This window comes from Papaver somniferum, unplaced genomic scaffold (assembly GCF_003573695.1).
Source record: "Papaver somniferum cultivar HN1 unplaced genomic scaffold, ASM357369v1 unplaced-scaffold_118, whole genome shotgun sequence".
Classification (NCBI taxonomy): domain Eukaryota; kingdom Viridiplantae; phylum Streptophyta; class Magnoliopsida; order Ranunculales; family Papaveraceae; genus Papaver; species Papaver somniferum.
Genome location: NW_020620825.1, coordinates 17,557,652 through 17,629,740, shown reverse-complemented (window position 1 = coordinate 17,629,740; position 72,089 = coordinate 17,557,652). Strand labels below are relative to the sequence as shown.

The 72,089-nt window shown below is 38.5% G+C and overlaps 1 protein-coding gene and 1 long non-coding RNA gene across 2 annotated transcripts; one reads left to right on the top strand and one right to left on the bottom strand.

Moving 5' to 3' along the window:
• The first annotated feature begins 39,856 nt into the window (after positions 1-39,856).
• Positions 39,857-54,948, top strand: LOC113330523. The gene is made up of 4 exons (XM_026577323.1): positions 39,857-39,888; positions 40,078-40,136; positions 40,263-40,745; positions 54,910-54,948. Exons 2-4 carry the CDS (start codon positions 40,086-40,088, stop codon positions 54,946-54,948), a joined length of 573 nt encoding a protein of 190 aa, XP_026433108.1. The 5' UTR covers positions 39,857-39,888; positions 40,078-40,085.
• A 13,204-nt stretch (positions 54,949-68,152) lies between these two features.
• On the bottom strand, positions 68,153-69,697 carry LOC113330690. The gene is made up of 2 exons (XR_003350440.1): positions 69,254-69,697; positions 68,153-69,163 (listed from the first exon to the last, which is right to left on the bottom strand). It is a non-coding gene; the product is annotated as an uncharacterized LOC113330690 (long non-coding RNA).
• Between the last annotated feature and the right edge of the window lie 2,392 nt (positions 69,698-72,089).

Here is a 72,089-nt window from a genome sequence, read left to right as displayed (position 1 = left end):
AAATGGATTCCATTCGAGAAAACAGTACTTTTGAACTTGTAGATTTACCTCCAGGGTCTAAGGCCATAGGTTGTAAATGGATTTTCAAGAGAAAACGTAATATAAATGGAACTATTGAAAAATACAAGGCTAGGTTGGTAGCGAAAGGCTATAAACAGATAGAAGGTATAGACTTCTTTGATACATATTCACCAGTAAGTAGAATTAGCTCCATTAGGATGTTAATTGCTATAGCTTATGTCCATAACCTACAGATACATCAAATGGATGTAAAGACGGCGTTTTTGAATGGTGAATTAGATGAAGAAATTTATATGGAACAACCCGAATACTTTGTAGTTAAAGGTTGTGAGAAGAAGGTTTGTAAACTGAAGAAATATTTGTATGGATTGAAACAAGCATCTAAACAGTGGCATGAGAAATTTGATCATGTGATGATTTCTAGTGGTTTTAGAATTAATGAATCTGATAAGTGTGTTTATACTAAACTTGTCAAGGATGCCTGTGTGATTGTATGCTTGTATGTTGATGATATGCTTATACTAGGTACAAACATGGATGTTATTAATACCACTAAGAAAATGTTGAATGAGAACTTTGACATGAAAGACTTAGGCCCCGTTGATGTCATATTAGGGATGAAGATTAGAAAAACTTCTAATGGCTATAGTCTGAGTCAGTCTCATTATGTTGAATCCATACTTAAGAAATATAATCAGTTTGACTGTAAACCTGTTTGCACTCCATATGATTCTTCTTGCAAACTCATGAAGAATAAGGGTGTAGGTGTTCACCAACTTGAATACTCAAGAGTCATAGGAAGTCTGATGTATTTGATGAATTGTACGAGACCAGACATTGCTTATGCTGTGAGTAGGTTAAGCAGGTATACTTGTAATCCAGGGCAGAAACATTGGGATGCACTTAATAGAGTGCTAAAGTACTTGAAGTACACAATGACCTTTTGTTTGAATTACGAAGGGTATCCGGCCGTCCTTGAGGGATTTTGCGATGCGAACTGGATAGCAGACTCAGAGGAGTCTAAGTCTACGAGTGGATATGTATTCACTCTAGCAGGTGCGTCTGTATCTTGGAAGAGTTCCAAACAGACATGTATAGCTCGCTCAACTATGGAGTCGGAGTTTATTGCGTTAGATAAAGCAGGAGAGGAGGCCGAATGGCTAAGAAACTTTTTAGAAGATATTCCTCTCTGGCATAGGCCTGTTCCAGCTATATCTATACATTGTGACAGCAAATCTGCAATAGGTAGAGCTAAAAATAGCTTCTACAATGGAAAGTCTATACATATGCGTAGAAGACATGATTCTTTGAAATTACTAATCTCAACAGGCGTTATTTCCATAGATTGGACAAGGTCCAAGGAGAATATCGCGGACCCTTTGACGAAAGGCTTGTCCAAGGAGATAGTTAGTAAAGCATTGAAGGGGATGGGGCTTAGGCTCAAATAATTAAACTTGCCATGAAGGATACTCAACCTTGCTGACTGGAGATTCCAAGATCAAGGTTTCGAATGAGACAACTAATTTGTGGTAGTTAAAGGTAAACACTATCAGATAATTTTATTATCTGTCCCTTCCCTATGGTGTTGATGTGATAGTGTGACTGCATGTGGAGGATGAATTTTAATTAAGTCTTAATGAGTTCTATAGTTTCAATTTAAGATTGAAGTGGGGTGTAGCAGTAAGCACTCTTGATGGAACTCACCTATCTGAATGAGGAAGTGGGTCGCTTCCTATGAGAATGGAGCCAATTCTTTAGAGCATTCTGAGAAACAGGATATGTCCAGGGCCAAAATGGACAAAACGGCACGAACTTAGCAACACTTGGAGGATATCATGCGTGGATATTATTTGAACTACACCAAACGCTAGCAGTTCAAGACATCGCGTTCACTGTTTAGCTAGTAGTTCCGGTAACTTCTCACTAAGCAAGGTTCAAGACCTCATGGACACCTTTGCCTAAATGGTATTTTCCTTACTCTGATTTTTTCGTTTTCCGATATTTCATTCATGTGGGGGATTGTTGGAGAAAATGAGTTTTAATTAAAAAGATTTTATGGTCTTGGTATGGTTTGATCTAATGACCTAAGGGTCTAAGGATACTCACTCATTTTTGGGTGAATGAAGTGGAACCTTTAGTCCCACATTGTGGAAAACTAAAGAGGAGCTCCACTATATAATCATACACTTATGTATGAATTGTAAAACGTGGGTGGAGCTGGTGGGCAAAAATACATATTTTGACCCATGCGATATACGCGTATACCATGCACCAAGTCCCTTTCCTATTCGGATTTACTTTTTGGAGAATTTTTTCTTTAGGAATTTAATTCCAAAATTATTTTTTAAGAGTTTTATTTGTGGGAAATTCCTTTTACGAGTTTTACTTGTTTTTGAAGAAAACAAAAAAAACCTAACTTGATTTGCAAGTATCTCTTCCTATAAATATGACTCGAAATTCTGTTTTTAAAAAACACACAAGCAGCGACTATCTCTAGGTCTACTTTTCTTCTTCTTCTTATATTTTGTGCGGCGTTTTGCTTCCATCCCTGTTGCTGAGTTCAAGCGTGGGTAACTTGCGTTGTGCTAACTCAAGTTATATCGGGCAGTCTTATCCTGGACACATCTTCGCACGTTGGGGTTTAGCATTACTTCAGAGTATACCCGCGAACTAATGTGTTAAGGACAGCTTGTTGAACCTGTGATTCTGCCCTCATCAATTTGTTCGTGGTAGAGTTGTACTTGTTTTGACCCATGCGATATACGCGTATACCATGCACCAAGTCCCTTTCCTATTCGGATTTACTTTTTGGAGAATTTTTTCTTTAGGAATTTAATTCCAAAATTATTTTTTAAGAGTTTTATTTGTGGGAAATTCTTTTTACGAGTTTTACTTGTTTTTGAAGAAAACAAAAAAAAACCTAACTTGATTTGCAAGTATCTCATCCTATAAATATGACTCGAAATTCTGTTTTTAAAAAACACACAAGCAGCGACTATCTCTAGGTCTACTTTTCTTCTTCTTCTTATATTTTGTGCGGCGTTTTGCTTCCATCCCTGTTGCTGAGTTCAAGAGTGGGTAACTTGCGTTGTGCTAACTCAAGTTATATCGGGCAGTCTTATCCTGGACACATCTTCGCACGTTGGGGTTTAGCATTACTTCAGAGTATACCCGCGAACTAATGTGTTAAGGACAGCTTGTTGAACCTGTGATTCTGCCCTTATCAATTTGTTCGTGGTAGAGTTGTACTTGTTTTGACCCATGCGATATACGCGTATACCATGCACCAAGTCCCTTTCCTATTCGGATTTACTTTTTGGAGAATTTTTTCTTTAGGAATTTAATTCCAAAATTATTTTTTAAGAGTTTTATTTGTGGGAAATTCCTTTTACGAGTTTTACTTGTTTTTGAAGAAAACAAAAAAAAACCTAACTTGATTTGCAAGTATCTCATCCTATAAATATGACTCGAAATTCTGTTTTTAAAAAACACACAAGCAGCGACTATCTCTAGGTCTACTTTTCTTCTTCTTCTTATATTTTGTGCGGCGTTTTGCTTCCCTCCCTGTTGCTGAGTTCAAGAGTGGGTAACTTGCGTTGTGCTAACTCAAGTTATATCGGGCAGTCTTATCCTGGACACATCTTCGCACGTTGGGGTTTAGCATTACTTCAGAGTATACCCGCGAACTAATGTGTTAAGGACAGCTTGTTGAACCTGTGATTCTGCCCTCATCAATTTGTTCGTGGTAGAGTTGTACTTGTTTTGACCCATGCGATATACGCGTATACCATGCACCAAGTCCCTTTCCTATTCGGATTTACTTTTTGGAGAATTTTTTCTTTAGGAATTTAATTCCAAAATTATTTTTTAAGAGTTTTATTTGTGGGAAATTCCTTTTACGAGTTTTACTTGTTTTTGAAGAAAACAAAAAAAAACCTAACTTGATTTGCAAGTATCTCATCCTATAAATATGACTCGAAATTCTGTTTTTAAAAAACACACAAGCCGCGACTATCTCTAGGTCTACTTTTCTTCTTCTTCTTATATTTTGTGCGGCGTTTTGCTTCCATCCCTGTTGCTGAGTTCAAGAGTGGGTGACTTACATTGTGGAAAACTAAAGAGGAGCTCCACTATATAATCATACACTTATGTATGAATTGTAAAACGTGGGTGGAGCGGGTGGGCAAAAATACATATTTTACGTGGGTGGAGCGGGTGGGCAAAAATACATATTTTGACCCATGCGATATACGCGTATACCATGCACCAAGTCCCTTTCCTATTCGGATTTACTTTTTGGAGAATTTTTTCTTTAGGAATTTAATTCCAAAATTATTTTTTAAGAGTTTTATTTGTGGGAAATTCCTTTTACGAGTTTTACTTGTTTTTGAAGAAAACAAAAAAACCTAACTTGATTTGCAAGTATCTCATCCTATAAATATGACTCGAAATTCTGTTTTTAAAAAACACACAAGCAGCGGCTATCTCTAGGTCTACTTTTCTTCTTCTTCTTATATTTTGTGCGGCGTTTTGCTTCCATCCCTGTTGCTGAGTTCAAGAGTGGGTAACTTGCGTTGTGCTAACTCAAGTTATACGCGTATACCATGCATATTTTGACCCATGCGATATACGCGTATACCATGCACCAAGTCCCTTTCCTATTCGGATTTACTTTTTGTAGAATTTTTTCTTTAGGAATTTAATTCCAAAATTATTTTTTAAGAGTTTTATTTGTGGGAAATTCCTTTTACGAGTTTTACTTGTTTTTGAAGAAAACAAAAAAAACCTAACTTGATTTGCAAGTATCTCATCCTATAAATATGACTCGAAATTCTGTTTTTAAAAAAACACACAAGCAGCGACTATCTCTAGGTCTACTTTTCTTCTTCTTCTTCTTATATTTTGTGCGGCGTTTTGCTTCCATCCCTGTTGCTGAGTTCAAGAGTGGGTAACTTGCGTTGTGCTAACTCAAGTTATATCGGGCAGTCTTATCCTGGACACATCTTCGCACGTTGGGGTTTAGCATTACTCCAGAGTATACCCGCGAACTAATGTGTTAAGGACAGCTTGTTCAACCTGTGATTCTGCCCTCATCAATTTGTTCGTGGTAGAGTTGTTTGATACTGTTCTTTATATTATTGTTTGATACATCTGACGTTTCTTCAAAAAAAACCTATTTTGACCCATGCGATATACGCGTATACCATGCACCAAGTCCCTTTCCTATTCAGATTTACTTTTTGGAGAATTTTTTCTTTAGGAATTTAATTCCAAAATTATTTTTTAAGAGTTTTATTTGTGGGAAATTCCTTTTACGAGTTTTACTTGTTTTTGAAGAAAACAAAAAAAACCTAACTTGATTTGCAAGTATCTCATCCTATAAATATGACTCGAAATTCTGTTTTTAAAAAAACACACAAGCAGCGACTATCTCTAGGTCTACTTTTCTTCTTCTTCTTATATTTTGTGCGGCGTTTTGCTTCCATCCCTGTTGCTGAGTTCAAGAGTGGGTAACTTGCGTTGTGCTAACTCAAGTTATATCGGGCAGTCTTATCCTGGACACATCTTCGCACGTTGGGGTTTAGCATTACTCCAGAGTATACCCGCGAACTAATGTGTTAAGGACAGCTTGTTGAACCTGTGATTCTGCCCTCATCAATTTGTTCGTGGTAGAGTTGTTTGATACTATTCTTTATATTATTGTTTGATACATCTGACGTTTCTTCAAAAAAAACCTATTTTGACCCATGCGATATACGCGTATACCATGCACCAAGTCCCTTTCCTATTCGGATTTACTTTTTGGAGAATTTTTTCTTTAGGAATTTAATTCCAAAATTATTTTTTAAGAGTTTTATTTGTGGGAAATTCCTTTTACGAGTTTTACTTGTTTTTGAAGAAAACAAAAAAAACCTAACTTGATTTGCAAGTATCTCATCCTATAAATATGACTCGAAATTCTGTTTTTAAAAAAACACACAAGCAACGACTATCTCTAGGTCTACTTTTCTTCTTCTTCTTATATTTTGTGCGGCGTTTTGCTTCCATCCCTGTTGCTGAGTTCAAGAGTGGGTAACTTGCGTTGTGCTAACTCAAGTTATATCGGGCAGTCTTATCCTGGACACATCTTCGCACGTTGGGGTTTAGCATTACTCCAGAGTATACCCGCGAACTAATGTGTTAAGGACAGCTTGTTGAACCTGTGATTCTGCCCTCATCAATTTGTTCGTGGTAGAGTTGTTTGATACTGTTCTTTATATTATTGTTTGATACATCTGACGTTTCTTCAAAAAAAACCTATTTTGACCCATGCGATATACGCGTATACCATGCACCAAGTCCCTTTCCTATTCGGATTTACTTTTTGGAGAATTTTTTCTTTAGGAATTTAATTCCAAAATTATTTTTTAAGAGTTTTATTTGTGGGAAATTCCTTTTACGAGTTTTACTTGTTTTTGAAGAAAAAAAAAAAAACCTAACTTGATTTGCAAGTATCTCATCCTATAAATATGACTCGAAATTCTGTTTTTAAAAAAACACACAAGCAGCGACTATCTCTAGGTCTACTTTTCTTCTTCTTCTTATATTTTGTGCGGCGTTTTGCTTCCATCCCTGTTGCTGAGTTCAAGAGTGGGTAACTTGCGTTGTGCTAACTCAAGTTATATCGGGCAGTCTTATCCTGGACACATCTTCGCACGTTGGGGTTTAGCATTACTTCATAGTATACCCGCGAACTAATGTGTTAAGGACAGCTTGTTGAACCTGTGATTCTGCCCTCATCAATTTGTTCGTGGTAGAGTTGTTTGATACTGTTCTTTATATTTATTGTTTGATACATCTGACGTTTCTTCAATTGTTGCAAGATTCCAACATATGATGGGAAAGATGTAGTCGTGCAAAATTTACAGCAGATTTGCTTGCGTAAAGTTTCTAATGAAGTTGGGAAACCATGGATTTGGTGGGAGTATGTAACTGATTTTGCAATTTGCTGTCCAATGAAAGAACAAAATACACCAAGGAATGTGCAGATCAAGTTATCCAGTCATTGGGACGAAACCGTAGGTTTTAATTATATCAATTTTCAAATTAACCCTCGGTTTTGTTTATAACATTTTTTTACGCGGAGAGCAGAACCCCATTGTGGAAAACTAAAGAGGATCTCCACTATATAATCATACACTTATGTATGAATTGTAAAACGTGGGTGGAGCGGGTGGGAAAAAATACATATTTTGACCCATGCGATATACGCCTATACCATGCACCAAGTCCCTTTCCTACACGGATTTATTTTTGGGAGAATTTTTTCTTTAGGAATTTAATTCCAAAATTATTTTTTAAGAGTTTTATTTGTGGGAATTTCCTTTTACGAGTTTTACTTGTTTTTGAAGAAAACAAAAAACCTAACTTGATTTGCAAGTATCTCATCCTATAAATATGACTCGAAATTCTGTTTTAAAAACACACAAGCAGCGACTATCTCTAGGTCTACTTTTCTTCTTCTTCTTATATTTTGTGCGGCGTTTTGCTTCCATCCCTGTTGCTGAGTTCAAGAGTGGGTAACTTGCGTTGTGCTAACTCAAGTTATATCGGGCAGTCTTATCCTGGACACATCTTCGCACGTTGGGGTTTAGCATTACTTCAGAGTATACCCGCGAACTAATGTGTTAAGGACATCTTGTTGAACCTGTGATTCTGCCCTCATCAATTTGTTCGTGGTAGAGTTGTACTTGTTTTGACCCATGCGATATACGCGTATACCATGCACCAAGTCCCTTTCCTATTCGGATTTACTTTTTGGAGAATTTTTTCTTTAGGAATTTAATTCCAAAATTATTTTTTAAGAGTTTTATTTGTGGGAAATTCCTTTTACGAGTTTTACTTGTTTTTGAAGAAAACAAAAAAAAACCTAACTTGATTAGCAAGTATCTCATCCTATAAATATGACTCGAAATTCTGTTTTTAAAAAACACACAAGCAGCGACTATCTCTAGGTCTACTTTTCTTCTTCTTCTTATATTTTGTGCGGCGTTTTGCTTCCATCCCTGTTGCTGAGTTCAAGAGTGGGTAACTTGCGTTGTGCTAACTCAAGTTATATCGGGCAGTCTTATCCTGGACACATCTTCGCACGTTGGGGTTTAGCATTACTTCAGAGTATACCCGCGAACTAATGTGTTAAGGACAGCTTGTTGAACCTGTGATTCTGCCCTCATCAATTTGTTCGTGGTAGAGTTGTACTTGTTTTGACCCATGCGATATACGCGTATACCATGCACCAAGTCCCTTTCCTATTCGGATTTACTTTTTGGAGAATTTTTTCTTTAGTAATTTAATTCCAAAATTATTTTTTAAGAGTTTTATTTGTGGGAAATTCCTTTTACGAGTTTTACTTGTTTTTGAAGAAAACAAAAAAAAACCTAACTTGATTTGCAAGTATCTCATCCTATAAATATGACTCGAAATTCTGTTTTTAAAAAACACACAAGCAGCGACTATCTCTAGGTGTACTTTTCTTCTTCTTCTTATATTTTGTGCGGCGTTTTGCTTCCATCCCTGTTGCTGAGTTCAAGAGTGGGTAACTTGCGTTGTGCTAACTCAAGTTATATCGGGCAGTCTTATCCTGGACACATCTTTGCACGTTGGGGTTTAGCATTACTTCAGAGTATACCCGCGAACTAATGTGTTAAGGACAGCTTGTTGAACCTGTGATTCTGCCCTCATCAATTTGTTCGTGGTAGAGTTGTTTGATACTGTTCTTTATATTATTGTAAAACGTGGGTGGAGCGGGTGGGCAAAAAGGAGCTCCACTATATAATCATACACTTATGTATGAATTGTAAAACGTGGGTGGAGCGGGTGGGCAAAAATACATATTTTGACCCATGCGATATACGCGTATACCATGCACCAAGTCCCTTTCCTATTCAGATTTACTTTTTGGAGAATTTTTTCTTTAGGAATTTAATTCCAAAATTATTTTTTAAGAGTTTTATTTGTGGGAAATTCCTTTTACGAGTTTTACTTGTTTTTGAAGAAAACAAAAAAAACCTAACTTGATTTGCAAGTATTTCTTCCTATAAATATGACTCGAAATTCTGTTTTTAAAAAACACACAAGCAGCGACTATCTCTAGGTCTACTTTTCTTCTTCTTCTTATATTTTGTGCGGCGTTTTGCTTCCATCCCTGTTGCTGAGTTCAAGAGTGGGTAACTTGCGTTGTGCTAACTCAAGTTATATCGGGCAGTCTTATCCTGGACACATCTTCGCACGTTGGGTTTTAGCATTACTTCAGAGTATACCCGCGAACTAATGTGTTAAGGACAGCTTGTTGAACCTGTGATTCTGCCCTCATCAATTTGTTCGTGGTAGAGTTGTTTGATACTGTTCTTTATATTATTGTTTGATACATCTGACGTTTCTTCAAAAAAAACCTATTTTGACCCATGCGATATACGCGTATACCATGCACCAAGTCCCTTTCCTATTCGGATTTACTTTTTGGAGAATTTTTTCTTTAGGAATTTAATTCCAAAATTATTTTTTAAGAGTTTTATTTGTGGGAAATTCCTTTTACGAGTTTTACTTGTTTTTGAAGAAAACAAAAAAAACCTAACTTGATTTGCAAGTATCTCATCCTATAAATATGACTCGAAATTCTGTTTTTAAAAAAACACACAAGCAGCGACTATCTCTAGGTCTACTTTTCTTCTTCTTCTTATATTTTGTGCGGCGTTTTTCTTCCATCCCTGTTGCTGAGTTCAAGAGTGGGTAACTTGCGTTGTGCTAACTCAAGTTATATCGGGCAGTCTTATCCTGGACACATCTTCGCACGTTGGGGTTTAGCATTACTTCAGAGTATACCCGCGAACTAATGTGTTAAGGACAGCTTGTTGAACCTGTGATTCTGCCCTCATCAATTTGTTCGTGGTAGAGTTGTTTGATACTGTTCTTTATATTATTGTTTGATACATCTGACGTTTCTTCAAAAAAAACCTATTTTGACCCATGCGATATACGCGTATACCATGCACCAAGTCCCTTTCCTATTCGGATTTACTTTTTGGAGAATTTTTTCTTTAGGAATTTAATTCCAAAATTATTTTTTAAGAGTTTTTTTTGTGGGAAATTCCTTTTACGAGTTTTACTTGTTTTTGAAGAAAACAAAAAAACCTAACTTGATTTGCAAGTATCTCATCCTATAAATATGACTCGAAATTCTGTTTTTAAAAAACACACAAGCAGCGACTATCTCTAGGTCTACTTTTCTTCTTCTTCTTATATTTTGTGCGGCGTTTTGCTTACATCCCTGTTGCTGAGTTCAAGAGTGGGTAACTTGCGTTGTGCTAACTCAAGTTATATCGGGCAGTCTTATCCTGGACACATCTTCGCACGTTGGGGTTTAGCATTACTTCAGAGTATACCCGCGAACTAATGTGTTAAGGACAGCTTGTTGAACCTGTGATTCTGCCCTCATCAATTTGTTCGTGGTAGAGTTGTACTTGTTTTGACCCATGCGATATACGCGTATACCATGCACCAAGTCCCTTTCCTATTCGGATTTACTTTTTGGAGAATTTTTTCTTTAGGAATTTAATTCCAAAATTATTTTTTAAGAGTTTTATTTGTGGGAAATTCCTTTTACGAGTTTTACTTGTTTTTTAAGAAAACAAAAAAAAACCTAACTTGATTTGCAAGTATCTCATCCTATAAATATGACTCGAAATTCTGTTTTTAAAAAACACACAAGCAGCGACTATCTCTAGGTCTACTTTTCTTCTTCTTCTTATATTTTGTGCGGCGTTTTGCTTCCCTCCCTGTTGCTGAGTTCAAGAGTGGGTAACTTGCGTTGTGCTAACTCAAGTTATACGCGTATACCATGCATATTTTGACCCATGCGATATACGCGTATACCATGCACCAAGTCCCTTTCCTATTCGGATTTACTTTTTGGAGAATTTTTTCTTTAGGAATTTAATTCCAAAATTATTTTTTAAGAGTTTTATTTGTGGGAAATTCCTTTTACGAGTTTTACTTGTTTTTGAAGAAAACAAAAAAACCTAACTTGATTTGCAAGTATCTCATCCTATAAATATGACTCGAAATTCTGTTTTTAAAAAACACACAAGCAGCGACTATCTCTAGGTCTACTTTTCTTCTTCTTCTTATATTTTGTGCGGCGTTTTGCTTCCATCCCTGTTGCTGAGTTCAAGAGTGGGTAACTTGCGTTGTGCTAACTCAAGTTATACGCGTATACCATGCATATTTTGACCCATGCGATATACGCGTATACCATGCACCAAGTCCCTTTCCTATTCGGATTTACTTTTTGGAGAATTTTCTCTTTAGGAATTTAATTCCAAAATTATTTTTTAAGAGTTTTATTTGTGGGAAATTCCTTTTACGAGTTTTACTTGTTTTTGAAGAAAACAAAAAAACCTAACTTGATTTGCAAGTATCTCATCCTATAAATATGACTCGAAATTCTGTTTTTAAAAAACACACAAGCAGCGACTATCTCTAGGTCTACTTTTCTTCTTCTTCTTATATTTTGTGCGGCGTTTTGCTTCCATCCCAGTTGCTGAGTTCAAGAGTGGGTAACTTGCGTTGTGCTAACTCAAGTTATATCGGGCAGTCTTATCCTGGGCAAAAATACATATTTTGACCCATGCGATCTACGCGTATACCATGCCCCAAGTCCCTTTCCTACACGGATTTATTTTTGGGAGAATTTTTTCTTTAGGAATTTAATTCCAAAATTATTTTTTAAGAGTTTTATTTGTGGGAAATTCCTTTTACGAGTTTTACTTGTTTTTGAAGAAAGCAAAAAACCTAACTTGATTTGCAAGTATCTCATCCTATAAATATGACTCGAAATTCTGTTTTAAAAACATACAAGCATCGACTATCTCTAGGTCTACTTTTCTTCTTCTTCTTATATTTTGTGCGGCGTTTTGCTTCCATCCCTGTTGCTGAGTTCAAGAGTGGGTAACTTGCGTTGTGCTAACTCAAGTTATATCGGGCAGTCTTATCCTGGGCAAAAATACATATTTTGACCCATGCGATATACGCGTATACCATGCACCAAGTCCCTTTCCTACACGGATTTATTTTTGGGAGAATTTTTTCTTTAGGAATTTAATTCCAAAATTATTTTTTAAGAGTTTTATTTGTGGGAAATTCCTTTTACCAGTTTTACTTGTTTTTGAAGAAAACAAAAAACCTAACTTGATTTGCAAGTATCTCATCGTATAAATATGACTCGACATTCTGTTTTAAAAACACACAAGCAGCGACTATCTCTAGGTCTACTTTTCTTCTTCTTATATTTTGTGCGGCGTTTTGCTTCCATCCCTGTTGCTGAGTTCAAGAGTGGGTAACTTGCGTTGTGCTAACTCAAGTTATATCGGGCAGTCTTATCCTGGGCAAAAATACATATTTTGACCCATGCGATATACGCGTATACCATGCACCAAGTCCCTTTCCTACACGGATTTATTTTTGGGAGAATTTTTTCTTTAGGAATTTAATTCCAAAATTATTTTTTAATAGTTTTTTTGTGGGAAATTCCTTTTACGAGTTTTACTTGTTTTTGAAGAAAACAAAAAACCTAACTTGATTTGCAAGTATCTCATCCTATAAATATGACTCGAAATTCTGTTTTAAAAACACACAAGCAGCGACTATCTCTAGGTCTATTTTTTTTCTTCTTCTTCTTATATTTTGTGCGGCGTTTTGCTTCCATCCCTGTGCTGAGTTCAAGAGTGGGTAACTTGCGTTGTGCTAACTCAAGTTATATCGGGCAGTCTTATCCTGGACACATCTTCGCACGTTGGGGTTTAGCATTACTTCAGAATATACATATTTTGACCCATGCGATATACGCGTATACCATGCACCAAGTCCCTTTCCTACACGAATTTATTTTTGGGAGAATTTTTTCTTTAGGAATTTAATTCCAAAATTATTTTTTAAGAGTTTTATTTGTGGGAAATTCCTTTTACGAGTTTTACTTGTTTTTGAAGAAAACAAAAAACCTAACTTGATTTGCAAGTATCTCATCCTATAAATATGACTCGAAATTCTGTTTTAAAAACACACAAGCAGCGACTATCTCTAGGTCTATTTTTCTTCTTCTTCTTATATTTTGTGCGGCGTTTTGCTTCCATCCCTGTTGCTGAGTTCAAGAGTGGGTAACTTGCGTTGTGCTAACTCAAGTTATATCGGGCAGTCTTATCCTGGACACATCTTCGCACGTTGGGGTTTAGCATTACTTCAGAGTATACCCGCGAACTAATGTGTTAAGGACAGCTTGTTGAACCTGTGATTCTGCCCTCATCAATTTGTTCGTGGTAGAGTTGTTTGATACTGTTCTTTATATTTATTGTTTGATACATCTGACGTTTCTTCAATTGTTGCAAGATTCCAACAATCTTAACACATTATTATTCCTTGTAACAATGGGAAAGAACGATGTTGAAAGACCACTGAAGTTTAACGGAAAGGATTTCAAGAGATGGCAATCCAAGATGCTATTTTATCTAAGCCATCATGAACTGGATTATGTACTTGTTCCACATGCTGAATTGATGAATGCTGAAGGTTTAACTGAGGAGGCGATCGAGTATAACAAGAGGTGTAATTTTCTGGCGAAAAATCATATCATGAATGGTTTGGAAGATGCGATGTATGATTTTTACAATGCTAAAGAAAATTTCAGTGCTTATGATTTGTGGACTGCGTTAGAAGCAAAGTATCAAGCGGAGACTGCAGGGAGCAAGAAATTTCTGGTGGCGAAGTTTATGGACTTCAAGATGACGAATGATAAACCTGTTGTTGATCAATTTCTCGAATTTCAACAGATCATTAATGAGATTCCTGCTGAAGGTATGGTCATTGATGAGACGTTTCAAGTATCTGCGGTAATTGAGAAGTTACCATCTTCTTGGTCTGAATACAAGAAAAAGCTAAGACATGAAACTGGCGAGATCAACATGGTTGAATTAGGAAAGAAAATTCAAGTGGAAGAGATGCTGTGCACCAAGGATAAGAACGTGTCTTCTGCAAGGGACATGAGTAACAAAGCTCATATGACTGAACACAGATCTTCCAAAGCTGGAAAAGGTGAGAGTAACAATCGTAACTCTAAGCGTGGTCCTCCCAAGAAAGGTATGTTTCGAAAACCAGAGTCTAGCATTACTAAAATTAAGGGTGCTTGTTATGCGTGTGGAGTTACTGGACATATGGCAGTTCACTGTAGACATCGTAAGGACAAAAAGGATAGTGCTAACTTGGTTGAAAAGAACAAGGACGAGTTTTCTGCAGTAGTGTCTGAAGTTAATTTGGTGACCAATGTGATGGACTGGTGAGTAGACTCTGGAGCTACCAAGCATGTTTGTGGGAACAGAGACCTGTTCACCTCCTACCAGAGGGTAGGGGAAGGCGAGAAACTCTATATGGGTAACTCATCTGCATCAGAGGTTGCAGGAAAAGGAAAGGTCGGTCTGAAGCTCACATCTGGAAAGACTCTAACATTGAATGAAGTTCTTCATGTTCCAGACATCTGCAAAAATCTTGTTTCTTGTTCTGTTTTAGATGATAAGGGTTTTAAAGTTTCAATTGAGTCTGGAAAACTTATAGTAACTAAGGGAAATGATTATGTGGGTAAGGGTTATAAGACTGGGGGTCTTTACAAACTTAATGTAACCTGTCCTGAAGTGAAATTGAATGATTCTTCTGCTTACATGTGTGTGTCATCGAATGTTTGGCATGGTAGACTTGGTCATGTAAATTACAAATCAATGCATAAACTGGCTAGCGTAGGCTGCATACCCAAATTCACTTTAGATAAAAGTCATAAGTGTGAGATTTGCGTAGAATCTAAGCATGCTAAGAAATCATTCAGGAAGAATGTCCATAGAAACACTAAACCCTTAGAATTGATTCATTCAGACGTAGTTGACATGAAGTCAGTTCAAACTAGAGGTGGTAAGAAATGGTTTGTCACTTTTATAGATGATTGTACGAGGTACTGTCAGGTTTATTTGCTTAGAGGGAAGGACAACGCCTTAGAAGCCTTTAAGATATATAAACGTGAAGTTGAAAACCAATTGAATGCTACCATTAAAACTTTTAGGTCTGACCGTGGTGGTGAGTATCTAATTCCTATTGGAGATTTCTGTGAAGAACATGGCATAATACATGAAACTACATCCCCTTATTCACCTCAATCCAATGGTGTAGCTGAACGAAAGAACCGTACCCTTAAGGATATGATGAATGCCATGTTGATTAGTTCAGGATTACCTTCGAATTTGTGGGGGGAGGCTATCCTCTCAGCCAATTACATCCTGAACAGAGTACCCTTTAAAGGATCAGATAAAAGTCCATATGAGTTATGGAAAAGTAAACAACCATCTTATGATTACTTCAAAGTGTGGGGGTGCTTGGCAAAGGTGGCCATCCCTCCTCCTAAGACAAATAAGATAGGACCCAAAACAGTTGATTGTGTTTTTATAGGGTATCCTGAGCATTCTAGTGCTCATAGGTTTATGGTTGTGAGTTCTGAAATTTCTGACATAGGGTTGAATACTATCATGGAGTCTAGGGATGCTGAGTTCTTTGAGAATGTTTTTCCTATGAAACGTGATTCTCGAAAGAGATGTTCAGATGATCCCCTAGAATTTACATCATCCAGTCAGTCATTACCTTTAGAGGAAGATGAACCAGAAATAGAACCTAGAAGAGGTAAAAGGGTTAAAACTATGAAAACCTATCCTGGTTGCATTACATACCTAGCCGAGTCTGATCCTCAGACTTACAAAGAAGCCATGACTTTTCCTGAAGCTCCGTGGTGGAAAGAAGCTTCAATTAGTGAAATGGATTCCATTCGAGAAAACGGTACTTTTGAACTTGTAGATTTACCTCCAGGGTATAAGGCCATAGGTTGTAAATGGATTTTCAAGAGAAAACGTAATATAAATGGAACTATTGAAAAATACAAGGCTAGGTTGGTAGCGAAAGGCTATAAACAGATAGAAGGTATAGACTTCTTTGATACATATTCACCAGTAAGTAGAATTAGCTCCATTAGGATGTTAATTGCTATAGCTTCTGTCCATAACCTACAGATACATCAAATGGATGTAAAGACAGCGTTTTTGAATGGTGAATTAGATGAAGAAATTTATATGGAACAACCCGAAGGATTTGTAGTTAAAGGTTGTGAGAAGAAAGTTTGTAAACTGAAGAAATCTTTGTATGGATTGAAACAAGCACCTAAACAGTGGCATGAGAAATTTGATCATGTGATGATTTCTAGTGGTTTTAGAATTAATGAATCTGATAAGTGTGTTTATACTAAACTTGTCAAGGATGCCTGTGTGATTGTATGCTTGTATGTTGATGATATGCTTATACTAGGTACAAACATGGATGTTATTAATACCACTAAGAAAATGTTGAATGAGAACTTTGACATGAAAGACTTAGGCCCCGCTGATGTAATATTAGGGATGAAGAATAGAAAAACTTCTAATGGCTATAGTCTGAGTCAGTCTCATTATGTTGAATCCATACTTAAGAAATATAATCAGTTTGACTGTAAACCTGTTTGCACTCCATATGATTCTTCTTGCAAACTCATGAAGAATAAGGGTGTAGGTGTTAACCAACTTGAATACTCGAGAGTCATAGGAAGTTTGATGTATTTGATGAATTGTACGAGACCAGACATTGCTTATGCTGTGAGTAGGTTAAGCAGGTATACTTGTAATCCAGGGCAGAAACATTGGGATGCACTTAATAGAGTGCTAAAGTACTTGAAGTACACAATGACCTTTTGTTTGAATTACGAAGGGTATCCGGCCGTCCTTGAGGGATTTTGCGATGCAAACTGGATAGCAGACTCAGAGGAGTCTAAGTCTACGAGTGGATATGTATTCACTCTAGCAGGTGCGTCTGTATCTTGGAAGAGTTCCAAACAGACATGTATAGCTCGCTCAACTATGGAGTCGGAGTTTATTGCGTTAGATAAAGCAGGAGAGGAGGCCGAATGGCTAAGAAATTTTTTAGAAGATATTCCTCTCTGGCATAGGCCTGTGCCAGCTATATCTATATATTGTGACAGCAAATCTGCAACAGGTAGAGCTAAGAATAGCTTCTACAATGGAAAGTCTATACATATGCGTAGAAGACATGATTCTTTGAAATTACTAATCTCCACAGGCGTTATTTCCATAGATTGGACAAGGTCCAAGGAGAATATCGCGGACCCTTTGATGAAAGGTTTGCCCAAGGAGACAGTTAGTAAAGCATCAAAGGGGATGGGTCTTAGGCTCAAATAATTAAACTTGCCATGAAGGATACTCAACCTTGCTGATTGGAGATTCCAATAACAAGGTTTTAAATGAGACAACTAATTTATGGTGGGTAAAGGTAAACACTATCAGAGAATTTCATTCTCTGTCCCTTCCCTATGGTGTTGATGTGATAGTGTGACTGCATGTGGAGGATGACTTTTAATTAAGTCTTAATGAGTTCTATAGTTTCAATTTAAGATTGAACTGGGGTGTAGCAGTAAACACTCTTGATGGAATTCACCTATCTGAATGAGGAAGTGGGTCGCTTCCAATGAGAATGAAGCCGATTCTCTAAAGCATTTTGAGAAACATTATATGTCCAGGGCCAAAATGGAAAAAACGGCACAAACCTAGCAACACTTGGAGGATATCATGCATGGATGTTATTAGAATTACACCAAACACTAGCAGTTCAAGACATAGTTCACTGTCTAGCTAGTAGTTCCGGTAACTTCTCTCTACGCAAGGTTCAAGACCCCATGGACACCTTTGCCTAAATGGTATTTTCCGTACTCTGATTTTTCGTTTTTTACCGAGATTTCATTCATGTGGGGGATTGTTGGAGAAAATGAGTTATTTAATAAATGATTTTTTTAGTCTTGGTGTGGTTTGATCTCATGACCTAAGGGTCTAAGGATACTCACTCATTTTTGAGTGAATGAAATGGAACCTTAAGTCCCACATTGTGGAAAACTAAAGAGGTGCTCCACTATATTACCATGTTCTCATGGATATGTTGTAAAAAAATGTGGGTGGAGCGGGTGGGGCGAAAAATACATGTTTCGACCCATGCCCATGCGCGTGTACCAAACACCAAGTCCGTGTCTACTTGAAATTATTTTTTGCAAGTGTTTAACTTGATAAATAATTTATTTAAGAGTTTTATTTATGAAAAAAATTATTTTTGTGTGTTTAATTGTTTTACAAGAAACAAAACTCGTTTTATGAGAGAAAACCTAAACCTAACTTGATTTGCAAGTTAATTTTCCTATAAATACAACTCGAAAATCTTTTTTCAAAACACACAAGCAGCGACCATCTCTAGGTCTACTTTTCTTCATCTTCTTGCTTTTATTTTCGTGCGGCGTTTTACTTCCATCCCCGTTGCTGAGTTTAAGAGTGGGTAACTTGTATTGTGCTAATAAAAGTTATATCGGGAAGTCTTATCCTGGACACATCTTCGCACGTTGGGGTTTAGCATTACTTTAGAGTATACCCGCGAACTAATGTGTTAAGGACAGCTTGTTGAACCTGTGATTCTGCCAACATCAATTTGTTCGTGGTAGACTTGTTTGATACGGTTCTTTATATTTATTGTTTGATACATCTGACGTTTCTTCTATTGTTGCAATACTCCAACAATCTTAACACATTATTATTCCTTGTAACAATGGGAAAGAACGACGTTGAAAGACCACAGAAGTTTAATGGAAAGGATTTCAAGAGATGGCAATCCAAGATGTTGTTTTATCTAAGCCATCATGAACTGGATTATGTACTTGTTCCACATGATGAATTAATGAATGCTGAAGCTTTAACTGAGGAGGTGATCGAGTATCACAAGCGGTATAATTTTCTGGCGAAAAATCATATCATGAATGGTTTGGAAGATACGATGTATGATTTTTACAATGCTAAAGAAAATTTCAGTGCTTATGATTTGTGGACTGCGTTAGAAGCAAAGTATCAAGCGGAGACTGCAGGGAGCAAGAAATTTCTGGTGGCGAAGTTTATGGACTTCAAGATGACGAATGGTAAGCCTGTTGTTGATCAATTCCTCGAATTTCAACAGATTATTAATGAGATTCTTGCTGAAGGTATGGTCATTGATGAGACGTTTCAAGTATCTGCGGTAATTGAGAAGTTACCAACTTTCTGGTCTGAGTACAAGAAAAAGGTAAGACATGAAACTGGCGAGATCAACATGGTTGAATTAGGGAAGAAGATTCAAGTGGAAGAGTTGCTGTGCTCCAAAGATAAGAACTTGTCTTCTGCAAGGGACATGAGTAATAAAGCTCATATGACTGAACATAGATCTTCCAAAGCTGGAAAAGGTGAGAGTAACAATCGTAATTCTAAGTGTGGTCCTCCCAAGAAAGGTATGTTTCGAAAACTAGAGTCTAGCATTACTAAAATTAAGGGTGCTTGTTATGCGTGTGGAGTTACTGTCCATATGGCAGTTCACTGTAGACATCGCAAGGACAAGAAGGATAATGCTAACTTGGTTGAAAAGAACAAGGATGAGTTTTCTGCTGTAGTGTCTGAAGTTAATTTGATGACCAATGTGATGGACTAGTGGGTAGACTCTGGAGCTACCAAGCATGTTTGTGGGAACAGAGACATGTTCACCTCCTACTAGAGGGTAGGGGAAGGCGAGAAACTCTATACGGGTAACTCATCTGCATCAGAGGTTGCAGGAAAAGGAAAGGTCGGTCTGAAGCTCACATCTGGCAAGACTCTCACATTGAATGAAGTTCTTCATGTTCCAGACATCTGCAAAAATCTTGTTTCCTGTTCTGTTTTAAATGATAAGGGTTTTAAAGTTTCAACTAAGTCTGGAAAACTTATAGTAACTAAGGGCAATGATTATGTGGGTAAGGGTTATAAGACTGGGGGTCTTTACAAACTTAATGTAACCTGTCCTGAAGTGAAATTGAATGATTCTTCTGCTTACATGTGTGTGTCATCGAATGTTTGGCATGGTAGACTTGGTCATGTAAATTAAAAATCAATGCATAAACTGGCTAGCGTAGGCTGCATACCCAAATTCACTTTAGATAAAAGTCATAAGTGTGAGATTTGCGTAGAATCTAAGCATGCTAAGAAATCATTCAGGAAGAATGTCCAGAGAAACACTAAACCCTTAGAATTGATTCATTCAGACGTAGTTGACATGAAGTCAGTTCAAACTAGAGGTGGTAAGAAATGGTTTGTCACTTTTATAGATGATTGTACGAGGTACTGTCAGGTTTATTTGCTTAGAGGGAAGGACGATGCCTTAGAAGCCTTTAAGATATATAAACGCGAAGTTGAAAACCAATTGAATGCTACCATCAAAACTTTTAGGTCTGACCGTGGTGGTGAGTATCTAATTCCTATTGGAGATTTCTGTGAAGAACATGGCATAATACATGAAACTACAGCCCCTTATTCACCTCAATCCAATGGTGTAGCTATACGTAAGAACCGTACCCTGAAGGATATGATGAATGCCATGTTGGTTAGTTCAGGATTACCTTCGAATTTGTGGGGGGAGGCTATCCTCTCAGCCAATTATATCCTGAACATAGTACCCTTTAAAGGATCAGATAAAACTCCATATGAGTTATGGAAAGGTAAACAACCATATTATGATTACTTCAAAGTGTGGGGGTGCTTGGCAAAGGTGGCCATCCCTTCTCCTAAGACAAATAAGATAGGACCCAAAACCATTGATTGTGTTTTTATAGGGTATCCTGAGCATTCTAGTGCTCATAGGTTTATGGTTGTGAGTTCTGAAATTTCTGACATAGGGTTGAATACTATCATGGAGTCTAGGGATGCTGAGTTCTTTGAGAATGTTTTTCCTATGAAACATGATTCTTGAAAGAGATGTTTAGATGATCCCCTAGAATTTCCATCATCCAGTCAGTCATTACCTTTAGAGGAAGATGAACCAGAAATAAAACCTAAAAGAGGTAAAAGGGTTAAAACTATGAAAACCTATCGTGGTTGCATTACATACCTAGCCGAATCTGATCCTCAGACTTATAAAGAAGCCATGACTTGTACTGAAGCTCCGTGGTGGAAAGAAGCTTCAATTAGTGAAATGGATTCCATTCGAGAAAACGGTACTTTTGAACTTGTAGATTTACCTCCAGGGTCTAAGGCCATAGGTTGTAAATGGATTTTCAAGAGAAAAAGTAACATAAATGGAACTATTGAAAAATACAAGGATAGGTTGGTAGCGAAAGGCTATAAACATATAGAAGGTATAGACTTCTTTGATACATATTCACTAGTAAGTAGAATTAGCTCCATTAGGATGTTAATTGCTATAGCTTCTGTCCATAACCTACAGATACATCAAATGGATGTAAAGACAGCGTTTTTGAATGGTGAATTAGATGAAGAAATTTATATGGAACAATCCGAAGGCTTTGTAGTTAAAGGTTGTGAGAAGAAGGTTTGTAAACTGAAGAAATATTTGTATGGATTGAAACAAGCACCTAAACAGTGGCATGATAAATTTGATCATGTGATAATTTCTAGTGGTTTTAGAATTAATGAATCTGATAAGTGTGTTTATACTAAACTTGTCAAGGATGCCTGTGTGATTGTATGCTTGTATGTTGATGATATGCTTATACTAGGTACAAACATGGATGTTATTAAAACAACTAAGAAAATGTTGAATGAGAACTTTGACATGAAAGACTTAAGCCCCGCTGATGTCATATTAGGGATGAAGATTAGAAAAATTTCTAATGGCTATAGTCTGAGTCAGTCTCATTATGTTGAATCCATATGATTCTTCTTGCAAACTCATGAAGAATAAGGGTGTAGGTGTTAACCAACTTGAATACTCGAGAGTAATAGGAAGTCTGATGTATTTGATGAATTGTACGAGACCAGACATTGCTTATGCTGTGAGTAGGTTAAGCAGGTATACTTGTAATCCAGAGCAGAAACATTGGGACGCACTTAATAGAGTGTTAAAGTACTTGAAGTACAAAATGACCTTTTGTTTGAACTACGAAGGGTATCCGACCGTCCTTGAGGGATTTTGCGATGCGAACTGGATAGCAGACTCAGAGGAGTCTAAGTCTACGAGTGGATATGTATTCACTCTAGCAGGTGCGTCTGTATCTTGGAAGAGTTAGAAACAGACATGTATAGCTCACTCAAATATGGAGTCAGAGTTTATTGCGTTAGATAAAGCAGGAGAGGAGGCCGAATGGCTAAGAAACTTTTTAGAAGATATTCCTCTCTGGCATAGGCCTGTGCGAGCTATATCTATACATTGTGACAACAAATCTGCAATAGGTAGAGCTAAGAATAGCTTCTACAATGGAAAGTCTATACATATGCGTAGAAGACATGATTCTTTGAAATTACTAATCTCCACAGGCGTTATTTCCATAGATTGGACAAGGTCCAAGGAGAATATCGCGGACCCTTTGACGAAAGGTTTTCCCAAGGAGATAGTTAGTAAAGCATCAAAGGGGATGGGGCTTAGGCTCAAATAATTAAACTTGCCATGAAGGATACTCAACCTTGCTGACTGGAGATTCCAATAACAAGGTTTCGAATGAGACAACTAATTTATGGTGGGTAAAGGTAAACACTATCAGAGAATTTCATTCTCTGTCCCTTCCCTATGGTGTTGATGTGATAGTGTGACTGCATGTGGAGGATGACTTTTAATTAAGTCTTAATGAGTTCTATAGTTTCAATTTAAGATTGAAGTGGGGTGTAGCAGTAAACACTCTTGATGGAACTCACCTATCTGAATGAGGAAGTGGGTCGCTTCCTATGAGAATGGAGCCAATTCTTTAGAGCATTCTGAGAAACAGGATATGTCCAGGGCCAAAATGGACAAAACGGCACGAACTTAGCAACACTTGGAGGATATCATGCGTGGATATTATTTGAACTACACCAAACGCTAGCAGTTCAAGACATCGCGTTCACTGTTTAGCTAGTAGTTCCGGTAACTTCTCACTAAGCAAGGTTCAAGACCTCATGGACACCTTTGCCTAAATGGTATTTTCCTTACTCTGATTTTTTCGTTTTCCGATATTTTATTCATATGGGGGATTGTTGGAGAAAATGAGTTTTAATTAAAAAGATTTTATGGTCTTGGTATGGTTTGATCTAATGACCTAAGGGTCTAAGGATACTCACTCATTTTTGGGTGAATGAAGTGGAACCTTTAGTCCCACATTGTGGAAAACTAAAGAGGCGCTCCACTATATAATCATACACTTATGTATGAATTGTAAAACGTGGGTGGAGCGGGTGGGCAAAAATACATATTTTGACCCATGCGATATACGCGTATACCATGCACCAAGTCCCTTTCCTATTCGGATTTACTTTTTGGAGAATTTTTTCTTTAGGAATTTAATTCCAAAATTATTTTTTAAGAGTTTTATTTGTGGGAAATTCCTTTTACGAGTTTTACTTGTTTTTGAAGAAAACAAAAAAAAACCTAACTTGATTTGCAAGTATCTCATCCTATAAATATGACTCGAAATTCTGTTTTTAAAAAACACACAAGCAGCGACTATCTCTAGGTCTACTTTTCTTCTTCTTCTTATATTTTGTGCGGCATTTTGCTTCCATCCCTGTTGCTGAGTTCAAGAGTGGGTAACTTGCGTTGTGCTAACTCAAGTTATATCGGGAAGTCTTATCCTGGACACATCTTCGCACGTTGGGGTTTAGCATTACTTCAGAGTATACCCGCGAACTAATGTGTTAAGGACAGCTTGTTGAACCTGTGATTCTGCCCTCATCAATTTGTTCGTGGTAGAGTTGTTTGATACTGTTCTTTATATTATTGTTTGATACATCTGACGTTTCTTCAATTGTTGCAAGATTCCAACACAGATAACCAATCTTTCTTATTTTAATTCGGATCATAGAGAAATTCTTGTGGATTTTAACCCAGCAAAATTTAAATATGTACCTAGGCCTTTTAGGTTATAAGCTATGTGGCTTGAATATCCTAGGTTTGAACATGTTGTTTCCCAGTGCTGGTCTTCTTTATCTTCTTCTCTTACTATTCCTAATATATTTGATAAGTTTAGTACTTTACGTAAACATGCTTTATTTTGGAATAAAATAGTTTTTGGACAACTAAGAACTAATATTCAGAACTTTAAATCTAACTTGTATATTGCTCAACAACATTTTGACAATGTTCCTTCTGTGTTTAACAGAGATGTTTTTGATTCTTGCATTAAATCTTGTTTGGATGCTTTGCAACTTGAAGATATTTTTTGGCACAGAAGTCTCGTGTTAAATGGATTAAATGTGGTGACTTAAACACTCATTTATTTCATATTTCTACTTTGGTTCATAGGCATAGAAATCAAATTCTTAGGCTTAAAAATAATCATGATCTTTATGGACAATTTGAGGTTTCTTCTGTTCTTGTAAAGTTCTTTAACTCTCTTTTTCCTTCTTCTGGTCCTTCTCCTTGTTCTTTATCTTACCTTAAGTACCTTATAACTAAGTCTATCACTCCTGATATGAATGCTTCTTTGAAAACCAATTGAATGCTACCATTAAAACTTTTAGGTCTGACCGTGGTGGTGAGTATCTAATTCCTATTGGAGATTTCTGTGAAGAACATGGGATAATACATGAAACTACAGCCCCTTATTCACCTCAATCCAATGGTGTAGCTGAACGAAAGAACCGTACCCTTAAGGATATGATGAATGCCATGTTGATTAGTTCAGGATTACCTTCGAATTTGTGGGGGGAGGCTATCCTCTCAGCCAATTACATCCTGAACAGAGTACCCTTTAAAGGATCAGATAAAAGTCCATATGAGTTATGGAAAAGTAAACAACCATCTTATGATTACTTCAAAGTGTGGGGGTGCTTGGCAAAGGTGGCCATCCCTCCTCCTAAGATAAATAAGATAGGACCCAAAACCGTTGATTGTGTTTTTATAGGGTATCCTGAGCATTCTAGTGCTCATAGGTTTATGGTTGTGAGTTCTGAAATTTCTGACATAGGGTTGAATACTATCATGGAGTCTAGGGATGCTGAGTTCTTTGAGAATGTTTTTCCTATGAAACGTGATTCTCGAAAGAGATGTTTAGATGATCCCCTAGAATTTACATCATCCAGTCAGTCATTACCTTTAGAGGAAGATAAACCAGAAATAGAACCTAGAAGAGGTAAAAGGGTTAAAACTATGAAAACCTATCCTGGTTGCATTACATACCTAGCCGAGTCTGATCCTCAGACTTATAAAGAAGCCATGACTTGTCCTGAAGCTCCGTGGTGGAAAGAAGCTTCAATTAGTGAAATGGATTCCATTCGAGAAAATGGTACTTTTGAACTTGTAGATTTACCTCCAGGGTCTAAGGCCATAGGTTGTAAATGGATTTTCAAGAGAAAACGTAATATAAATGGAACTATTGAAAAATACAAGGCTAGGTTGGTAGCTAAAGGCTATAAACAGATAGAAGGTATAGACTTCTTTGATACATATTCACCAGTAAGTAGAATTAGCTCCATTAGGATGTTAATTGCTATAGCTTCTGTCCATAACCTACAGATACATCAAATGGATGTAAAGACAGCGTTTTTGAATGGTGAATTAGATGAAGAAATTTATATGGAACAACCCGAAGGATTTGTAGTTAAAGGTTGTGAGAAGAAGGTTTGTAAACTGAAGAAATATTTGTATGGATTGAAACAAGCACCTAAACAGTGGCATGAGAAATTTGATCATGTGATGATTTCTAGTGGTTTTAGAATTAATGAATCTGATAAGTGTGTTTATACTAAACTTGTCAAGGATGCCTGTGTGCTTGTATGTTGATGATATGCTTATACTAGGTACAAACATGGATGTTATTAATACCACTAAGAAAATGTTGAATGAGAACTTTGACATGAAAGACTTAGGCCCCGCTGATGTCATATTAGGGATGAAGATTAGAAAAACTTCTAATGGCTATAGTCTGAGTCAGTCTCATTATGTTGAATCCATACTTAAGAAATATAATCAGTTTGACTGTAAACCTGTTTGCACTCCATATGATTCTTCTTGCAAACTCATGAAGAATAAGGGTGTAGGTGTTAACCAACTTGAATACTCAAGAGTCATAGGAAGTCTGATGTATTTGATGAATTGTACGAGACCAGACATTGCTTATGCTGTGAGTAGGTTAAGCAGGTATACTTGTAATCCAGGGCAGAAACATTGGGATGCACTTAATAGAGTGCTAAAGTACTTGAAGTACACAATGACCTTTTGTTTGAATTACGAAGGGTATCCGGCCGTCCTTGAGGGATTTTGCGATGCGAACTGGATAGAAGACTCAGAGGAGTCTAAGTCTACGAGTGGATATGTATTCACTCTAGCAGGTGCGTCTGTATCTTGGAAGAGTTCCAAACAGACATGTATAGCTCGCTCAACTATGGAGTCGGAGTTTATTGCGTTAGATAAAGCAGGAGAGGAGGCCGAATGGCTAAGAAACTTTTTAGAAGATATTCCTCTCTGGCATAGGCCTGTGCCAGCTATATCTATACATTGTGACAGCAAATCTGCAATAGGTAGAGCTAAAAATAGCTTCTACAATGGAAAGTCTATACATATGCGTAGAAGACATGATTCTTTGAAATTACTAATCTCAACAGGCGTTATTTCCATAGATTGGACAAGGTCCAAGGAGAATATCGCGGACCCTTTGACGAAAGGCTTGTCCAAGGAGATAGTTAGTAAAGCATCGAAGGGGATGGGGCTTAGGCTCAAATAATTAAACTTGCCATGAAGGATACTCAACCTTGCTGACTAGAGATTCCAAGATCAAGGTTTCGAATGAGACAACTAATTTGTGGTAGTTAAAGGTAAACACTATCAGATAATTTTATTATCTGTCCCTTCCCTATGGTGTTGATGTGATAGTGTGACTGCATGTGGAGGATGACTTTTAATTAAGTCTTAATGAGTTCTATAGTTTCAATTTAAGATTGAAGTGGGGTGTAGCAGTAAGCACTCTTGATGGAACTCACCTATCTGAATGAGGAAGTGGGTCGCTTCCTATGAGAATGGAGCCAATTCTTTAGAGCATTCTGAGAAACAGGATATGTCCAGGGCCAAAATGGACAAAACGGCACGAACTTAGCAACACTTGGAGGATATCATGCGTGGATATTATTTGAACTACACCAAACGCTAGCAGTTCAAGACATCGCGTTCACTGTTTAGCTAGTAGTTCCGGTAACTTCTCACTAAGAAAGGTTCAAGACCTCATGGACACCTTTGCCTAAATGGTATTTTCCTTACTCTGATTTTTTCGTTTTCCGATATTTCATTCATGTGGGGGATTATTGGAGAAAATGAGTTTTAATTAAAAAGATTTTATGGTCTTGGTATGGTTTGATCTAATGACCTAAGGGTCTAAGGATACTCACTCATTTTTGGGTGAATGAAGTGGAACCTTTAGTCCCACATTGTGGAAAACTAAAGAGGAGCTCCACTATATAATCATACACTTATGTATGAATTGTAAAACGTGGGTGGAGCGGGTGGGCAAAAATACATATTTTGACCCATGCGATATACGCGTATACCATGCACCAAGTCCCTTTCCTATTCGGATTTACTTTTTGGAGAATTTTTTCTTTAGGAATTTAATTCCAAAATTATTTTTTAAGAGTTTTATTTGTGGGAAATTCCTTTTACGAGTTTTACTTGTTTTTGAAGAAAACAAAAAAAACCTAACTTGATTTGCAAGTATCTCATCCTATAAATATGACTCGAAATTCTGTTTTTAAAAAAACACACAAGCAGCGACTATCTCTAGGTCTACTTTTCTTCTTCTTCTTATATTTTGTGCGGCGTTTTGCTTCCATCCCTATTGCTGAGTTCAAGAGTGGGTAACTTGCGTTGTGCTAACTCAAGTTATATCGGGCAGTCTTATCCTGGACACATCTTCGCACGTTGGGGTTTAGCATTACTTCAGAGTATACCCGCGAACTAATGTGTTAAGGACAGCTTGTTGAACCTGTGATTCTGCCCTCATCAATTTGTTCGTGGTAGAGTTGTTTGATACTGTTCTTTATATTATTGTTTGATACATCTGACGTTTCTTCAATTGTTGCAAGATTCCAACAATCTTAACACATTAATATTCCTTGTAACAATGGGAAAGAACGATGTTGAAAGACCACAGAAGTTTAACGGAAAGGATTTCAAGAGATGGCAATCCAAGATGCTATTTTATCTAAGCCATCATGAACTGGATTATGTACTTGTTCCACATGCTGAATTGATGAATGCTGAAGGTTTAACTGAGGAGGCGATCGAGTATAACAAGAGGTGTAATTTTCTGGCGAAAAATCATATCATGAATGGTTTGGAAGATGCGATGTATGATTTTTACAATGCTAAAGAAAATTTCAGTGCTTATGATTTGTGGACTGCGTTAGAAGCAAAGTATCTAGCGGAGACTGCAGGGAGCAAGAAATTTCTGGTGGCGAAGTTTATGGACTTCAAGATGACGAATGATAAACCTGTTGTTGATCAATTTCTCGAATTTCAACAGATCATTAATGAGATTCTTGCTGAAGGTATGGTCATTGATGAGACGTTTCAAGTATCTGCGGTAATTGAGAAGTTACCATCTTCTTGGTCTGAATACAAGAAAAAGCTAAGACATGAAACTGGCGAGATCAACATGGTTGAATTAGGAAAGAAAATTCAAGTGGAAGAGATGCTGTGCACCAAGGATAAGAACGTGTCTTCTGCAAGGGACATGAGTAACAAAGCTCATATGACTGAACACAGATCTTCCAAAGCTGGAAAAGGTGAGAGTAACAATTGTAACTCTAAGCGTGGTCCTCCCAAAAAAGGTATGTTTCGAAAACCAGAGTCTAGCATTACTAAAATTAAGGGTGCTTGTTATGCGTGTGGAGTTACTGGACATATGGCAGTTCACTGTAGACATCGTAAGGACAAAAAGGATAGTGCTAACTTGGTTGAAAAGAACAAGGACGAGTTTTCTGCAGTAGTGTCTGAAGTTAATTTGGTGACCAATGTGATGGACTGGTGGGTAGACTCTGGAGCTACCAAGCATGTTTGTGGGAACAGAGACCTGTTCACCTCCTACCAGAGGGTAGGGGAAGGCGAGAAACTCTATATGGGTAACTCATCTGCATCAGAGGTTGCAGGAAAAGGAAAGGTCGGTCTGAAGCTCACATCTGGCAAGACTCTCACATTGAATGAAGTTCTTCATGTTCCAGACATCTGCAAAAATCTTGTTTCTTGTTCTGTTTTAGATGATAAGGGTTTTAAAGTTTCAATTGAGTCTGGAAAACTTATAGTAACTAAGGGCAATGATTATGTGGGTAAGGGTTATAAGACTGGGGGTCTTTACAAACTTAATGCAACCTGTCCTGAAGTGAAATTGAATGATTCTTCTGCTTACATATGTGTGTCATCGAATGTTTGGCATGGTAGACTTGGTCATGTAAATTACAAATTTGTGGGGGGAGGCTATCCTCTCAGCCAATTACATCCTGAACAGAGTACCCTTTAAATGATCAGATAAAAGTCCATATGAGTTATGGAAAGGTAAACAACCATCTTATGATTACTTCAAAGTGTGGGGGTGCTTGGAAAAGGTGGCCATCCCTCCTCCTAAGACAAATAAGATAGGACCCAAAACCGTTGATTGTGTTTTTATAGGGTATCCTGAGCATTCTAGTGCTCATAGGTTTATGGTTGTGAGTTCTGAAATTTCTGACATAGGGTTGAATACTATCATGGAGTCTAGGGATGCTGAGTTCTTTGAGAATGTTTTTCCTATGAAACGTGATTCTCGAAAGAGATGTTTAGATGATCCCCTAGAATTTACATCATCCAGTCAGTCATTACCTTTAGAGGAAGATGAACCAGAAATAGAACCTAGAAGAGGTAAAAGGGTTAAAACTATGAAAACCTATCCTGGTTGCATTACATACCTAGCCGAGTCTGATCCTCAGACTTATAAAGAAGCCATGACTTGTACTGAAGCTCCATGGTGGAAAGAAGCTTCAATTAGTGAAATGGATTCCATTCGAGAAAACGGTACTTTTGAACTTGTAGATTTACCTCCAGGGTCTAAGGCCATAGGTTGTAAATGGATTTTCAAGAGAAAACGTAATATAAATGGAACTATTGAAAAATACAAGGCTAGGTTGGTAGCGAAAGGCTATAAACAGATAGAAGGTATAGACTTCTTTGATACATATTCACCAGTAAGTAGAATTAGCTCCATTAGGATGTTAATTGCTATAGCTTCTGTCCATAACCTACAGATACATCAAATGGATGTAAAGACAGCGTTTTTGAATGGTGAATTAGATGAAGAAATTTATATGGAACAACCCGAAGGATTTGTAGTTAAAGGTTGTGAGAAGAAGGTTTGTAAACTGAAGAAATCTTTGTATGGATTGAAACAAGCACCTAAACAGTGGCATGAGAAATTTGATCATGTGATGATTTTTTCTAGTGGTTTTAGAATTAATGAATCTGATAAGTGTGTTTATACTAAACTTGTCAAGGATGCCTGTGTGATTGTATGCCTGTATGTTGATGATATGCTTATACTAGGTACAAACATGGATGTTATTAATACCACTAAGAAAATGTTGAATGAGAACTTTGACATGAAAGACTTAGGCCCCGCTGATGTCATATTAGGGATGAAGATTAGAAAAACTTCTAATGGCTATAGTCTGAGTCAGTCTCATTATGTTGAATCCATACTTAAGAAATATAATCAGTTTGACTGTAAACCTGTTTGCACTCCATATGATTCTTCTTGCAAACTCATGAAGAATAAGGGTGTAGGTGTTAACCAACTTGAATACTCGAGAGTCATAGGAAGTCTGATGTATTTGATGAATTGTACGAGACCAGACATTGGTTATGCTGTGAGTAGGTTAAGCAGGTATACTTGTAATCCAGGGCAGAAACATTGGGATGCACTTAATAGAGTGCTAAAGTACTTGAAGTACACAATGACCTTTTGTTTGAATTACGAAGGGTATCCGGCCGTCCTTGAGGGATTTTGCGATGCGAACTGGATAGCAGACTCAGAGGAGTCTAAGTCTACGAGTGGATATGTATTCACTCTAGCAGGTGCGTCTGTATCTTGGAAGAGTTCCAAACAGACATGTATAGCTCGCTCAACTATGGAGTCGGAGTTTATTGCGTTAGATAAAGCAGGAGAGGAGGCCGAATGGCTAAGAAACTTTTTAGAAGACATTCCTCTCTGGCATAGGCCTGTGCCAGCTATATCTGTACATTGTGACAGCAAATCTGCAATAGGTAGAGCTAAAAATAGCTTCTACAATGGAAAGTCTATACATATGCGTAGAAGACATGATTCTTTGAAATTACTAATCTCAACAGGCGTTATTTCCATAGATTGGACAAGGTCCAAGGAGAATATCGCGGACCCTTTGACGAAAGGCTTGTCCAAGGAGATAGTTAGTAAAGCATCGAAGGGGATGGGGCTTAGGCTCAAATAATTAAACTTGCCATGAAGGATACTCAACCTTGCTGACTGGAGATTCCAAGATCAAGGTTTCGAATGAGACAACTAATTTGTGGTAGTTAAAGGTAAACACTATCAGATAATTTTATTATCTGTCCCTTCCCTATGGTGTTGATGTGATAGTGTGACTGCATGTGGAGGATGACTTTTAATTAAGTCTTAATGAGTTCTATAGTTTCAATTTAAGATTGAAGTGGGGTGTAGCAGTAAGCACTCTTAATGGAACTCACCTATCTGAATGAGGAAGTGGGTCGCTTCCTATGAGAATGGAGCCAATTCTTTAGAGCATTCTGAGAAACAGGATATGTCCAGGGCCAAAATGGACAAAACGGCACGAACTTAGCAACACTTGGAGGATATCATGCGTGGATATTATTTGAACTACACCAAACGCTAGCAGTTCAAGACATCGCGTTCACTGTTTAGCTAGTAGTTCCGGTAACTTCTCACTAAGCAAGGTTCAAGACCTCATGGACACCTTTGCCTAAATGGTATTTTCCTTACTCTGATTTTTTCGTTTTCCGATATTTCATTCATGTGGGGGATTGTTGGAGAAAATGAGTTTTAATTAAAAAGATTTTATGGTCTTGGTATGGTTTGATCTAATGACCTAAGGGTCTAAGGATACTCACTCATTTTTGGGTGAATGAAGTGGAACCTTTAGTCCCACATTGTGGAAAACTAAAGAGGAGCTCCACTATATAATCATACACTTATGTATGAATTGTAAAACGTGGGTGGAGCGGGTGGGCAAAAATACATATTTTGACTCATGCGATATACGCGTATACCATGCACCAAGTCCCTTTCCTATTCGGATTTACTTTTTGGAGAATTTTTTCTTTAGGAATTTAATTCCAAAATTATTTTTTAAGAGTTTTATTTGTGGGAAATTCCTTTTACGAGTTTTACTTGTTTTTGAAGAAAACAAAAAAAACCTAACTTGATTTGCAAGTATCTCATCCTATAAATATGACTCGAAATTCTGTTTTTAAATAAACACACAAGCAGCGACTATCTCTAGGTCTACTTTTCTTCTTCTTCTTATATTTTGTGCGGCGTTTTGCTTCCATCCCTGTTGCTGAGTTCAAGAGTGGGTAACTTGCGTTGTGCTAACTCAAGTTATATAGTGGAGCTGTCCTTAACACATTAGTTCGCGGGTATACTCTGAAGTAATGCTAAACCCCATCTTCGCACGTGGGTGGAGCGGATGGGCAAAAATACATATTTTGACCCATGCGATATACGCGTATACAAAAATACTTATTTTGACTCGAAATTCTGTTTTTAAATAAACACACAAGCAGCGACTATCTCTAGGTCTACTTTTCTTCTTCTTCTTATATTTTGTGCGGCGTTTTGCTTCCATCCCTGTTGCTGAGTTCAAGAGTGGGTAACTTGCGTTGTGCTAACTCAAGTTATATAGTGGAGCTGTCCTTAACACATTAGTTCGCGGGTATACTCTGAAGTAATGCTAAACCCCATCTTCGCACGTGGGTGGAGCGGGTGGGCAAAAATACATATTTTGACCCATGCGATATACGCGTATACAAAAATACATATTTTGACTCATGCGATATACGCGTATACCATGCACCAAGTCCCTTTCCTATTCAGATTTACTTTTTGGAGAATTTTTTCTTTAGGAATTTAATTCCAAAATTATTTTTTAAGAGTTTTATTTGTGGGAAATTCCTTTTACGAGTTTTACTTGTTTTTGAAGAAAACAAAAAAAACCTAACTTGATTTGCAAGTATCTCATCCTATAAATATGACTCGAAATTCTATTTTTAAATAAACACACAAGCAGCGACTATCTCTAGGTCTACTTTTCTTCTTCTTCTTATATTTTGTGCGGCGTTTTGCTTCCATCCCTGTTGCTGAGTTCAAGAGTGGGTAACTTGCGTTGTGCTAACTCAAGTTATATAGTGGAGCTGTCCTTAACACATTAGTTCGCGGGTATACTCTGAAGTAATGCTAAACCCCATCTTCGCACGTGGGTGGAGCGGGTGGGCAAAAATACATATTTTGACCCATGCGATATACGCGTATACAAAAATACATATTTTGACTCGAAATTCTGTTTTTAAATAAACACACAAGCAGCGACTATCTCTAGGTCTACTTTTCTTCTTCTTCTTATATTTTGTGCGGCGTTTTGCTTCCATCCCTGTTGCTGAGTTCAAGAGTGGGTAACTTGCGTTGTGCTAACTCACGTTATATAGTGGAGCTGTCCTTAACACATTAGTTCGCGGGTATACTCTGAAGTAATGCTAAACCCCATCTTCGCACGTGGGTGGAGCGGGTGGGCAAAAATACATATTTTGACCCATGCGATATACGCGTATACAAAAATACATATTTTGACTCATGCGATATACGCGTATACCATGCACCAAGTCCCTTTCCTATTCGGATTTACTTTTTGGAGAATTTTTTCTTTAGGAATTTAATTCCAAAATTATTTTTTAAGAGTTTTATTTGTGGGAAATTCCTTTTACGAGTTTTACTTGTTTTTGAAGAAAACAAAAAAAACCTAACTTGATTTGCAAGTATCTCATCCTATAAATATGACTCGAAATTATGTTTTTAAATAAACACACAAGCAGCGACTATCTCTAGGTCTACTTTTCTTCTTCTTCTTATATTTTGTGCGGCGTTTTGCTTCCATCCCTGTTGCTGAGTTCAAGAGTGGGTAACTTGCGTTGTGCTAACTCAAGTTATATAGTGGAGCTGTCCTTAACACATTAGTTCGCGGGTATACTCTGAAGTAATGCTAAACCCCATCTTCGCACGTGGGTGGAGCGGGTGGGCAAAAATACATATTTTGACCCATGCGATATACGCGTATACAAAAATACATATTTTGACTCGAAATTCTGTTTTTAAATAAACACAAAAGCAGCGACTATCTCTAGGTCTACTTTTCTTCTTCTTCTTATATTTTGTGCGGCGTTTTGCTTCCATCCCTGTTGCTGAGTTCAAGAGTGGGTAACTTGCGTTGTGCTAACTCAAGTTATATAGTGGAGCTGTCCTTAACACATTAGTTCGCGGGTATACTCTGAAGTAATGCTAAACCCCATCTTCGCACGTGGGTGGAGCGGGTGGGCAAAAATACATATTTTGACCCATGCGATATACGCGTATACAAAAATACATATTTTGACTCATGCGATATACGCGTATACCATGCACCAAGTCCCTTTCCTATTCGGATTTACTTTTTGGAGAATTTTTTCTTTAGGAATTTAATTCCAAAATTATTTTTTAAGAGTTTTATTTGTGGGAAATTCCTTTTACGAGTTTTACTTGTTTTTGAAGAAAACAAAAAAAACCTAACTTGATTTGCAAGTATCTCATCCTATAAATATCACTCGAAATTCTGTTTTTAAATAAACACACAAGCAGCGACTATCTCTAGGTCTACTTTTCTTCTTCTTCTTATATTTTGTGCGGCGTTTTGCTTCCATCCCTGTTGCTGAGTTCAAGAGTGGGTAACTTGCGTTGTGCTAACTCAAGTTATATAGTGGAGCTGTCCTTAACACATTAGTTCGCGGGTATACTCTGAAGTAATGCTAAACCCCATCTTCGCACGTGGGTGGAGCGGGTGGGCAAAAATACATATTTTGACCCATGCGATATACGCGTATACAAAAATACATATTTTGACTCATGCGATATACGCGTATACCATGCACCAAGTCCCTTTCCTATTCGGATTTACTTTTTGGAGAATTTTTTCTTTAGGAATTTAATTCCAAAATTATTTTTTAAGAGTTTTATTTGTGGGAAATTCCTTTTACGAGTTTTACTTGTTTTTGAAGAAAACAAAAAAAACCTAACTTGATTTGCAAGTATCTCATCCTATAAATATGACTCGAAATTCTGTTTTTAAATAAACACACAAGCAGCGACTATCTCTAGGTCTACTTTTCTTCTTCTTCTTATATTTTGTGCGGCGTTTTGCTTCCATCCCTGTTGCTGAGTTCAAGAGTGGGTAACTTGCGTTGTGCTAACTCAAGTTATATAGTGGAGCTGTCCTTGACACATTAGTTCGCGGGTATACTCTGAAGTAATGCTAAACCCCATCTTCGCACGTGGGTGGAGCGGGTGGGCAAAAATACATATTTTGACCCATGCGATATACGCGTATACAAAAATACATATTTTGACTCATGCGATATACGCGTATACCATGCACCAAGTCCCTTTCCTATTCGGATTTACTTTTTGGAGAATTTTTTCTTTAGGAATTTAATTCCAAAATTATTTTTTAAGAGTTTTATTTGTGGGAAATTCCTTTTACGAGTTTTACTTGTTTTTGAAGAAAACAAAAAAAACCTAACTTGATTTGCAAGTATCTCATCCTATAAATATGACTCGAAATTCTGTTTTTAAATAAACACACAAGCAGCGACTATCTCTAGGTCTACTTTTCTTCTTCTTCTTATATTTTGTGCGGCGTTTTGCTTCCATCCCTGTTGCTGAGTTCAACAGTGGGTAACTTGCGTTGTGCTAACTCAAGTTATATAGTGGAGCTGTCCTTAACACATTAGTTCGCGGGTATACTCTGAAGTAATGCTAAACCCCATCTTCGCACGTGGGTGGAGCGGGTGGGCAAAAATACATATTTTGACCCATGCGATATACGCGTATACAAAAATACATATTTTGACTCATGCGATATACGCGTATACCATGCACCAAGTCCCTTTCCTATTCGGATTTACTTTTTGGAGAATTTTTTCTTTAGGAATTTAATTCCAAAATTATTTTTTAAGAGTTTTATTTGTGGGAAATTCCTTTTACGAGTTTTACTTGTTTTTGAAGAAAACAAAAAAAACCTAACTTGATTTGCAAGTATCTCATCCTATAAATATGACTCGAAATTCTGTTTTTAAATAAACACACAAGCAGCGACTATCTCTAGGTCTACTTTTCTTCTTCTTCTTATATTTTGTGCGGCGTTTTGCTTCCATCCCTGTTGCTGAGTTCAACAGTGGGTAACTTGCGTTGTGCTAACTCAAGTTATATCGGGCAGTCTTATCCTGGACACATCTTCGCACGTTGGGGTTTAGCATTACTTCAGAGTATACCCGCGAACTAATGTGTTAAGGACAGCTCCACTATATAATCATACACTTATGTATGAATTGTAAAACGTGGGTGGAGCGGGTGGGCAAAAATACATATTTTGACCCATGCGATATACGCGTATACAAAAATACATATTTTGACTCATGCGATATACGCGTATACCATGCACCAAGTCCCTTTCCTATTCGGATTTACTTTTTGGAGAATTTTTTCTTTAGGAATTTAATTCCAAAATTATTTTTTAAGAGTTTTATTTGTGGGAAATTCCTTTTACGAGTTTTACTTGTTTTTGAAGAAAACAAAAAAAACCTAACTTGATTTGCAAGTATCTCATCCTATAAATATGACTCGAAATTCTGTTTTTAAATAAACACACAAGCAGCGACTATCTCTAGGTCTACTTTTCTTCTTCTTCTTATATTTTGTGCGGCGTTTTGCTTCCATCCCTGTTGCTGAGTTCAAGAGTGGGTAACTTGCGTTGTGCTAACTCAAGTTATATCGGGCAGTCTTATCCTGGACACATCTTCGCACGTTGGGGTTTAGCATTACTTCAGAGTATACCCGCGAACTAATGTGTTAAGGACAGCTTGTTGAACCTGTGATTCTGCCCTCATCAATTTGTTCGTGGTAGAGTTGTTTGATACTGTTCTTTATATTATTGTTTGATACATCTGACGTTTCTTCAATTGTTGCAAGATTCCAACAAACCTTTCATGGTATCTTTTTTGTTAGAAAATTAATTGGTTATAGTTCTACACGGTGTTACTTTAGCCGTCGGTGGATCTTTGTTAAAATCTTTCAAGGCATGTAAATTAGGTACTAAAGAGACTTGATGAATTCCTCTAATACATAGTTTTCTCAAACTAGAAAGCTTAGAAAGATTAGACTTACTTTACCTAGATGTAATAATCAAATATAATTTGTAGTGTACATTTGAATAAACAATTTTCTTTCTTTCAGGCAACTGGTGATTCAGTACGTAAGATACCATGCGGAACTTGGGGCCAAATTTTATCGCACTTTTTGGGCCACTCTACCTGACCTTCCTGCACCTCCGGAAGCCTGCAGGAGAAGAATGGCAACCCTGAAAAAAATTCCAGAATTTAGAACTGCGATAATGAGGCTATGTAACCTGCTCGGTTTTCGATATGTCAACCATCTGCTAAAATCTAAGGAGAAGGACCTCCAGTTTAATTCTGGAAATACTTTTCAGGATTCTTCAAGGAAAAAATGTGCTACTGGCAATTTCTCTGACTGTCTTGAAAGAAATTTGGAGTCAGATTTCGAGGACCAAATGTGGGATGATTTTGAGGATCAAAGAGTAAGAAGGGCTCTTGACGAGGTGCTTTGTTGCTTACGGGTGGCGAAGGCAGAAGGTGGTAAGCGAGCTGGAACTTCACCTGAAAGACATTTGGAATCTCAAGCTCGTGTAAGTCTAACCTTTCCCGTTCATTTGTTAGACACATGGTGAAGTTATTATTGTTATGTGTTCTTGTGCCTCAAAATTCTGCGGAATTGCTGATCATACCCAATTTTGAGTTGGTCAGAGTTGAGTTGGACTTGAGAAGAGGCTTGCATTTATGAACAGATTCATTTACGTTTGAAAACAACTCCTTCATTTATTATCAGGATTTCCAAGAGCAGCCAACCACCACTAATGGCGAGGAAATGCATATTTATGGAGGAAAACGACAAAAAAGAACCAAGTGCCATCGTCTGCCTAGAAAGTTCCTGAAGCTTCTTAATGAAGGAATCAGTGTTAGTAGAAGGGCATACGAATCCTTGGCAGTTGCCAATGCTGTAGAACTCCTTAAGCTTGTATTTTTGAGCATATCAACTGCACCTGAGGTGCCCACTTTGCTGGCAGAGACTCTGCGTCGTTATTCTGAGCATGACCTATTTGCAGCTTTTAATTACCTCAGACAGAAAAAATTCATGGTAATTTCGCCACACGATTTAATATCATGTCACTGAATCTTAGCAGTTCAGGGATATCATTATTAACAATTTTGGATAAGAAAATTGACATAATTTAACGTCACTGCTTACCTGGTTATCCATTATATACAAGGTTAAAGTAGACTTTATATTATGATAATATAATATAACATAGTTGAAAGGTCACGGATTTAGTTCTGGAAACTATTGGAGTTTGCAAACGTACACCATATATGACCACGTCCATCCAGGGAATGTGAGTTGTTTGTAAAATTGATTCAGAACATCTAATTAGGCATGTTTATGTGAGATTATTTACAGCTGTATCAGTATGATATAAGTTCTCATCGGAAGTTAATGTACAGGTGGGTGGAAATGGCAGTCAGCCCTTTGTACTGTCTCAACAATTTATGCACAGTGTTTCATCTTCTCCATTTCCAGTGAACACTGAAAAGAGGGCTTCTAAGTTTGCTAGTTGGCTGAGTGAAAGAGAAAAAAGTCTGATGGAAGAGGGGATTCATCTTAATGCTGATTTACAGTGTGGTGATATTTTCCAATTGTTAGCTTTAGTTTCTTCTGGAGAGCTGTGCATTTCACCAGGCTTGCCGGAGGAAGGTGTTGGAGATGTTGAGGAGAAGATAAACTCTAAAACAAAAACTTATGAGGATGAGATATGTAACAATGATCAAGCTAAAAAGCCTGCCGAGGGGGAATGTAGCACCCGCAGAGAGAAAGGTTTTCCTGGTATAAATGTATCCTTAATTCGTGCAGTAATTCCGAGAACTGACTGAGGGGAAATTTCCAATAATGAAAAGGCTCGCACATGTCCATCTCGGGTCGATGAAAATGACCAATCCTTTTGTACGGCAATGGGTGTTGGTGGTGATGGCTCTTTTATTTCTGTGAATCTAAATTCACGAAATGATGTTGGCGATTGTTGAGATTATTAGTCCCACATTGTTGGGCAATCTAAGATCATGCGATTTATAATCTCGTAGGGCCTCTCCACTCATTGCCAATTGGTTTTGAGTTGGATGCCCGTATTCTTTAACAACGATTCTGCTGCGTTGTCCAATCTTTCTGATGAGGATCGAGTGGGACCCTCATTTCCTGAAGTCTTCCAGAATCTTCATTCTGCTATACTTAATCTGGTGACCAAGGGTTGAGCATGGTGGAAATTTCCAAAGTTGCAGCTATTAGGGGTATTTCCTTTATCTCTTTTGGCAGTTTAATCTTATTTTTACTTAGTAGGTTGGTAATAATAGTTGACCTGGGTATAGGCTTAGGTGTTGGTGACAAAAATTACGTGAGTACAAATTTAAATGTTATGTTTCATTCTTTGATTACGAGAAATTAATGACATGCGGATCAATAATATCTTCATTTACCAGGGGAAAAGATGGCTGAACTTGTTGTAGATGTGCTTCAAGTATTTGGATCAGCTATGAGGGTAAGATCCTATGTTGCTTATAGCTATTTGAAAATATATCTCATGAGTACCAAAAAAAGAAAAGAAAAGCATGCTTCCAATTTGCTTATGTAGACCAAATGAAATTGACCAAGCGGTACAATACAGGTCAACGGATACGACGATGTTCATGTTGTTGATACTTCATTCCGTTCGAAGTACTTTTTGTCCTCTGCTGACGGTCGTTTTCAGAACATAAAGTCTTCCCCACACAGAAAGCGTCCAAGGATAAGTAATGACAATTGTTTGACAACCTCACAAGAATATTGGGAAAAGGATGTTACTAACATGGAGTCTAATATTGTGCATAAAGTAACTATGCTCAATCTACCCGAAGACGTTTTCCAACTCTCGATTGAACGTCAACCTCATGAAGTAGATGTTACATTTCAAGATTCTGCGCAGGTCAAAGTTGTTTCTTCAGAACGGCGGAGAGAAAATACCGAATGTACAATGACTTCGAGTGATTCTCATTCATTTAGACCCATATTGCCATGGATAAATGGTCATGGAACAACTAACAATATTGTCTACAAGGGACTTATACGGCGGGTCCTTGGAATAGTGATGCAAAATCCTGGTATTCTAGAGGTATGTAATGTGTCATATTTAATTCGATATTTACCAAAACATATAATCAGATAAATTAGACTGCTCGTCACTCACTGTTGTTGTGTGTACATATTTCATCATCGAACACGTGTATATAGGAAGATACGTGGAGAGCATGCAGGCAAAGTCACCAAAACACGATGACACACGGACATAGCCAAGAAGCCTATCCCGGCGACGTAGGATCTTTGCCCGAACAAATCTAAGGGCAGAAGTTAAAAGATGCACCGAAAACACGATGTACTGCGGAGCACCAAATAACTCCCGAAGAGTTACTTTATCTCATCCCTAAAAGAAGCTAAGATCAACGGTGAAGAGAAAGTTGACTGACATGGACGTGACAGGGGCAGAAGACACTTGTCTGACACGAGCAGGCGCCTCAACTACCCGCATTAAACACTCTGAGCAGTATACGTGTCGATCAACCCGTGGAACGAACGAGGATGGCTCTGCGTGATCAAGTAATGAACAAAAACCTCCGCGTGATGGACACAAAACACAAGAAGATAAGGTTCCAACGGCCCTCAGAGATGGGTCCCACACTCTAACCCTATAAATACCCCCTCTCCACCAAGAGTGAGGGGATCGGAAAAATCAGGGAGAGAAGGAGAGAGAAATATTGTGAGTGTAAGTTAGTCCTTTACAATATACAGACCTATGTAAACTCCAAAGTCGCTCGACTATCCCTGTAACCATCAAGTATATAGTGAAACAACAACCCCGTGGATGTAGACCTTAGTGCTGAACCACGTAAACCCCAGTCTTATTTACATTTCAACACTTTATATTCGCCTAACGCTCCTTGAGTTTTACTTTTATACTTCGTTTTCTTTATCTTCCCCTGCGTAAATGCCCCTTGCAATGTTATTAGATGAGGCTACGATAAACCCGAGGGTTTTGAGCCAAGGAATCAATGCAATCGTATTATCAGTGTGAGACGGTACCTAGAGTGCGAACATTGTTTGTGAACATATAGATGCCTTCGTGATTTACGTGTTCACAATTTGGCGCTAGAAACAGGGACTTCGTCCCGGTAAAAGATTTATCTTATCCTGTGATTTCATATTAAATTAGCATATGATTGCTCTACTTCATTAGCTCTGGCAGTATCTGTAGAAGCCATTCAAACTGGTTAAAAGATTTATTGCTTAGATCCATGGATTTACATTTTTTAGATCTCGTCTGGACTTGTCTTTCCGATGGGTTTTTGAAAATTTCCAAAAAGATCTACGTGCATTTTCAAAGGGATCCTTTCACGTATCCACATACCTTCAATGAACCCGCATTTTTAAAAGTTCTCGGTGGCTCTCGGGCAATTTTTTTTCTTGGAGTAATGAATTTCGTAAACTAACCCGATCCGCACAAACATTTCTGTTTCTCGCTGTTTGAAATTCCCTTGTGCAGAAACAAAACGACAGCACGATTGAAAAGATGCAGGAAGCAGGAAAATCCAAAGCCTCGTCAAAGGAAGCACCAAGGACAACCCCGGTCATCACCCGGAGCAAGTAGAAAGAAGACAAAACCAAAATAACTAGTCAGAGACAGGACACTGCGGAAATCACTTCGCCTATGAATGCTAACTCCGTTGCAGCCGCGGCCCTCAGAGCAGCGGCAGCGAAGTACAGTACGGCAGCGGCAGCCCCAAAGGCTGCGGAAGCCAGCAAAACTCTTGTTACGAATCAATCTCACCAACCAAAACAAAGGGTGGATGAATCCAGAACACATCAACCCGCGCACCCGCCAACCTTCGGAATGCCACCAACAAACGAACAGAATAAAACTGTTCCGGTGAGCACTCCGCCCGATTTGGAATTGCCAATAATCGAAGCTGAACCTCCACCACCTTTAGTACAAACCATAGAAGAAGTCGGCACCATGGCCGTAGTAGCACGAGCGGGGACTCCCAATCAGGGGTCAAACCAATCACATCGACTGATGGCTGAGCTTGAAGAATTGAAGAAAAGCCAGCAGGTTTACTCAGATGCTGTAGTTCTGCTGGCCAGAGAAAACCAAGATTTAAAAGACCGGATTTCCCTAAGCACGAAGACCATCCAGCAACTTGATGAGGCAAATTCAAAGGAACCAGAACCAAATCGAGACCGAAGAGTCATCGTAGCATCCAATGGAGACACGGCTAGGGGAAGTAGCGCATCTGACCCAGATTACAATGACGGAGAGTCAGACTATCACGAGCAGAAGAGCGTAGGGAATCACCGCGCGATGGAAGAGCTACGTGATGAAATGATGGCCGAGATCAGGCAATTAAAAAGTAGACAAGGCGGGGGAAGGTTAGAAGAGGTCATGAGAGAGGCTAACTCCACGCCCCTAACTCGTCGCCTGGCCAACACCCCTATTTCGCTGAAATGCCCTGTCCCGACGTTCGAATGCTATGACGGATCCAGTTATCCCGCTGCACATATTCGGTATTATAACCGTGTCTTAGCTAGATGGAGTCAGAACGACGCCGTACTCTGTAGATACTTCCCGTGAAGCCTGAAGGGATCGGCATTGTCTTGGTTTGATAATCTGCCGCCAGACTCCATCCACTCCTACGACCAACTCGCAGAAAAGTTCTTAAGAACTTACATGTACAAGAAAACTGTTAACACCGGAATGGATAAGCTCTTTTCACTGGAAATTGGCTACAAGGAAACCACGAGGGAATACACTAACAGATGGCACAAGATCTGCCAGGCCATAGGAAGTGTGGAGCCAGTGGTAAGTATCAACTGCTACAATTGGGGATTAGACCGAATGAGTCCACTATTTGTTGAGATTCATGGAAGCCTGCCTAAGACAGAGGGAGATCTTCGAATAATTATTGAAAAGCACGCCCGTCTTGAAGAAATCCAGCGTGAAAACCCGAGGGCGTACACGCAGAGGTCTCACCGTACCAATTCAGCAGAACAAACCAATGGGGCCAAAAGGAATTGTTCAGTGGAGAGGCCTCACGAAGACAGGAAGGAACGAAGGGATGAACGACGAACAGGCGACCGAAAATTCGAAGATCAAGTTTACACGAATCTCAACGCTAGCTATGCTCGGATCCTGCGAGAGATCAAAGGAAGGGAAAACCTGGAGTGGCCATGGTCTAAGGGAAAACATCCCCCGAGAACCGAGAAGTCTAAAGATTACTGTGAATATCACTGCTTCAACGGACACCAGACCGAAAAATGTAAAAACCTCAAAATAATGATCCAAAAATTAATCGATGCTGGCGAGCTCAAACATTACGTACGAAAGGATGTCGCCGAGGATAGATCCAAACGAACCAAGCCAGTCCAACTTCCAGAAGGGAACCGCACAATCAACACCATCTCGTGTTCTGAAGCCGCAGGGCCCTCACTTACAACACATATAGGAAAGAGGTTACGGAAGCAGTTCGAAGACCATTGCGAATTGTATAAGATCGATGGGATAGAGGTGGACGAGCACGAAGAGTGGATGGACTCACCTATTATTTTCGATGCTGAAGATATCGAAGAAGATATGGAAGACCATAACGACCCCCTGGTCCTCACACTACCAGTGGCTAGATGTAACCTTAAAAAAATCCTCATAGACGGGGGAAGCTCAGTGAACGTTCTATTCTACGACGCATTCAAACGAATGAAGCTCCATGAAGAACATCTAATGACCTCTTATCACACCATCTACGGATTCAATGGAGCACCCACAAAGCCATTGGGATACATCGTGTTGCAAGTTGACGCTGGACCCATGAAGTTAGAAACACGATTCAGCGTGGTGGACGCCCCATCCCTCTACAACGCCATTATTGGACGAAAATGGTTACATAAAATCAAGGGAGTGGCGGCAACGTACTACCAATATCTCAGATTCCCAACACCTGAGGGAGTAATGGAAATCAAGGGAGATCGGGTCTCTGCAAGAGAGTGCCAAGCCACTCAGGATCGTATCAACAACGAACAAGAAGAGCAGCGAAAAACCCGAAGAATTAAAAATACAGAAGCCGCGAAAGAGAAGGCCATAGACCTGTTCCTCAACGAAACTACAGGAAAGGGATTGACAAAAGATGATAATGTACTAAGCACAGAGACAAGTACTTCAGTAGCCAACGAAGGACAGAAACATACCAAATAGCAATCAAAGAACGTCCCAGTCCTCGGGGATCTGAATCCGGTGTTCACGCCAGTAGAGCCCGTAAAAGAAATCAACATAGGAACGGAAGAAAACCAGAAGATGATCAAAGTAGGGACCATAATGGACGAAAGAAGAGAAGATTCTCTAACCAAATTACGTAAAGAATACGCGGATGTATTTGCCTGGAAGCTAGGAGATATGCCGGGGATTGACCCGAAAGTAATCCAACACGAGCTACGCATCATACCAGGCACACCCCCGTTCAGGCAAAAAATTAGAAAAGTTGCACCAGAGTATCATAAGGCAGTGGAAAAAGAACTTCGGAAACTACTAGACGCAGGATTTATCAAGGAAGTCAAGTACCCTACATGGATCTCTAACATGGTCGTCGTTCCTAAGAAAAATGGAGGGGTTAGAATATGCATCGATTTTACTAACCTCAACAAGGCATGTCCAAAGGACAGCTATCCCCTGCCAAGCATAGATCAGCTGGTAGAAGCACTAGAAGGATATGAAGAACTGTCATTCATGGATGGACATTCTGGCTACAACCAAGTAGCCCTGGCAGAAGAAGATCAGCCACACACAGCGTTTTACACCCCACATGGACTTTATTGCTACACTAGAATGCCCTTCGGACTTCGAAACGCAGGGGCAACATACCAAAGAATGGTCGATGCTATCTTCAGGCCATGGATTGGTAGTACCTTAGAAGTCTACGTTGACGATATGCTCGTCAAAAGTAAGCCGCGCAACGATCACCACCAGGATCTGAGAGATATCTTCGAAGCAATGAGAAAACATCACATGAAAGTGAATCCAGAGAAATGTACTTTCGGCGTCACCTCGGGGAAATTCCTCGGGTATCTGGTAACAAAAAGGGGCATTGAGGTAGACCCAGTAAAGATTCAGGCCATAGTAGAAATGCCATCCCCGAAGAATTTAAAAGAAGTGCAGAAACTCAATGGGTCCATCGCAGCCTTGGGAATATTTTTTTCCGATCCTCGGACAAATGCAAACATTTCTTCAATATTCTCAAAAAAGGGAGCAAGTTTGAATGGACCGCAAAATGCGAAGAAGCCTTCCAAAAAATCAAAGAACACCTAGCTTCAATTACGATCCTGCAGAAGCCGGATCCTGATGAGGTTTTGGCATTGTACATAGCAGCAACAGAAGACGCAGTCAGCGCAGTGTTGGTCAAAACCAATACGAAGATAGAACAGCCTATCTATTACGTCAGTAAGACCCTCAATTCTGCGGAAAGGAACTACACAAAGATCGAACAACTTATCCTATCATTGGTATGGGCTACTCAAAAGCTGAGAACCTACTTCCTAACTCACTTCGTCCGGGTCCCATGCAAATCACCACTGGAAGCAGTCCTCAAAAGCGCGGGAAAAGTGGGCAGAATAGCCAAGTGGAACACCCACCTGGACCAATTCAACATCATTCATGAAATTCAACATTCTCGAAAATCCCAAGTTTTGGCGGATTTCTTAGCAGACCTCCCCCTGGACAACGACGAAGAGATTAAGGGAATACCAGAAGCCGAGGAAGAAAGCAAGGATCCAATGGATATCCTCGAACCCGCGAGTCAAAGACAATGGGAAGTCTTCGTCGACGGTTCCAAAAATAAGGAAGGAGCAGGAATAGGCATTGTCATCACCACCCCAACCGGAGAAAGGATTGTACAGGCACTCAGGTTAGAATTCAAAGAGCATACCAACAACATCGTCGAATACGAGGCAGTCGTACATGCCCTCCGTGTAATAATAGAAATGGGGGTAACCAATGTAAGAATGACAAGTGATTCGCAGCTTGTCATACGGCAAATAGGGATCGAGTACAATGTGTACGATGACACCCTCTCAGCTTACATGGCCTTGGTCCAAACATTGGCATCACAAATTCCGAACATCAAGTTCCGGCACTTATGGAGAAGGGATCTCAGGCACGCGGATGCCCTAGCATATATATATCATCCATGTTGAAGGATAAAAACGTCGAAGCTATTAAAATAATAAGGGTATACGAGCCTTCGCTTGCATCTCAATTCTCCTTCGCTACCAATCAAGATACAGTGGAAGAAAATATCGAAGACCAGGTAGGAGAAGACATCCATAACGATTTTGACGAAGAAGATATCCTGTCAAGAGAAAATCAAGACGAAGACTTCAGCAACGAAGATGATTGGAGAATGGAGATCCACGCGTTTCTCGAAAAGGGAAGCTTACCCGCGGATCATAAACAAGCTAGTAAAATACTCTCCAAAGTAGGAAGATATGATCTCCGGGATGGGGTCCTGTACAACAAATCCTTCCTCGGACAGTTACTACGTTGCTTATCCCGGAAAGAGGGGCATCGAATTCTAAACGACATCCATTATGGTGACGCAGGGAATCATAGCGGCATGAGATCACTAGCCGACAAAGCAAAAACGCAAGGATATTACTGGCCCACAATGATACAGGATGCCACAAGGATGTCCCGACGATGTGAAGAATGTCAGCGCTTCGCCAAAAAGATACACGCGCCGGAAACAATGTTAAATTCTGTACATAGCCCGTGGCTATTTGCAAAATGGGGCATAGATATCGTCGGGCCTTTCGTCGAAGGGTCAGGGAAAAGACGATTTTTGATAGTAGCCACGGACTACTTCAGTAAATGGGTAGAAGCTAAAGCCTTAGCCAGGATCAGAGACGTGGATGTGTTTACTTTCATATTCCAGAACATCATTTGCAGGTTCGGCATACCAGCAGAAATCGTGTCCGATAATGGTAAGCAATTACAGGGGGAAAACATAGACATGCTCTTCGATACTTTCAAGAATAAGGAAGAACAAATCCACCCCCATATACCCTCAAAGCAATGGACAGGCGGAAGCCACTAACAAGACCCTCGCCCTTATCATCAAAAAACAATTAGACGAACATAAGGGGCGATGGTGTGAACAGTTGCATAATGTGTTATAGGCATACAGAACAACAAGAAGATCTGCCACTGGGGAATCCCTGTTTCTCCTCACTTATGGAGCTGAAGCAGTCATCCCAACAGAGATCCTCATGCCAACCACAAAGACCGAAGCATGGGAGAAAAATCTCACAACAGACATGATGTTAGAGAGATTGGACGATCTAGAAGGAAGAAGGGAAGCATCATTGCATAAGATGGAAAATTATCAACGAAGACTAGCAAGGGAGTACAACAAAAAGGTAAAGCTTCGAAATTTTGTAGAGGGGCATTATATGTTGAGAACAATCCCACAGTATCAACGAGAAAATAGATGGGGAAAGTTAGCACCTACGTGGGGAGGACCTTTTATAATACACGACATTGCGGGAAACGGTTCCTACTACCTTCGCAATCTGAAACGCGAGGTCCTCCGGCATCCTTGGAATGCTAAGTGGCTTAAACTATATTACCCATAGGAGCAACGCATCTTTGCATCTGCGTGAAGAAGACCAGAAGAAGAAGGCAGCGTGACCGCTCTACATGTTTCTATCTCTGGACGAGGAATTGCAGGCCTCAACCTATCAATCAAACAAGCTTTCTAAAATTCAAGTAAACAAAACCTATCAACGATATTGGGGAAAGTAGTTAATATACAATCTCTCAGGGTTCCCCCATCAGTGTCCATAAGTGTAAGACCAGGGGGAAGACACCCAGCAGAAAGAGATACCCAACCAATCTTAAGGAAACGGGTCGACGGAATGGGTGTATGTAAATATTTTAACCCCATATCCTAGAACGTTGCCTCGGCCCCCATCGTCTGGGAATCCTCTGGCCAAGGGTTCGCCAGCGGGGTGACAGGTCTCAAGACGATCACGAAGGTACCTCCCTTCGGTATCACACCCAAACACTTAAAAAACTCTTCTTTTGTTTTTAGCGTCCTTCATCACAATGCTTAAAATAAACAACAAACTGATATCGCAGGTATATCAAAAAAATGATCCATTTCATAAAGGTTGGTTACAAAAAGCGGCAAGGCCAATACAAGGAATACACATCAAAAATATTCTTTTTACAAAATACTAGCAAAATCTAACGGAAGGATAATGATGTCGCGGTCTCTACTTAGATGATGCCGCCCCATCAGCAGGGTTGTTCCGAAGAGTTGAAGGGACGCTCCCACCAGATGAGGGTCCCGAGGAGCCAGTCAAGGAAGCAGGTACTGGACAACGCGGATAGCTCTTCACGAGACCATGCTCGGTCTTAAGGCCAAGCTCAATCTTCTCCAGTATCTTGTTTGTCTCCTCAGCCAATTGACACTGAGCCTTATGCATAATAACTGTCGTCCGCTGTTGGGCTTGGGATAATAACGAAGATAGACGATTCACTTCTTTAGAAGAAGCACCAACGGCCTCCTCGCGGGATGCCGCCAAACTCTTAAAATGATTAGTCTGTTCTTCATGCTGCGCTAAGGAAGATTGATCCTTTTCAAATTTTTCATTTGCAACGCGGAGTTGTCCCTCGAGCTATTATTCAATGAGACTAAGTCGGCTTTTTTCTTTGAAAAAGACAACACCAGGAGTTAGCACATAAAAGACACAATCACACTCGATGAAATAGGGTTATACCTTCGACACAAGCCGAAGCCTCTTCATACTCATTAACAACCGCATCTCGCGCTTCATCAAGATGGTCATATTCCACGGATAATTTCTTATAATCTAGTTGAAGGTTGGTGAGAGTAAATTGACTGGCATCTAATTCTACCTGCTTCATCGAATCCATGTGACGAAGGTGGTTGACTTCGTTGTTTATCTCTGATACCCCTTTGCTAAGTCTGTACATACATACTTCAATATTTCTCTCAGACTCAGCCTGGCGAGCTATTTCAGCACGAGACGCAGCAAGGGCCTTGCTTAGAGCCCCAACTTCGGCTCGGACATCGTCCCTTTCTCTGGTAAGACACAACATGCTCTCCTTAACTCCCGGAAAAGGAAGGTAGCGAGCCTTTCGTAATTCCTCTTCCAGAAGATGTATCCTAGACTCCAACAATGAAGTGCGCTCACGGGATTCCCGCAGATTCTCACGTGTCCACAACAGTGTACCATTGAACAAAGTACGGTCATGGTTATACAGATTCTGCATATCAACTATTTGAACATGCCTTGCGCGCCATCCCTCAGCCCGAGCGTCTCACTTTTTGGCTTCGCTCTTAATTTTCTCGACCAGCTCTTTGATACGAGATTTTTGTCGTGCCCTTTCGTTTCGAAGCCATATCAGCTCGGGGACGCCACCCATTGGAGATAGGGTGGGGAGACTCAGACAGAACAACTAAGTAATATAGAGGAATTACGACGCACTGCGAGGGTAAAAGAGGAAAAAGAACCAAACCTGTGAAAGCTGAAACTTGGCCGCGAGTTTGCTCTAACTCAGCGCGAACGGCAGCAAGCTCTAAACGAAGACCAGCCTCCGCTTCACCCAGCCTTTCTTTCTCTTTAAGGCTTTTCTTCAGTTCTTCTATTTCCACCTCAGCCGCAGATAATTCCTTTTCTCTGTGATGAAGCTTAGACTCCAGCTTCAAAGATTTCGCTTTAAAGAATTGATACAACACATGGTTACAATGCTCACTCCTCATCATATACACATCAAAACGGCAAACATTATTACACCGAAGGATTCAATCGTCACGAAGAGATATGTACGAAGACTTACCTCCAAGACACGCTGCTGAGGAAAACCATATTGGTACCCATCGTCTATGGCCATCATATCCGCGACAGAAGTAGGAGGCTCCGATACGAGGGTAGCTTCGGGAACACTCAAGCTTTTCCCCCACATCTCAGATACCCGCGCCTTGGAAGATAGTTCCATCATCCGACGGGTATACGCATCGGAATCCTTTTCACCAGCAACCACCGGGGCAGGATGAGGGACAAACAGCAGACCCTTTTTCTTGAGCCAATCCATTATGGCGTCCTCACCCTCAAACGACAGCGAATGAGGGAAATCCTCGGAAGGCGAGTCAATCACGGACTTCCCCTTTGCTGATATTGCCTCATCATCACAAGTTTCGGCATCAACATGTGCATCATGATCATCCGCGCCCCCATCCTGAACAGCAGCGTCTTCCTTACCAGAACCCCCGAGCACATCCCAATCATCATTGGGGGAAAGAAGAGAGAAGTCTTCAGGAAAATCGAGAGCATCGTCAAAGAGTTCCCCTGCGGAATAAATCCTGTCAAAAGAGAACTCTTGAGAAATGGTGGGGAGAGTTTCCGCAGCATCACCAGCAGGAACAGACATATCAGCGATAACACTGCCGTCAACTACCGCGGCATTATTTCTTCCCTCATCACCATCACAACCCGCACAAATCTCCTCCTCGACATTGAGAGGGGAAGTATCAGTGCGTTCTTCCCCATCAGAAATCTCCTCATCCTCGGCAAACTCTTCGTTTACCGGACTGGTAACTTCTTCATGAACCTCAGCCTCACCCGTCACAATGGTAGAAGACTGCTTCGACCCAATCTTTTTCTTCTTCGACACCTGCAAACCAACACGTTCCACAAAAAGAGTTATTTTTTTTCCTCGAACAGTTTGATTTTTTAAAGGAGGAGAGGCGCGGCCAGAATCTGCATACCTTGGCAGTAGTGGCACTCTTCGGTGAAATTATAGCACCAGAACCTTCCTCCTCGTCTCCTTCAACGACGTCGAGGGCATAAGGAAAGTTCATACCTTCGAAATTTAAATGCCAGGGAAAGAAATATCCATAACGAGCAGGAGGAGATTCACGTGGCCTGCTACTCTCAGAAGGACGCCAACCGCGCGGACCGGGAATCCAACCGTACGCCCAAGGACCAACAATTTCAATAACAGTAGCATGCCACTCATAATCATGGTCACGCTTGATCCTCTCACGTGCCGGAAAAAGTTTCGGCTGACTAGACCCCTCGGTGCCTGGAACATACTTCAGTTTGGCATCGCTCACCTCACTTAACAGACGAATTTCGCCCCGAGGAGCAGCGAGATTCCGAAGGCTAATACTCCATGGTTTACGGTTCCTACTATTGACGTAATCACCGAAGGATTTGTTGAAGTTTTCAGGTGTATATCATTCCCTCTCCGCGGGATTTGGAACGTAACACGTCATCGTCGTCTCCCCCTTACTCCGCAGATAACACTCCCTCAGTGCACGGAGATAATTCCCCGATAATTGCGACACATAACGACTGTGAGTATTGGTGGAAGAGCCTTCACGACCAGCAAGCACATCGTAATAAAAGGAGTCACCAGACTTGTACAACGGAAATATAAGACCCGCCTCGAAGGCTCCAACCGTAGTCAACAAGTGAAACTCATCAAACTGATACTTCGAGATGAGCTCATAAGTAATATCATCCTCAGGGGCATAGAAACGAACCTCGAAGGCTTGAAGCTCATGCTTTTCCTTGAAAACTTCAAGGTCAATATGCTTGAACGTAACTTTCTTCTTGCTAACCGAAACGCTGCGTATCACCGGGGCAGCCTCATCCTCTTCCGCGGGATCAGATGAACCAATAAAAGCCTCGGAAGCTCTTCTTTTCAAAGAAGGATTCTTAGAAGATTCAGCTCTCGGGACACCACCTTTGGTGTTCTTACCTTTGAAAGAAAGTATTGGAGGTGGTGGCAGAGGGTGCTGCACGGGCACTACAGAACGCAGAGGAGGAACATCAAAGGCGACAGCACGAGGAGGGGTCTGCGTACACCTAACGTCATCACGAGGACGAGAAACCGCACGATCGGAAGCGTTTCGAGACCTGGAAGGATTTTTTGAGGGACCCTCTTTCCTAGGAGGAGAGGCCTTCGCCCCAGAAGAAGAAACTCTAATACCACGGGGATCCATTTGAGACTCTCTGCGCGGAGGGGATCTCGATAGACTAGAACCCGGAGTTTGATAAGGAAGCCGCGGACGGTCAGACATGGCTGCGAAGAGGTACAACACAAACAAGTTAGAAACAAACACAAGGACATCACCAAAGATCAAAAAACCACATAAATAGCAGTCCATCTCAACATAACACAGAAACCCTAAAACTAGCGTACATGCTTGAAATTCCCCAAAACCCTAAAACCCTAAACTCAAAAGTCCAATCAATACAAGTAAAACAATGGCCTCCTCGATTTGAGACGAAGAACAGGGGAAAACTAGCATACAAGCATTAAAAGAGGTTCTTCATCACAAACAAGGGACGACAGCAGCAGAAATAGGAGGCTACGATACGATCAACAACATAAAATTTACAATCAACACATCTTAAAACAACAGGAACAAAGAAAAGAAACCTTACCACCACAAACAGCAGCAGGAAGAGGACAACAAATCAGAAACAAAGAAGAAGCGAGCGTGATTAATGCTAAGGCAGAGAGAATTTAATGGTTGAAGAACAAAGAATGAAGACTGACATGGAGAATGAAATTAATTTTTAGGGAGAATGAAATTAATTCTTCTTCTCTCCTTAATATACTCGAAAGAAAGAGAAGGAAATTAATGGAGGAATGGGAAATGTGCCCATTAAATGAGCAGTTAATGCACGAATAAGAAACATGCCCAAGTATCAGGAGAAGTTATTAGGAGAGAGGAAGAATATGTAACATCTGTTTTCTTCAATGCTCCCACTAAACATTCAAGCCCGAAGAAAAGGGGCAAATTGTGTGTACATATTTCATCATCGAACACGTGTATATAGGAAGATACGTGGAGAGCATGCAGGCAAAGTCATCAAAACACGATGACACACGCCCATAGCCAAGAAGCCTATCCCGGCGACGTAGGATCTTTACCCGAACAAATCTAAGGGTAGAAGTTAAAATATGCACCGAAAACACGATGTACTGCGTAGCACCAAATAACTCCCGAAGAGTTACTTTATCTCATCCCCAAAAGAAGCTAAGATCAACGGTGAAGAGAAAGTTAACTGACATGGACGTGACAGGGGCAGAAGACACTTGTCTGACACGAGCAGGCGCCTCAACTACCCGCATTAAACACTCTGAGCAGTACACGTGTCGATCAACCCGTGGAACGAACGAGGATGGCTCTGCGTGATCAAGTAATGAACGAAGACCTCCGCGTGATGGACACAAAACACAAGAAGATAAGGTTACAACGGCCCTCAGAGATGGGTCCCACACTCTAACCCTATAAATACCCCCTCTCCACCAAGAGTGAGGGGATCGGAAAAATCAGGGAGAGAAGGAGAGAGAAAGATTGTGAGTGTAAGTTAGTCCTTTACAATATACAGACCTATGTAAACTCCAAAGTCGCTCGACTATCCCTGTAACCATCAAGTATATAGTGAAACAACAACCCCGTGGATGTAGGCCTTAGTGCTGAACCACGTAAACCCCAGTCTTATTTACATTTCAACACTTTATATTCGCCTAACGCTCCTTGAGTTTTACTTTTATACTTCGTTTTCTTTATCTTCCCCTGCGTAAATGCCCCTCGCAATGTTATTAGATGAGGCTATGATAAACCCGAGGGTTTTGAGCCAAGGAATCAATGCAATCGTATTATCAGTGTGAGACGGTACCTAGAGTGCGAACATTGTTTGTGAACATATAGATGACTTCGTGATTTACGTGTTCACAGTTGTAATCATCTATGCATATAGTTTCTTATGCATGATAATTCAGTAGATTTTTTTTTTATTGATAAAGTTTTTCACTTTCGATGTACAACAAATCAAGCACGGTTTACTTTTCTTCTTTGGTTCTTATTACTCTTCTCTCTTAGTTAACATCATAATTAGCCGTAGCTTTTATTTAAATCAGATTTTAGGATTACTTGGTTAAATAATGAGTTTTTTGTAGTATTTTGCTGTTTTTTGTTCTGCGGAGCCTGCAACATTTCAATATTGTGCAATTTTGCCAACATATAACTTGAGAAAATCCTTTGTTGAATTCTGTTGAAATTACAATTTTAATGCCACCATCACATTGTGTTGTTGTCTTGTTCAAGGGGAGTGGGACTTCATTTTTAGAAGGATGGATGGTAAATTTAGTATTAGTTAGCCGTTGGATTTTAATGTTTGCTTTATAATTGTGGCAATATGACGTTATCCAGCAGATGAACACATTGAATCCTTAGGTATGTATGTTATATATAAAGGAAAATTTGTCATTTGGTCCTAGGCCCAAATAAATAGTTATAGTAGGGTCCTTTCAGAAAAACAAGTTATCTATAGGTCCATAGTAATTTAATATTGTTCAATTACCCCGTTATCCTTGGTCTTTCGTACGTGTGCTAACAAAAAGACTAAAAATTTAGTTCTCTCTCCAGAAACACAATGTTTCTCTCGGTTTCTTCTTCTTCCTTTTGCTCGTTCTCTTCTCTTTTGTTCGCTGGTAATTGCAGTGAAGATCCAAGATCGAAAATCAGTGGTTTCCCATATTAAATCTTCAAACACTACTGAAATCATCAAAATCCTGATTTTTAGTAAAAAAATTACAAAAATCTATTGAATTGATGACCTAAACTTTTCAATTTCAAGCAATAAATAAGAAAATCTACACAACAATGGTGACAACAAGAAGAAAATCAACAGAAAACTAAAGGAGGAGTGATAGAAGATGATTTCGAAGATTCAGAATCATAATTTTTTTTTAAAGTTTGATCCAGCGGTACATATATGATGTACTGGAAAAAAAAATCTTAGTTTGATTTGTTATTATTCATAAATTCGTCAGTTACTTTACTTTGACATGCAGTCGATTTTTACAATGTGAACTGTTCATATACGTTGTACTAAAATTTTTAGTGACTTTCATATATTCATCACTTATTCGTACATTTATGATTTATATTGTTTACTGCAAGGAAAATTCGAGAGCAATTGCACGATACTGCAAAACTTAAGTGAAACTTTTTCAGTACATATTTTTTATACTGCTTTGATTTGATTTGACTTAGGAATGTCAAATAAATAAGAAAATGATCATTTAACAAGACCAAGAAGCAAAACAAAAACATAAAAAGAAAAAGAAATAACAGAAACTTTTGGACAACTAGATTCGCACTTTCCTCCTCCAAGTTACAAAATTTACCATTGACATTAGTTACTGGAATCCTCTTTTTTCAAGAATCCTCACAGTAATCTGGACATGCCTCCCATAACATAAAACAAACCTTAGTGGAATATGCTTAGTGCCATGAGTTTCCAGCTTTCCCTACCACCCAACGAGCCACTACTAGCCGAAACACTCCCTACTGCTCCACTTCCGTTGAACCTTTTCCTCCCAAGGCACCAACAGCCTCGTCATAAGAAATGTCGAAAATGTCAGATCCAATTCAATCTGTCCTCTTCGAGTCTACACCAACACTGTCAGCAGCGACCTCATCATTCTGAGGCACCACTCAAAATCCAGGGAATTGAATGAGGCACATTTTTTAGTACAACATATATGTACTGTTTAATGACTACTCTGCGAAGTAGCTTGAGAGATTCCACTGTAGTGCTAGTGGCTGCATGGGCTTCATGAGTAGTGTATTCGTAATGTAAAGAATCTGTTTAATTGGGGCACATAATATGTATTTATAAAATTGGTGCAGCAAATATGTACTCAAAACAAGAGTATATTCTGTTTGCACTAGAAAATGATGACAATATGTTGGAATCTTGCAATTAGCATGCTAGTTAGTTATCAACAGTGGTGCCGCAAATTAAATTACCATGGTCTACAAGGGGAAACACACCCTTGATCCCATTTTCGATTGCCAGTTGCATAAAATGCTAAAAAAAATTAAGAATACATCAGAACACTTAACTACCCTCAGTAACAACCTATGCGTTACACCTTCATGCAAATTTACAGCTAGTTTGGAACTAATCACTGACTGCTAATCATTACCTGACCATCGGAACCAACAAAAAAATACTTTATGATGAATAGGAGAAGGTTCCAAAGCATTGACATTACCCTTGTGGCAAAGAATGTGTCTGGAAAGGAATTTCTTGTTCACCGTCCCAAAACTGTACACTACCGGTACTATCTCGACTAACCACGGTACCATACCTAGAAGAAAAAAGACAATGATTAACGACTGCAAATCGAAACAAGACAAAATCAGTAGATGATTGAATATTAAACAACTTCTGCCAAAGCTTTTTGTTCCTGCAATACAAACGAAATGGCAATATTAAACAGTCTAGATTTGGAACACAAGTTAAATCAGTCTTACTGGTAACCACACAAGTTATTGAAGTAACACCCAATGCAAAGTAAAACTTTGGAATTCATCTAGTGCAAATGAAAGATCCGTAGTGCGATTACAAATCCACAACGCCTAACACCAGCTACCCAAATAGAAAAAGACGAAATTCCAAATCCGACAAAATTAGTAATTAAGAGTGCAACCACAGTCAGATTGTCTAAACTATTTGTTTTGTCTCCTCCAATATATTTGAGAAATAACACAGAACAACATTTATACAGTGATTTTTTCTTGAGTGTGGCGATTATACACTGAGAAGTATCACAGTACATCATTTATACACTTATTTTCTCAGGAGTGCAGCGCTTATACACTGTGATGTTCTATTAAATTATGGGCCAAAGGAGGTAATCTCCGTAGCTCACCAAATACGACAATTGCCAATTATATACTCTATAGTTATACTGCAGAGAGACCAGAGATGCTTACACTCATGTAATTCACAATTTTTATTTTTATGGAGATGAAAATTGTATTCGGAATTTCTTGTTTGCAAGGTGGCTTGGCAAGTTACTTTATCAATTATTACATGCATGTGCACCATCAGCTAATGGACATGTTATCGAGAACTTAAAGAAATGCTTCTAAAAAGAGTATTTAGTTATGTGCAAGTGTAATCAAAATAAGATCAAGTGGCAGATACAATATGAACAAATGGAAATTGATTTTTAGGAGTACGTCATTTATGTACTATGAAAAATTCTTACTCCCCGATTCATAGAATGCCATCAAATCTACAAAATTTCATAGTAACATTATTGGTATGTTCATACAACATAACCTATGCGTAATGCAAAGAAAGGAAATTCTTCCTTTCACAACGGTCAGTACATATTAGCTACGCTCATACTTTCATTGGATTTTAAACATCATAACAGGGATTAAATTTCTAAATATTGTAATTATGGGCGAACCTGTGTATGAAAGCTTGTCCTATACAAGTTTAGTAAACATTGAGCTGTTGCTGCTGCACTTTCATATCCATGTAGAAGGCATTTATGCAGGAGCTACAAAGACTATCTCTCCATGCCTGTAAAAAAATAAAAAAATGCAACATCAGAAACATCTTAAATCTAAAAATTCAAGTACAGTTGTTACGCATTGTTAAAAAAATCCAGTACAACTGCTATGTAGTGTATGTTCTACTCTAGTCTCAAACACACTGCATTGGGTAGTAGTGTGAAGACGGGTATGCAGTAAGAAGAAAAATTACTTCAATAAAAAATACAGTATAGTTGTTATGCACTGCTCAAAAATCCAGTACAGTTGTTATGTATTGTATATGTTTTATTCTATAATTTTGAACATACTGCATTTGGTTGTAGTGTGGAGATTACCAGCCTCTGATTTTTCAGTAAACCAAATATACTCGCATCAAAAATTAATTCGCATGATGGGTACTATACTCTGGGTACTATACTCGCATCAAAAATTAACAACAATTTCAGAGCCAAAAGCACAAACATATACAACCAACAAAAACATAGGAATATATCAGAACTGAAACACTTTCAATTCAGTATTTCATATGTACTGCTAGATCATATGAATTAACTGAGTATAACTATGAACACAACAGAATTACAAGCAATTATTTTCAGTATTCCATATATGTACTTCTGATTCGTAAACTAAAAATCAACTGCATGTCAAAAATAACTTATAAACCTATGAATCTAACAGAATAAAAACAACTCCATTCCAGTATTGGATACAGGTACTTCAGCATCAAACAAAAAAAGTAATAAAACAATGAATATAACAAAATTAAACCATTATTTTTGCTTCAGTATACCGTTTATGTACTGCTGAATCAAATAATCTGTAACAACAAACAATCATGATTTTAACAAAAAAAAAAGAAACAAAAAACAAAATTATGGCTATATTACTGAATAATCTAAACAATAACAATTTTTGTTCCCAAATCAACACATCAATTCTTCCTATAACGTTTCAGTGGCCAAAGTGAGATCCATTAATCCACTACCAAACGTAACAGATCATTACATCGAACCAATTCACGGATCAGCAATCAAACATCCAAAATTAGATTTATTTTATCAAACTGTAACTAGTGGATCGAATCCAACAAATCACTCAAATTTCAGTAAAAAACCAATTAATTGATGATAAAAAGAACTCGAACAACAAAGAAGAAGATACTGAAAATATCAAAACCCTAAGAAAATAATAAAAAGAAGACTAAATTAAGAATCTCACCATTTTTTAGGGTGTTAGAAATGATCAATTGAAGGAGATACAGAGGAATACATCTAGGGAACAAAATCTTGCGCGGATAAACTGATTAATCGATCAAAGACCTCGTAAGAATCTTCATCGCAAGTCGCCAGAGCTCTTCAAATCGAGAGAGACAATAGAGAAAATGAAAAATGATGAATTGTGAATTGGTCTGCAAAGTAGGAAGGTTATTTCTGGTATTTTTAAATTACAAATAAATGTTCCCGCACGTGTACAGGACCTGGGATTAAAAAGTTGGGTCCATTTTTTTGTTTTCTTTTTATTATGGACCTCTGGTTACTGGGCTTTAGTGGGTGGACCTGCCACTAACCAATACTAGGATATTAGTACCTATAGGTAATTCCTACGTATATAAATGAGATTTATTTGCCTCTCTGCCTTCGACTCCTAGTATATAACCAAAACTAATACTACTTGACTTGGAATCATTGACAGAACTGTGGAAAGCTGTTGGGGCTGATGGTTCTTGATAACCACCTTATTGTGAAGAAAATGTACCAAACTACTTCGGCTGGGCCTCCTGGATTACTGAGCCGCTTCTGTAAGAGTTTCAAGCAATCGGAGTCTAAATATAGAGAGCATGACTTTGCAAATCCCATGAGTTCCTCCCTCTTATAGGAAATGCTCTTTCCATGTATCTGAACTAATGTTTCTAATCAAAAAAGAATCTTTCAGCTGTTCATATTAGTTTCTGTACCATCATAGTTTCGTAATTTCTTGAATCAAAATCTTTTGTTGTTCTGGTGCATCATACTTAAAACTCAAACTCTGCTGCTTAATAGGTGCTGGTTAAGTGTAAGTTGCACAACTGGAACTCTGCTTCGTAATGTTGTACTTATACACGAGAAGGTCAACTTTTTACATCCTATGAAGGCTTGGATAGTCTTCAGAGAAGTGAGTGAAATTGTTTTTTCTTCCTAGGGTTTTCCAATTTGGTATTTGGCATACCTAAAACCAAATTAAATTCGACCCGAAATTGGGCTCTACAGTAAACTCAAACAGATTTTCTGTCTCAAATCAAAATTGGTTGATGGTTGAATTCCTTGTATTTGTTTAGTTGGTGGATGGAAGAATTTTCAGTTACCTTCAGCTTGTGATTATCAGTGTCTTATCTTTCATTCACAAATTGTTTTCTAGTTCTCGTAAATCATCTGTTGAAAGTACTACATTAAGGTGTTTGCAAACCAAGAAAGTGTTACAACTTCATCCCAACCAAACTAGTACTTTTCTAGATACTATTTATTACATAATTCATCGTACCCACAAGACAATCCTTGTTAATCATCATAAGAATCTCTAGTTCAACGCTATTACAGAGAGTCAATGCTCCCAAACATACTAAATACCTAACGGAAATTAAAAAAGATCATAAACATACTATTGTCACCATTCTTTATCAACAACAATATTTGGCTCAAAAATCTCAAAACACCGTCCGAAGTAGATCACAAAACAACAAGGTAAATGACCGCCATAGCAAAATAAGGAAGATTAGAAGCAAGTATCAACAAAACTTGTTCAGAAGAAACTTGTTAATCATATTTAAGTTTTTTTTCAAAGCCTAATACCTTGGTTTTATACGATGTTTCAGAGGATATTATTAATAATCATCCTTATTGTAGCTTTCCCAGTTCTCCTTTTCATAGTGCGCACTGTAATGACTTCCGGATGATGAAGGAGACCCATAACCATCACCAGAATTATTATCAGTGTCCTCACTTTCTTTATCAGTCTCACTCTCCAAAAGCTCCTCTCCATCATCCTCGGGCTTTTCACCCCCATGCATGGTCCTCGCAAATATTGATGAATTGTCCTTTTCATCCAAATATCTCGTATACAGCTTGTCGTCAAATCTCTTTGTGTTGTTAACTAAATAGGTTGAAGACACAACACAGTTTTACGTGGTTCGGCTATAGCCTACGTCCACGGGAGAAGAATGATTAGGGTTTCTTATTAACAATGGAGGTTTTACAAGACTTATATATATATATCCTATACATGCCACATATTCATATAGATAGCAACATATCTAGAGAATATTTTCTTGCAGTGTAAGCCAATCATAAATAGAGAAACCAAATATTCTTCTCTGTTCCAACACTCCCCCTCAAGTTGGTGCGAAGATATCAATGGAGCCCAACTTGGATAGAATTCCATTGAACTGCTTGACAGGTAAACCCTTAGTAAAAACATCTGCCAGTTGTTGATGGCTACGAACGAAGGGAGTGCATATTACTTTGGCCAATACCTTCTCTCTAACAAAATGACAATCCACTTCTATGTGCTTTGTACGCTCATGAACGGTGGGATTTGATGCAATTTGTATTGCTGCTTGATTGTCACAGAACATCTTAGCTGGCTGAGGTGACAGAAAACCCAAATCTTTATGTAATGCTCGCAGCCAAACAATCTCACATGTTGTTGAAGCCATGGCTCTGTATTCTGCTTCAGCACTTGATCGAGAAACAACATTTTGTTTCTTGCTTCTCCACGTAACCAGATTACCACCAAAGAATATACAATACCCTGTTGTAGATTTACGATCAACTGGACATCCAGCATAATCAGCATCTGAATATGCTGTTATACAGTAGCTAGAAATTGAGTAGGCTTCATTCTTTGTCATCAAAACTCCTCTTCCTGGTGATCCTTTCAAATACTGTAGAATCCTAGTTACTGCATTCAAATGTTTAACACGAGGTGTATGCATATAACGACTGACTAAGCTTACTGCATGTGCTATGTCAGGTCTGGTAACAGTGAGATAAATTAACTTGCCTACTAACCTTTGGTATGACCCAATATCACTTAATACATCACCATCATTATCAAGTTTGTTGCCATTTTCTGTAGGAGTATCACAAGGCTTTACTCCCATTTTTCCTGTAGCCTTCAGCAGGTCCAACACATATTTTCTTTGGTTCAGAAAAATACCCTTCTTTGAGTAAGCAACTTCTAATCCCAGGAAATACTTCAGTATCCCTAAATCCTTGATGTCAAATCTGGAATGAAGCATTGCTTTAAGATTTCTAATTTCTTGTTGATTGTCTCCTGTAATCACAAGGTCATCAACATACACTAGAACTATAGTTATACCAAGATTACTTCTTTTAATAAACAAGGAAGAATCGGCAGAGCTCCTTTTGAACTTATTCTGGATGAGTACTGAACTTAGCTTTGCATACCATGCACGTGGTGATTGCTTTAAACCATATATTGCCTTCTTAAGCTTGCAAACCATATTGCTCTCTCCTTCTCGAGGGTGTCCAGGTGGTATACTCATATATACCTCTTCTTCTAGATCACCTTGTAAGAATGCATTCTTCACATCCATTTGAAACAATTTCCAATCTTTATTAACTGCAAGAGACATGAGAACACGAAAAGTATTCATCTTTGCAACTGGTGCAAAAGTTTCCGTGTAGTCTTCTCCATATCTCTGAGTAAAACCTCTTGCCACTAATCTTGCCTTATAACGCTCAACAGTTCCATCAATTCTGTATTTAATTTTGTACACTCATCTACATCCAACAGTCTTCTTCCCGGGAGGCAACTTGACAATACTGTATGTATTATTTACATCTAAGGCACGTAAATCATTCTCCATTGGTGCCCTCCATTTTGGATTAGACTTTTCTTCGTTGTAGTTTTTAGGTTCTTGATGACTAGATATAACACTTAGAAATGCAGAGTGTGAAGAACCTACATGATCATAAGTTAAATGTGCTTGTATAGGATACGCAGCGGAATGATATGTAAAGAAGTCTTTGTATTTCTCTGGAGCCTTCTTCTCACGACTTGAGGTTCTGATAATTGGTACCAATGGTTGATGATCTTGTGGAACCATAACCTCAGTTTCTGGAACTTGATGCGGCACATCTTTTAATCCTGTATTATCATTAGTAACACTAACATTATTGTCTGAAGCTTCTTCATGAACTGCTTCATTATGCACATCCAACACTGCATTAGGTAAGTCCACCAACTCTACCCCACCACCATTATCTCTGTGGGAATCTGTTGCAGTAGGTATCTCATTAATAACTGGAAGTGGTGCCAAATCTGTGTAACACTCCCCCTGAGACCGACTGCCAGAATCACACTGAAAGTAAGCCACTGCTTCATCAAATACAACATCACGAGAAATCTGTAGCTTTCTAGTGGGTGGATGATACCAAATATATCCTTTCTTTGTAGATGAGTAACCAAAGAACACACATTTAGTTTCCCGTGAATCCAGTTTATCACGATGCTTTGCCTGTAAATGTACATAACAGACACAACCGAAAACTCGGAGATGAGAAATGCCAGGCTGATGATGTTTTAAAACCTCTAATGGAGATTTGAACTCAAGCACACGACTAGGAAGACGATTGATCAAATAAGTGGCCGTCAGAGAACCATGAGACCATAATTTCTTTGGAACATGCATCTGAATCATAAGAGCACGAGTAGTTTCCAGAATATGACGTAGTTTCCGTTCAGCAACACCATTTTGCTGTGAAGTACCAACACAACTAGTTTGATGGATAATACCATGACTACACAAATAACCTGGAATAGTGCCTTTGACAAACTCAGTGCCATTATCTGATCTAAAAATTTTAACCTGTGCATCAAATTGGTTGCGTATCATACAATGAAAATCCGCAAATACAGATGAAACTTCAGTTTTGGATTTGAGTAAATAGATCCATGTAGCACGTGACCAATCATCTATAAAGATAACAAAATACTTATACCCATCATAAGCATCAATTGGAGCAGGGCCCATAAATCAGAATGAATTAATTCAAAAGGCATTGTAGCTCGAGTCACAGAATTAGGAAATGGAAAACGAGATTGTTTAGAAAACTGACAAACATCACAGACTTGAGTCTGGACAGAAAAGGCGGGAAAAATCCTAGACAAAACACGACTGGAAGGATGTCCAAGTCTTTTATGATAAATTAACTGCAGAGTAGATCTTTGAGTGAGACATGCCATGTCACTAGAACGTAACAGGTACAATCCATGAGAAAAGATGCCTCTACCAATCGTCTTCTTCGTATTTCGATCCTGAAAGATGACCGTGGTAGGGGTAAATGTAACATCACAATTCATAGAATTAGTGATTTGACCAACAGATAACAACTGAGTAGGAAATGATGGAACAACAAGTGCATTAGATGGTGGACAATCTGGAAAAAAATGCACTTTCCTACTGCCCATCACAGGAGCAGTAGAGCCATTAGCAACTGACACATTTTTATGAGAGCTGCGAATAAATGCATGAACTGACGAAGGATCATTTGCCATATGATCTGTAGCTCCTGAATCAATAATCCAAACGTGGCGGTTATAAACAGGCGTAGTAAGAAAGGCTAGTAGGTTACCTGAAGTATGGTTGGCCTTGCGCTCAGTCTTATTACCCAACTGGTTAAAGAAATCCTTCAATTGGTCTATGGTAAAGGATGAATTATCAGCTACAACAGCTCGAGCAAGCTTATTTTTGTTAAAAATAGCTTTAAGATGAGGATAAATATCCCAACAGCGATCCTTGGTGTGACCAGTTTTATTACAATGATCACAATGAAAAACTTCTCTCTTACCCTTAGCACGAGAATTCTTGTCCTTATCAAATGGCATGGCTCGTCGTTTATCATCTTTGGAGCTCATAAGAGCACTTGATTCAGCATTATCCAGGTCTACAATGCTTTTAGAAATATGATTCATAACTTTATTACGCGTCTCTTCACGCTGCACAGTCGCACAGACATTAGACAGATTTGGCAATTCAACACTCATGAGAATAGTGCTTCTAAGAGATTCATACTCTGGTTTGAGGCTACTGAGCACATCAAAGATTTTATCCTCCTCAACCCTCTTCAAGAGAATTTTGGCATCAGTTGTATGAGGACGATATGTATCCAGTTCATCCCACTTCTTTTTTAAATAACCAAAATGCTCAGTAAAACTTTTCGTACCTTGTTCAGCCTCAGCAATCTCACGTTTCAGCTCAAACACCCGAGCAGCATTATTCCGTAAGCCATACATACTAGCAACAGACTTCCACAAATCCTTTGCAGATTCTGAGAACGAGAAGATTTCCGAAATATGTGGTTCCATCGACTGAAGAAACCACGTGCGAACCAGTTGATCATCAGCAATCCAATCTTCATACTTTGGATCCTTAGCATCTGGACAGGTACTATTCTCACCAATATACCCAGATTTTCTTTTACCCCCAAGAGCAAGAGCAGCAGCCCTAGACCAGCTTACATAATTGGCATCATTCAGCAAGACAGAGGTTAAACGCAAACTAGTATTATGATCTGATTGTGCCATAGTAAACACATAAAGAAACGAAACTTGATTACAAAGAAATGGCCAGGATCGTTAACGATCCCCTGATACCATGTTGTTAACTAAATAGGTTGAAGACAGAACACAGTTTTACGTGGTTCGGCTATAGCCTACGTCCACGGGAGAAGAATGATTAGGGTTTCTTATTAACAATGGAGGTTTTACAAGACTTATATATATATATATATCCTATACATGCCACATATTCATATAGATAGAAACATATCTAGAGAATATTTTCTTGCAGTGTAAGCCAATCATAAATAAAGAAACCAAATATTCTTCTATGTTCCAACACTTTGCATCTCACTTTCTCTCTTCTGCGGCATCTAAATCTTCTTCACTTGAACTTATCTCCTCAACATAGTACTCATATCCTCTTTCTGACCCCTCTGAAGCACTCTCAGTTGCAGCGCCACCTTTCATCAAACCCTGTCGATCAGACCTCTCTTCTCGCTTTCTCTTAATTCTGGCAAGTCTCTTTTCCTTACATGCAACAAACTCAATTGCATCCCTCTGTCTAGCCCTTTCATTCTTGGTTTGACGGTATCGGCTATCCAGCTCAATCTACAGATGATTTTCCAGTCTCACTAATTCCTGTGTATTTAGAGTCAGAGCAATTCCTTTGGCAAGATCAAAAGAAGCAGATGATGGTGCTAGATTGAGAGCATTTTCTCTCAAGTTTGTCGTTCTCTAATCTCAACTCTCTGATAACAATTATTTTTTTCTTTTGGTTTAAAAATGCACAATATGGGTGGACTTTCACTAATCCCTTCTTATGGGGTTCTAATTGATATCATTAATAGTCACATTTATGGCGTTTGTTTAAAGTCCATTCTCTAGAACTTTCACGCCTATTCAAGACTCTACTCACGACAGCTTCACGACGTTTTGGGAATTACCATTCATAACCAAAACCAATTAATACCTTTCCATAACAATTATGTTTCTCCCGTTCCATTGATTCAAACCCTCTCTCCAAACATTTAGGGCCTGTTTGGTACAGTTTTGAAAAATAGTTTTCAAAAATAGTTTTCCACTGTTTTAAAAACATACCCTTTTTTCCTTGTTTTCATTTTCTAAAAATTGTTTGGTAAACTGTTTTTGAAAACAAGGAAAACCAACTACATCGGATCAAATGTAAAGATTCGTCTAAGAGATAGTGATATTAGTCATGACTCACTTGCAGTCATTCCCCATCTCTTACTTTGTTCTGAAAAGAAGAAAAGAATAAAGAAAAGAAAAAAAGAGAAAACACATAGAACAATAATTTGTTGTTTTCATTTTTTTGTTTTTAAAAACAGAAAACAGATAAAAAACATTTTCTGAAAATGTCCTTACCAAACGCGTTTTCTCCTGTTTTCTGTTTTCTCTGTTTTTAAAAACAGAAAACTGTTTTTGAAAACTATACCAAACAGGACCTTAAATTCCTCTAGTCACTTCTAGAGTTACCTTTAAGAGATGGATTGACAGTTTTTCTAACCATTATGCATTTATTAGTGTATATGATAAGAATCTTTGATTTTCTACAGATTAGGGTATGGCGTCACCTGTTAAAAGACATCATTGGTACCAGAAGTATGCCGACAAGGTTGAATAAACCACCACAGTCACATAATTGTTCCATGAACAACTGCATCATCACTTATCTGAAAGTGAAAATTAGGCGCAGGTCCAAAAAAAATAATATTTTCATTGTCAGGCCCACAATTAATTTTAGATACCGTGACACCCATAATTATATGAAATTTTGAAAAATATCTGCATGACGGGCTATGCATCCGTATGACGGGTTATGCATCCTAATTTTTCAGGGGTATAATTGGCAATGCAACTTGGATATAACATATCTAAAAATCCGCGCCTTAGAATTTTACAAATTTTATATCGTTGGAAAGCTTTTTAAGAGAAATACACAACGAATACAAAAAACAATATAAAATTGAAGTTTTTTGCGAAAAAAATCGGAAGTAATTGTTCTTTTAAGTAAAATTTTTAAAAAATTGATACAGAACCATTATGCAACCACCAAAAACGATGCATAACACATTATGCAGACACAATAAAAGATGTATAAAACGTTATGCAACCATATTTTGGTTCATGCATCTATTAATTTATGCATAACATGTTATGCATCCATTTCCTTCGGTGCATAAAAAATTATGCATCAATTTTTTAATTGAGTGCTTACAAAAATGTGGTTGCGTAATTCTTTATGCATCCATTTTCTCGACAGCATAACATGGTATGCAGATATTATCATGGGTGCATGACAAGTTATGCAACCTTTTTCTTTGTTGGTTTTAATACTAACAAAAAAGTAGTTGCATAACGTATTATGCAACCATTCTCTAAACTGCATAACAAGTTATGCAACAAAAAAAAAAGGCTGCATAACTTATCATGCACCTAAAATAATAGTTGCATAACGTGTTATGCATCTTCAAAGAAGCATAGCTAAAACGACAACTTTTGTAGATGCATAATAGACTATGCAACCATTTTCTTAGCTGCATAAAAGAATTCAACAATACCGAGAATGATAAAGGGCAGCATCGAGACACACTTGAAAAATATGAGAAGAAGCTATTTGTTCTCGCTCAATCAATACGTAAATAATCAACATACACCATAATCCATAGCAACAACAGCTGAATATTAGCACAGCATCTCCTCGACATTACCATTCTCCATGAGTATTGTCATCTCCATTTACTGCAGCAACAAAACTCATTCTCCATCCGCTTCAACTTGTGCTCAAAACACCAGATTCCACCTGCAATTCAGCTCAATAGTCTGCAATACCATGACATCACCAAGTCTTTCTGGATTTATTTTGGCTTCCCCACAATATTAATAATAATATTACTTTAATGATGGTCATGTTTATTTATGAGTGCTTGAAACCACTTGTAGAGAGATACCAAACCAAACATGTTGATTTAGAGACATACCGAACCAAAACTTGTGCTTACAGCTCTTGCAAGCAAATTCTTAAGGTTATTTTAAGAAAATACATGTCCACCAGCAAAATGCCAGCTCTTGTAATTTTCACTTTTATCATATTGTGGTTTTCACATAGTCAAGTTGTTAGTACTATACTCACATACATCCAGCAGCAAAATGCCATGGCCATCCTAATCTCATTCAGAATGACAAGACATCCATGGTGCATGATAATTCCACACATTGAGCTAATTATTTAAGAAAATATGTAATTAGTTTCTTAATTTATTATGTCAAGACACACAATACATATGATGATCAACTTCTCAGTTCTGTCCTTGTCTTTGTTTGTCATCAACCTTGGTTGAGTTTTGATCATTGACATTTTAGTACTTATACAAAAGACCACTCAACTCAAAGATGTAAAAAGATTGTGGAGTTTCATCCACAATTCATGTAACGTAAAGAATCATAAAATATTTAACTATTGAAATTGAGATTACCTTGCCATTGCTAACTAACTTCCCCTGTGCATCTGCAAAACACCCAATAGCAAAACAAAATCAACACTTTTCGGTACCATGATTTAAATTTCTTAAATACAAATCAATCGTATGTTAATAACCTTGAGAAAGTATCTCTGTGCCATTATTTGAAGGCGCTAAACCCACATCTAGTCTCAAATCCGGACTTTCTCCTGCTGCGGACTAAAATAATGGAAAAAATATATTAAATGTTAGCATCCGAATTGAAACTAGATCTAACAAAAACGAGAAAAAAAATCTTAAAATCTCCTTTCCATTTGGAGAACTCTGCGATACAACAAAAGAAATTGAAATCTAACTAAATCTTGAAAAAAAATGGCGAAATCAATCAGCTCCACGATTTCTATCAACGTAGCTTCCCAAGCATTTTTCTTACTGTGATAACCTTCTTCTCTTTTCGTGAAGATGATTTGCTTCTGATTTCTAGGGTTTTTCCTATGGTTAATTTTACTCGTAGGGAGGTCACACTAGAGTAAAGAGGAAGAACAAGACGAATCGGAGAAGAGAAGAAGAAAAAAGACGGAACATAATTTTATAAAACTACGGGTCTGGGAGAAATTTTCTCAGAAAAAATGGGTGCGTCCGTGACTTTTTCTGAACGTGGGTTTCTCTGGGAAGAAAAATAGAAAAATGGGTTTGTCAGTAGTTTTCACAATCTAAAAAGCCCTCTCCAAAACAATTTCAGCCATCAGCCCATATGCTGAGCCCATCTCCATCATCATTTACCACCCAATTTTTACCAGCAATAATTACCATCCTATTTTTTTTACAACACATATCAGAAAGTTTTAATGGCTTTTGGAGTTTTATGTTATCCACCTAACAACAATAAAGGTCATTATGGTTCAACAACCCACGAAAATTGGATAAAGTTTTACCTAGATCATGTCACACGGAAAACATATAAAGAGTCCGTCATCGTATGCTCCTTGTCTTGGCTTCTTACAAAGATTCTCATATTTTGTCGGTATGGTCTGAATAAACACCTGGCCATGATTCTACACCAAATCTGTTCTAAACATAAACAAGGAATCTTGGACTGTTGCTTCCGTCATGATAAAGAAAATCTTTTACCAACTTACTCTTTCAGCAGTACTGAAGAAAATATTCAACCTGCGAGCGTAGCATTTTTTAAGGTTAAAACCCCAAAGTCTTCTACTTTCTATCTCCATGTCAGCATTGTTTGTAGTGTCTTTTTCATAGCACATGTTTCACTATGAAACGGTGTTATCTAGCTCAGATTAATATACACCATCACATCTCATCCACATATTTCAAAAATACGTCTCAATCTACTCAAAGCTCAATTATTTTCAATATATTTATCTCCATCCATCTGAAGATGGATCATCAAAATAACAAAGTAAATAGTTCTTCTTAGGAAAAATATTTTTAAGACCCTTCGTCTTAAATGGCAGACAAACTCATTATCCCAACAAATTTACCTTCAACCCTAACTGAACCAGTCTACATTGACAAGACTGTTGTTCACTCTGAAAATGATACCAACTGGAAATGATGTATGATCGACCATGTATGTAGTGAAACTCTCGTACCAACTTCCTCCATGGTAAATCGAATATGCACTCAGTGGCCTTTGGTGCAAACATCAACTGTCACTAGCTTCAGTGAGCTAAAAAGTAAGGTTCTGATTCATTTCCTTGTTGAAATAAAATTCAATAGGGTTGATTCTCAACGCAATTGGTTTGCTTGTGGATTTCTTATTGTGTTAAGAGTGGTGCCTCCAACAGGGTGGCCGACCAACTACCAAACTTCTTTCTTTGACCAATTAATGTGTCTTATCTTATGCAACGTTCCTAACAAGTGTACATAGTTTGAAGATCTCAAAAAAAATGACTTTCAAGCTAGGGGAACTAGTGGATGCTAAAGATTCGTATGGAAACCATCCTTTATAAAAGAATATCAAGATTTTTGTGTGTACCTCTACGTAAACCTTTTCCAACCGGTATCCCTTTAGTTACTGGAGGCAGAATTGCTCATATTTCCTCCTTAAGTGTCGTTATTTCATGTTCCCCAGATTCTTCCGTAACTCTTGCAGAATTATAAATCACAAAGATACTATATTCCCAAAAAGCTCAAAAAAATTAAAATAAACAATAATAATAATCAAGAAGCGGCTAACAACCCCTCATACTCGAAGTATACTCTCCCAAAAGTATCTAAATGGATGCCACCACAACCTCACGTGGTATTTGCTGAATCGATTTCAGATATTGCAATTGTTAACCCACCTGTCACTGTAGATGATATAGTTATGGATACTCAAAATGACAGTGTTAATCCTACTACCAATGGAAAAGGTAAATAGGTTGTTGTTGAAAAATTATCCAAACAAAATGAAGATGATAATCTATTGAGAAAAGTTCCATATGCGGCCGTGTTAAGTGCATATTTTCAATATATTTAGTGTCGAATCCATGCTAATATTTGCTATATTTTCTTGCGAATTATTGTATATTACGTTTGTTTTCTCTTATTTATGTTTTGCTAGGTGAATCATCCAAAAAAAAGCGAATATGCATTTAATTATGCAATAAAGGAAGTTAGCTATAAGCGGAAAAGGGCCAAAGACCATGTGAAACCCGCTAGGACCTAAAAGTCCTTGGTATCATCTCGAAGAGGACAAAAAGACAAAATCAACGGCGAAAGAACGGAGACATTCCGACATCGTATGAAGAAATTACAAGCATTTGAAGCGAGTCAAAGTTGCTGAATTTTGCAAAGGCACAGATGTTATAAAAGCATCCGCTTACATTACTCGGGGCAGCTGCAGTACAAGAACTGACACTAAAATGCTAAAAACACCAAGCGGATAATGGCAGCGAGAAGATCGTTTGCTGTCGATCTCAGAGAAGAACTGATGTTGCTGTTATCATGGGATGACGTTGTGGAGCT

Excerpts from the sequence above, each read along its gene's own strand:
- LOC113330523 (XM_026577323.1), top strand. The coding sequence starts at position 40,086 with ATGGCTGAACTTGTTGTAGATGTGCTTCAAGTATTTGGATCAGCTATG. Across the intron at positions 40,137-40,262 it reads TATTTGGATCAGCTATGAGG|GTCAACGGATACGACGATGT; the intron begins GTAAGATCCTAT and ends GGTACAATACAG. Across the intron at positions 40,746-54,909 it reads AAAATCCTGGTATTCTAGAG|TATGACGTTATCCAGCAGAT; the intron begins GTATGTAATGTG and ends TAATTGTGGCAA.